Source organism: Oratosquilla oratoria, chromosome 42, assembly GCF_046742065.1.
Source record: "Oratosquilla oratoria isolate Oo_2021 chromosome 42, ASM4674206v1, whole genome shotgun sequence".
Lineage (NCBI taxonomy): Eukaryota > Metazoa > Arthropoda > Malacostraca > Stomatopoda > Squillidae > Oratosquilla > Oratosquilla oratoria.
This window is the reverse complement of record NC_134818.1, coordinates 36,706,487-36,778,575: the sequence shown is the minus strand read 5'-3', so window position 1 is coordinate 36,778,575 and position 72,089 is coordinate 36,706,487. Positions and strand designations below refer to the sequence as shown.

The window sequence follows — 72,089 nt, the reverse complement described above, 5'->3', positions numbered from 1 at the left end:
ACCTCTTTCTCCACTTGCACCATTTCCCCCTTCTCCCTTCCCCTCTCCCCCCTGTGAGATATTGTATGTATAAGTTTTAAATACTTTAGGGATGTTGATGACACCCCAAATGGACCAGAGTCACAGTTTTCTTGTATTGTTGGAGACTCGTCTTCAACCCAAAAAGAATGCTGGCCTCTTTTTAACTTGTACTCTCCCTCCATTCAGCCAATGCCCTCCTTAAATCTCTCCTTGACCACCTCCATGATGACTCCACAAGGTGGAGTATTGTCCCCAAGACCAGTACTCCACTAAGGTGGGGTATTGTCCCCAAGGACAGAATCGCTGGTTACTCTTGTTCTTGTCGTTCTTGAGACTGTCTGGCTGAGCAGTCCCATCTCCCTGAGTAACACCATGGTTGAAACAGAGTATGTTGTGTTATTGGTATCTACAATTGTGTACAATGCAATCTTCCATAATGTATTGACTAGTATCAGGTGAAGTGTTACATCCTGGGTGGTTATCTGTGATGCGGTCATCCAGCCTCTGTGGTTGTTGCCGCTTCTAACTTTCCTTGCCCTGTCTCTTCTTTTTACCTTGTCTCTCTTTGTGTCACCCCACCACAACCTCTTCACTCCACACACCTGCCTTCCTTTCACCCCACACCCATTCCTTTTCCTCACTTCCACCCCTTTTCTTTATCCCACCCCACCTCACCCTTTTCCCTCAGTCACCCTTCCTCTTCATACACTCTACTATTCTTTCTCTTTGCTAAAGTCTGATTGACACGGGATTAGTTTAGTAGCTGCTAGTACTAGCAACTTGTAAACTGCCCCTCTACTTGACCAATGCCAACGGAAAGTTGGTCAACTTGCCTCTAAACTATCCTATTTTCAACACTTACTTGCCCAGTAAATTAACTTGCAGCTAGCACTAGCAGCCACTAAACTAGCCACATGTCTACAAGGCCTAACCTAACCTGTTGTCTTTAAAGGAGTTTTTCCTTTGTTAAATAAAACCATAAATATTGACATCAATAGTACTGTAAGACACATTACAACAGCAGAGTGTGATTGTCCAAGTGAATAGAAGCAATGGTAAACTACATTCCAGAGCAAAAACAACAACTGTAGTGACATTGTAGGGGAGGGAAAATGTCTACTGTAAATCTTCGTTGTTTACAAGTTCATAATGTCATTCATCACTTCATCGTGAGGTCCTGCCCTTTGCTGAGTAGAATAGTCAGACATTAGCAAGAACAAAGCCTATGAAGGAAGAATCCTGCTGTAGTGAGGGAGTAAGAGAAGTGATTGTTTTGTTTCGGAACCTGATATCTCCTCTCTTCTCCCACCTTCTTTGTCTAACTCTCCTCTCTCTCTCTTTTTCATCTTTCTCTTTTTTTTTTTTTCTTTCTTTTTCACAAATTTCTCTGGAATATGTGAAATTGAATTGTGCACCTTGAGAAGCCAGATTTCAGGATGTTCCAAAACAAAGTTCTCGAATTCGGCCCATACCAGAAGACAGAATTCTAAATCACAAGCTCTTGTGCAGAACTTCAATGGACAAGGGCAAACAAGTCTTTGGGCAAACAAGTTTTTTTCGTCTCCTACTTTCTCTTGCATCTCCTCTTTACTTCTCTTCTTTTCTCTTCGCTTTATCTTCCTTCTCTTCCCATCTCTTCCTTGTGTCTTCTTTCCCGTCCTTTCATTTCCTTCTCTTCCCTGTTCATTTATTTTCCTCCCGTGCCCTGTCTCTTTCACCTCTCTTGTCCCCTCTTTCCTCTCAACCCTCTTCTCTCCACTCTCCTTCCCACTCATCACCCTCCACTCTCACCCCCTCCACTCTTCTCTCCTTTCTCCCTTCCTCTCTCCCCACTTCACTCCACTTCTTCACCCTCCTCTCCCCTTTCCCCTTCTTTTCCATCTTCTCTCTCCTCTTGTCCCCTCACTTCTCTTCTTTTATCCCTGCCTCCTCTCTCTGCTATCCTCTCTCTTCCTCCCTTGTCTTCTCCCCTTTCTCCTGTCCTCTCTTCCTTCCTCCTCTCTCTTCTCTCCTCCCTTTTCCCTTTTCCTGTCCTCTCTCTTCTCCCTCCTCTCCTCTCTTCCCTTCTCCCTCCTTACCCTCTTTTCTCCCCTTTCCCCTCACCTCCCTCCTCCCTCCCCTCTTCTCATCCCTTTCCCTTTCCACCTATCCCTTCACCCCTCTACCACCCCCCCTTTTTTCTTTTCTCTGCCCTGGCAGAGATACATGGGTGAACAATTTCATGTGACAGAAACTATTGCCTGTCTTGTTTCACACTGGACCTGCAACTGCAACTAGTGACTGCCACTTGCCCTGGCAGTATGAGCACAAAGGGCAAAAGTGATGGCTTGTGTGGAAACTACCCAAGGGGTGGGTGCTGAAACTTGGTTATTTTAAGAGAAAGTTAGAGAACTTTATAGATGGTGATGATAGGTGGTAATGGACATGGAACTGCTTAGTGTAGGCCTTATGGTCTCTTGCAGTCGCTTCATTCTTATGTTCTTGTTTCAGTAGTAGCAGACTACTGCAAATGACTAATTTTGCATTCTGAAGAGTTGTTGTATGATCACTGCTTGTAAAAGAATTTTCTTATTTTAATTTGTTAATTGTTGTTTTGCTTTTCCCGCAGGGCTGTGATAGTGGTTTGAGTGTAGGAACTGAACCAGAGGGGGATGCCTCCACAGATGTCTCGTCAACCACCACCACCACCATGCTTCCACTTGGACAGCAAGAGAGAAGTGGTAAGTATTTAACATACTGTGTTCATTGAAATTTGTCATCTTTTTGGTAATGAGCTATGTTATCTGTAGTATGGATCTTTTTGTAAAATATATTTGTTAATTTGCTATAATCTCTATACCCAAGAAATAACCACACAACCTTCTTAATTTATTGTCAATGATGCCTTGTAAACTGTGATTTTATATCCTTTGCAACAATGATGTGCTCTGAAATAAAGTTCTCGATTTAGAATAAAGTATGTAGTGTGCACCATTATAGCAAGGGCTAACGATTATAGCATTTTAGCAATGGCCAAAGAATGGCATCAAGAATTTTTAAACTTATCTTTGTAGAAAACCCCATTCTGTGTAGCTGTATTCATAGTTGACAGCTTCAGTACCTCGCTGCTAGATTTGATATATATGCATTTATGTATTTATGATGCTTGTCTTCAGGTGACTGGATTTGTTCGTTTTTCTTGTTGTAGGTGGTGAGGGTGGTCAGCTTGAGGGTCCACTGGAAGCAGGACAGGTTAGTGTGTGTGAGGAGGGATCCTGTCGTACTCACAACCATAACCACCACCAGCACCAACCCAACCGGCCTGTCCAACCACAAGTGTCCTCTCAGGGATACAAAAATGTCAGGGACCACTCAGCTTCTGGTACCAGGGGCTTCTCCAATAACACTAAGGAACCTCCTCCTTACCTAAGTAAGGACCAGGTTGTTCCTCCTGCCAGTGGTGGTGGTGGTACTGGTCAAGCAGTGGTGACTGGTCACTGTCCAACCTCTTCCTCTTCCGCATCCTCTTCTTCCTCCTCCACTTCTTCCTCCACCTCCTCCTCTTCCACCTCCTCTGTCATTACTCCAACTTCCTCTGACTCTTCACTGATTATTTCTTGTGCTTCTTCTACCACCTTGGTCTCCACTACCCTTTCTTCTGTCCGCCCTCCTGCTGTCTCCTGTTGTAGCAGCTCCATGCTCCCAATCTGCTCTCCTGTTACAGCACAGCAGAAAGAGGTGTTACCGGAGACTTCTGTGCCCTCACAGACCACCTCTCCTGTGCAACTCCCTCTACCTCCTTGCTCCACCTGTCCCTCTACAGAACCTGCTACAAGTCACCACAATGGCCAAAATCACCACCAGCACCACCCTAGCCAACACCACCACCACCACCACCACCATCACCACCCAAGACACCGGTTATCCCAGGGCAACAATGCCTTTCCCCGAAATAGAAGCGGCACTTCCTCCCCTGCTTCTTGCAAAGACCCTGCAGGCACCACGAGCCTCCAGAATGGAAGTGGCGGCAGCAGTGGCAGCAGCAACAGCAAGTCGCAATGCGCAGGGGCTCCGTCAAAGGTACAGGGTACAGTTGTCACCTTCCCAAGGTGACAGCAATAGACTGTTTGGGGTATTGTTTTGGCATTGTCCTGGATCCTCCTTCTCATCCTCCTCATCCCCTACTCTATCCTCCCTCTGTGAAAGGGAATTATGCTGTTCTTGGGGTAATGGTGTTCTTTCTCATTCAGTGGTTGCATTTCAAACCATGTGTGTAATTTTTTTTTCATGTGTAAAAATTTGTCTTGTTTTGTGAAGAATGGATTATATTTTCAGGGTAGTTGTGGCCATTGGTCTTCTGCAGTAGACCAAGGCAATTTATTCAATCAATTGATTGAACCATGTACTTTGTTCCCTACCGCAGTTTCTGACACTGGTGTTGAGAACACTTTTTCCCGCTTTTGTCATCATTTTATTTCTGATTATCTTCAATCTTCAATCTTCCCATCTTCCCTGTTATGTGTTCTCCCACCTTACCTTTTCTCTTTTATAACTTAACCCAAGTCTTCTCCCATTTTATTTTCTTCAGTTATTTCCTGTTCTCGCTATTTTCTTTCCTGTACTACTTCCTATTTTCTTATTCCAGCATTCTGTCTCCCATTTTCTTCCCTTTTCTCAAACTGTAGTACCACTAACAGGTTTTTGCTGGTAGCAGTCTTGCAAGATGGACATCAGAGAGAATTGTCTCCCTGCTGTCAGTGTGAGACAGCATGGACCCCCATAGAAAATGGACCCCCACTCAAAATACTAGATTTATATATATATAAATTTATAAACAGGTAACGCATCAACATTGTTTGTTAAAATGTCTAACCTAACATATGATGAATTGCATATTTTTGTGGGGGTCCATTTTCTGCTGTGGAAAATGGACCCCAGGTCCAATTTCAGGGGGGTCCATATTTCATTTTGCACCAGTCATCAAGACTTGTCAACACCCTCACCTTTGTCAGGAGACCCAGCCCTAAGGGCTGACACGGTCTTCATACAGGACCTAAGATCTCTTTCAATTTTGACTATATTTCCTTCACTTTTTCATAAGGAGAGCTGACATTTGATTTCTGCTTCGCTTCTACATACATGCATATGCCAATGGCTTTTTCCCCCTTACAAGGGAGGTACCCAAAAACAGGCATAAAATCCACTCTCACCCATTCCAGCCCCACATACTTCACTCCCACTCACCCCCCCCCTCCCTCCCTCTTTTCTTGGCTCCTGGATGAAGGGTCATCCCTGCATCTCACCCACTGCCCTGGGTCAGAAGCAATGGAGCAAGACACAGCACATCCATAGCAAGGCCACTTCATTTAATCAGTAACCCCCCCCTCTCTGTCCCCTTGTGCAGAAAAAGAGAAGACGGGAAGAAATCCCTTCAAGTTGCGTCAGAATGTCATTCACACATACTCCCTTCCCCACCCACTCTCTTCCATGCATCACAGCATCATCCATACACAACCATTCTCCACTCACCCCTATCTTCTGTATTCTCCCTTTCTTCCTGAACAAATATCCTTTTCTTTCCCAATGCCCCTTTTAGGGTTGATTCACACTATCGGTCCGGTCACGCTCCACTCTCGCTCTGCTCTCGGTTCTGAGGCATTCACACGTACGGTCCGCTCTCGCTCCCGTCATCGCCCCTCCCTCGATACCAGTAGAAGTCTTACCATCAGTTACGAAGGAAGTGTGACTTTTCTGACGCCGAGTTGGCAATAATCGCTATTGCACTTGATGAAGAAGAAGAAGAAGGAAAACAAAATAGAAAAAAGAAAGAGATTGTGGGTTCATCCTATGTTGCAAGATAGGAAGACTGAAGGAGAATTTCATACTCTGTATCCTCGTCTTATTGATGATGAGAGTAAATTCCACAGCTATTTCAGAATGAACAAAGGAACATTTGAGAAAATACTATCCAAAATTGAGGATGACTTGAAATGTACAAGAAGATGCTGCACTTCCTGGCACTGATGTGCTTGCACCATACGTTATAGTGGGAGATGAGGCTTTCCCGCTGAAGAGAAATTTGATGAGGCCCTACCCAGGTTCACAGACTGAACATAAGATAGAGAAGAGGATTTTTAATTATAGATTATCTAGAGCCAGGAGGATAGTTGAGTGCACATCTGGTATTCTAGTGCAAACCTTCAGAATATATTTAAGGAAACTTAAAGCTATGCCTTCTAACGCTAATGCAATCATTACAACAACATGCATACTTCACAATCTGATACACCCAAATGCTGTTGCATTACCAGATACTGTTGTCATGCCTCCATCAAACACAGTACGTCCAATGAGAGGAAGAGGGGGAAATGCTACAAAGGAGGCTTTTGGCGCGAGAGAAACACTGAAAGATTATTTCAGCTCCCCAGCTGGTTCAATGCCTTGGCAAAATGATAAAATATAAGTAGACAAACAAACTTGTGTAGGAATATTTGTTGAGTGAGCTAAGGAGATGCATTTCCGCAGTGGATAACAGGTTGTTATTATACATATGGAATTTCTTTCTTCGGTTAATAATGTGTATTTTTTTCTCTCAGTACCTTGGCAATATGATAAGTATGCAAACATTATCACTGTAGTGCAGCGAAGTCAGGTCATACAGCTCTGGTTTACCTTTTGACTAATTCTATTAGCATTTCATCTAAATCCACAAAATTAAAGTAAGTTTTGTAGGTTATATTGTATTCAGTTGGTGCTTATGAATATCCTCGCTGTACGCATTGTCATTGTATCAGTGATAAATAAAAAGAAAATGTATTTTTATCATTTTTCTAACTTTCTCATGATCCCATTGTGGTGTTTCCTTTGGATTATCCATGGTTTGGTAGGACAGAGGGTAACACTACTTGCTTATATGAAGGCTGAATCTCGACTGGAGTGGAGCAGGACCGTGGCAACTGAGTTCACACTGGGCGCTCACGGTCCAGTCTCGCTCCAGTAAAAATATCTTTTGACGGAACCGGTGACCGGAGCGAGACTGGAGCGAGAGCGCCAGTGTGAATGCTTCCATTGAAATTAATGAGACAATATTGGACCGGGACCGAGGAGCGGAGCGGGAATGGAACGCGACCGGACCGATAGTGTGAATCAACCCTTACCCAGTCCATCCATCTGATCCTTGGTCACGCCCTCATGTTCACTCCTTTCACCTCTGCCTACCACACCTCTTTAACTAATCTTTCTTCTCTCATTCTTTCTGTGTGTCCAAACTATCCCAAAACTCTTTCATCAGTCCCATCTCCCAAATCCCTTTCCACTCCCTCTCTCCTCACCTACTCATTCCTTACTCAATCCAGCCTAATAATTCCTACCATACTTCTAAGGCATTTCATCTCAAACACATTTAAATTATTCCTCTCGTTCCATATTTTTGCCCCATAGAGTGCTGTCAGCACAATCACTCTTTCATACAATCTCCTCTTACCATCCATTCCCATATGTCTATTTCTCATTACACTTTTTAATCCCCAAAGGTATTTACTTGCTTCTCTTAATCTACGTTCTAATTCCTCCACTACTCCCTTTCCTGCCACATTTGCACCCAAGTATCTATAACTATCCACTTCCTCCATTCTCTCTCTCCCTTAATACTCACTTCCAGTCTGCTACCACTCTCCCCTTGTACATCTCATCACCTTACTTTTACCCACATTTATCTTCAACTTAATTATTTCTCATACTTTCCGAGACTCTGTCACTAACTTTCTGAATCCCTCCCTTGATCCTGCTACAAGTGCAGTGTTGTCAGCAAATGACAACAGGCTTATCTCCCATTTTCTTTAACCATCTCCAAGCCCCGACCCATTATCCATGCATTTACCTCTTGCACCACCCCATCCATGTATAAGTTGAATTACCCAAGACAACATAACACATCCCTGGTGAAATCCCATCTTTTCCTCAAACCACTCACTCTCTCCATTTCTAATCCTAACACAAGCTCTACTACTCTTGTAAAAACTCTTAACGGCTCAAAACAGCTTTCCTCCTATCCCATATGTCTGCAATACCTCCCACAGTGCCTTCCTGTCTACCCTGTCATAAGCCTTTTCCAAATCCATAAAGGCTCACAAAACATCCTTACCTTTTCCTAAAGCTTTCTCACATATCTCTCTTACCACAAAAATCTGATCCATGCATCCTCTACCTGCCCTAAACCCACATTGTTCCTCACTAATTATTCCCTCTCTTTCTCTCCTAATCCTCTCAATCAAGACCCTCCCATAAGCCTTCCCAACTACATTCAACAAACTTGTCTCCTTTTCCCACATACAATGGAACTATACAGGCACTCCTCCAGTCCTCTGGCACTCCACTCTCTTTTAAAACCCAACACTAGACATTCCACATGACACCCATCCAACCCAGGTGCCTTACCTGTTCTCATAATTTTTATAACTGCTTTCACCTCATGTTTCCATATTTCTCTCCATTTTCCTCTATCATTTTCTTAGTGCTTTCCACTACAGGTACCTTTCCCCCAATCCTCCTTCATATTTAGCAACTCCCTAAATACTCAGCATATCTTCCAATTACCGTCTCTTCCATTATCTTCACTCCATCTGCACCTTTTACCTTTTTTTCTGTATTTGATTTATCTCCTCTTCATCTCTTAATTTCCTTTCAAAACATCTTATTACTTTAAAAAATTTGTCATATTCTTGCCCCATTTCACATCTGCTCTCGTCTTTGCCACCTTTATCTTATGCTTTACTTCTCTTCTCTTTTCTTTGTACCTCTTGTATGATTCTCTCCTCCAATTTTGTAACCAATCTGTGAGTGCCCCTTTCTTCTCTTCTACAACATTCTTTCCTTCATCATCCCACCATTCACTTCCTTTCCTTCCCTCCTGCTACAGTTATAAACTGCTGCCATAGAAACTATACCACAAACGGGCAACAGCCCAAAGGTTTTCCTGGAGAGATCAGCCTAGGGACCATTGCCAGCCACTGTGGAGGCTATAGGTTTCCAGAAAGTCAAAATCAAGGTCACAAATATTATTTTTCTTTTACTGGTTTTTCTTTCCATGTTCTCAACTCTTATTTTTTTCTGTATCCATTCCCATCCATTCCATTTACCCTCTTTTCATCACTCTCCTATGGTCTCAAACAATTTTAACCTTTTTTCCCACCCCCTTCTTCACCTTCCGCCTTCTTTCCCCTCCCTTTCTCCTTCTTTAATTCCTCTTCCTCCTCCTCAGCCAGAGCCCTTACATGCCTAAGTGCCGTCCTGGGGCAAAGTTGTCAGTGATGCCCCCCAAACTGTTACTTCCCATTTCCACCATTTCTTACTGCCCATTATAGGTATTGGCTTGCAAAATAATTAAACAGATTTTAAAAATGTCACTTAATGGCCCTATTGCAGAAAGGATATTCTGTTGATTCTAATAAAAAAAATTGTATATTACAGTTAAATATTCAGGGCTCCTCTGATTTTATTTTATTTATGTATTTATTTTTATATTGTTATAATATGACCCCCCTCCTATGTAAGGGTCCTGTCCTCATCTCTCATCCATTTCCTCTTTTTCCCCTTTCTCACCAAATGTCTTATGCCCTTAACTTTTTTCTCTTCTGTATTATTTTCCCCTCTCTTTCTGTCCGTTCTTTCTCATTCTCCATTTCCCCTTACATATATTCTGATTTTTAATTCTCTTTCTCCCCAATTTCTCAGATCACTATTCTTCCACCCCATGATTTCCATCTCTTTATATCTCCTTATATTACCCCATCCTTAACATTTCTGTTGCCTTAATGCTGTCTTACACAATGTATTCTCTCTCTACCCCCTTTCCTACCCTCCCTTTCCCTCACTTCCCTCTTGCCTCATCCCTATTTCTGTGTTGCCTAAATTCCATTTTAGTTGCATCCATATCTCTCAGTACTTAATTTTTTCACCTTTTTCCAATTTCACTGGCTATTGTGATATTCTCCTTTAATATTGAAATTTAGAATAAAAGACTATTTATAGAAAGGAAGGCTGACATGCCCCTGACTACACCACAAATTATTTAGTATTCTTAGAATCCTTTGTACAAATTTGATATCTTCTGATGTAAATCACAATCAATCTGTCAACTTCTTGCAAGAAACCCATGACTCCCCAGTAATGGGACCTTTCGCAGTGAGCGATTTGATACCAGACACCGCCAGATTTTGTATTTCTTGCCGGAAAATAAATACTTTTTTGGGCAAGTTTTATAAGCTTACAGAGGTGTATCATTGTACATTATTGTGTCTGAAATTTAAGTCAATTAATTTCATGATTGCAAATGGCATATAGCATTGTTTGAGCCTCTATTTATAATTACAGATGATATTCGTAAAACAGCCTATAGTTGTATCAAGCCAAGCAATTTGTCATTTTCTACAGGCTTCAATGGACGTATACTGATATATACTTTCATTTGAATGCACCAAGCAATAGGCAAATTCATGTAATGTATCGAAAATATAATTTGCATCGAAGACTTAATTTTTTCGGTACAATTAATATTTGTCTTTCTCTTACTTTTTCTTGGATCTGACGTGCAGTCTGCCACGGCACACGTAAAATTAGTCATATTTGTTTGAAAATAGCTCCCAGCAGATCTAAGAGGCTATTCTTTACACAAATGTCGTTCACTTCGTACATCCACCACCACTGTTGTTATTTTTAATCTCACTGATTATCTTCATATACAGGACGTGACAGTGATATCCATTATTTTTCAACACTCAGATAAAATGCACAAACCGAAATCAACATCCTCTTATTTTTACTGCTCATACTTCAGTAAAAATAATTACCTATTTTTAGTTTTACCTTATAATTAAATTAACAAAGCCTCATCACACACCAGTAAGTAAAAATTATAACATTAAGAGTCATGTTTTTAATTTTAAATACATTTATGCAGCAATTTGTCGTATCTTTTTTTAAATATCGCTTTCCAAATTAGCTAAGTCACCCCTTTGCCTCGTGAAATCCAAGACAATTGAAAATTCTAGCGCTAATAGGAATCTACGAGCCTGACTGCGAAAGGTCTCATTGACAACAGTCACCAGATTGCCCCATAAGTAATTAGTAGAAGAGATGGTGTTGATTTCTGGGTAGGGTTAGTGTGGGGCATAGTAGAAAGAGGTATTTACCTAATTGTAGAATACAGGAAAGGAGCAACACTTTGTTGGGTCCCATCATATTCTAAGTTTTATCATATCTAGCCACAAATTCATGTACAGTTCCAACATAATCTATATCCTTGGTTTCCAATTATCATATTTAGATTTATTTATTTTTCCAGCTTGGCCTATATCACCTAAGCTATTCCAATTATTTTATGTATCTATATGGAAAGCTATATTTTTTCACATCCTTTAGACATGTGGTTGCATTTGGGGCAGTTTGATTCAGTGGCTTGGCCTTTTCTATGTTGGTATTGTTTTAAAGCTGGATGGTGACCTGATTGTAGTTTTGCTGCTGTGGATTTTATGGAGTGAGGACCCATTGTGACTTGTACATATATTTGCAACACCTTGTATTACCAATATATCTTTAGGGACATTAATTTGACTATTCAGTGTTTTGCCAGGAGCCTTTGCAAGTAATTGGTACGGAGTAACGGGTTTTAGTGATGGTGACAAAGGATGTAATTGTGCCTCTGCAGGAGCTCGCACTTGATGCTGATGGCATTTCTACTTTCAAGAGTTCACTCAGATGATCAATTGACTGAATAGAAGAATGATATGCTACATATACAGAGAGACGAATTTAAAATTTACTAAGTTTATCTTCCTTCTTTGATAGAACAGACATGATGCTCATCTGCTTCTCACTTACTTTCGATACATTTTGTTTGTGTTTTAACGACTGTGTTTTTTTTAATCAGTTCTGTGAGCTCTCATGTCCGTTCTACAAACTTTACAACATGCCTTATTTCCATCCTCTTTCACTTCCGCAACCCATTTTTCAAACAGGGGATCCTTTAACCAGGCAGACTGAAAGGTTTTCGAGTAGTTTGACCACCTCTTCATTTCTAGATCTGTGGAGCTCACAACACTATGATCCTCAATCGACCGTCACATAGGCTGATGAATCGAATACATACATTCCGTACTAACCCTCTGCGGGCCGAGATGCGAGCGGGACGATCTAGCACGTTGAATACGTTCCTGTTAATGTTCATATTCGAATGCGTACATTTCGTACTGAGTGTCTGTGGGTCGAGAAGCGAGCGGGACGATCTAGCACGTTGAATACATTCCTGCAGGATCTTGCTGATTTTTTCTGTGTGATATCTAGGTCTGAGGAAACCTTCACAGCATGAGTTTTATTCAGATCTGATGAGTAGGTTTTTATTTTTTAATAAAAAACGTAAAAAATACCACATTTTTGGGCTTCTTTCAAATCCTATCTCCTCTTACAATTTTTATTCGATGTCTTTCATTTTACAGCAAAAGAATCTTCTACATATATAAAAAAACAAAATAGAAAGCTTTTTTTTAATATCTTTGTTTAACGCGGAGGAAAAAAATATAAAAAAAGTTATCGAAAAAAAAGCAAAATTTTGACTGACACGTTATTAGAAAAAAATTATTTAACATTTGTAAAAAAACTCTCTATTTTATTTTTTGTCATTTATCTAGCTATTAATAGAGACCTCATATGCAAAAATCGGTTGAAAATTGAGGGAGGAGATAGACTTTGAGTATCAAAAACTTACATTTTTCAGAAATGAGTGTTCAAGTTTTTTTTTTTCCTTAGTTTGACTAAATTTTACATTGGACCTCCTAAGACCCATTGAAAACAGGTTCCATTGTATTTTCATGATGATTTTGCATCTTTCAAGTAACTCAGGCACTTTGTACCCTCCTACAGTGTAGGATATTATTCACTCAAAGTGAGGGTCTCATAAGCCGCCACCTCACTCTTTGTCGCAAAGTTTGAGTTCTTGGTCTAGAATGACCCAGCAAGGTAGTCTGATTGCTGGGATTCAGCTCTCTTTCTTTTCTTGGGTTTCCTTTCTGGTATTGAAACAGGCTCTTGCTGCATCAGGGACATCACTGTGAGGTTTGAGGACTCTAAAACCCAAGTGTTGTTGCAACAAGGAGGCATCCTTTGTAGCCCTTTCTTGTTAGCAAACAGTTGTTTGCGTAGAGCCAACTTTGTCCTGATATAGGTGTAGAGGAATCAGAGGATCAGGTGCTGAGAGATGTGGATGTAGATGGAAGGGAGAGAAGCTGCTGGAGGGAGTACTAGTGGTGGTGGCGGATGAGTGGTGATAAACAAAGTTGATGCTGGGGGTTCTTTCTTTCTCCCTCTTGGAGTTGCTAATGTAGGGACATTCCCCTTATCTTCATGACAAGGGTGCCTTTTTGTTTTGGATAGCTTAGGCATGGCTCAAATATCTTCAAATATCCTCTGACACTGAAAAATAGATGCGAATTTCACACGGGTGATAGAGAGGTTGTGGGGTATCTCTGCTCGCACGCGCGAGAGCTAAGGTGTATATCGATCGCGCACTGCTGTGTGTGTGTGTTTGTGTGTGTGTGTGTGCAGTCACAGAGCAATATGTCAGTCAGCTATATAGTATATGGTCCATGAACTTCCTCACCAACACGCATCTATGTGTATAGCTATCGTGCTAGAACTCATGTGTGCATTAGGACGTAGAAGAGAGAAAAGTGTATGAGACGCATGTAGAGCTCTCCTCATAGATACGAGTAATATATCTAAACGTCTCCAATAAAAGAAATTAGGTATCATATTATGTACATATACCAAAAATATATATCTAAACATAAATATAAATATATATACATCCATATCCAAAAAAAACCAAGAGTGTATAATATATGATGATACTCCACAAGAGACAGTATCAGTAAAGAACCAGACATGAGAGTCCACGCCGCAACGACAGAGCTATGTTCGCTGTATGTCCCATAATACGTGTGCGGGCAGGGAAGCTACGCTCGTCTGGCCTAATCTTCATCTTATTAAACACTCCTGTAGATCTATAACTATACTCTTCCCCCCCAGGTACCGCCAGTATCACCATGACGATAATAATCTACACACCCCCTCCTCTGCACCAAACAGCCAAGTCATAGAGCTCTCAAGATATCCACACCCGATCCTACCGATCACTTACTTAAGCCCCTACCCACGCATATATATATCTCTTTAACTCTCATACGTCACCTACGTCTCGCTTCTCTATAATCCAATAGGGCCGCGGCAGGCCGCGCCCACCCCCCCCCCCCCTCTCCCGCCCCCCCCCCGCCCCCCCCGGCTCCTCCCACTTTAATGTTGTTCCTCTTACGTGCCTGACACACCGCGTCTGCAATCTCTCCCGCCGACCCTCAGGTCCCCCTGCCCCTCCCGCCCCCCGCCTTGGCCTTGCTGCAACACCCTATGGATAACGCATCCCAAATATCTATAAATCATCCACACATATCTGCGCTCGCACCTCCACATCTACCTACAACTCTTGCTCCTCCTCTCGCTATCCGCACACCATTATCTCTCGTCTACTAGCACCCGCCTGCATAGAATAGGCCGCGAGATACCAATTTGTCGATATCACTCCCACCCCCCCCTGACATCACAATGTGAAGCTCGCCTATCTCACACGTGTCTAACTACTCCATATACGACAGAAAACTTCTAGAGATACACTCCCACCCACCCTCCTCGATGTTCCCGCACCCTCCCCATTACGCCCGCAGCCCCACACCAACCCTGTAACCTTCAATTCAGTGACGCACACCAAAATCCTGCGTCAGACAAGTCGCACACCCAAACGCCCATAATTTTACTACATTCCGCGCACCGATATTTCACACCCCTACCTAGTCCCCAGCACCACCACATCTCGCTCCGCGAACTTCCCCTAGCACACCAATTTGCGCCAACACCCTTGCCTCCCCCCCTGCACCACATCCTAGACCGTTCTTCCCCTATCACAGACCCCAATATAGCGCCACCCCCGCCCTTCTCCCCGCACTCCCCACCTGCCCGATCCGCCCTACTCCTATTACAGCCCGCACCACCCGGCCCGTATTACCAGCACCTTCCTCAGATCTCTGAACGGATCAGAACGTACAGTAACATCTGGACGCCTACTGCGAGGAGAGATCCCACCACGCCACTCTCCCGAGTCCCTCGCCCTCTACTACTCGCGTGTCGCTCTCCTTCACGTACAGGCCTAGACGCCAGACAATAAGAACAGATCGCTATGACTGCATTAGACTAGGTACTGACTGTTGCGAGATGAAGACCTAGACGAGTCTTCCCCTAACTAACTCACGGTATCCAAAAGTATGCTCAATCACTGCAAAATCAAGCAATGTAGATATACTAAAGAGTGTGAATGCAAAGACTAGACTAATATAACAACTTATCCTATCCTTCGTCAAGGACGTGTGTTCTACGTGTGAGTCCACGCTCTGCCAACAGCGCCTCAGTAGATCCCCCCCCCCCACGTTAAGTGACGCACACCCCTCCCATGCACTTCAATACTAACATGTCATGTACTATAATCCTATTTTAACTCGAACACCTTCACTCTTCACTGAGGAGTGAAGAATCACACTGGGAGCCCCCGCACCCGTCGCAACGTGCAAGTGGCATACGTATTTCTATTTTGTCTAAAACTGCTAATGGGAGTTGAGTACATAATATTTAATAGTAAAGGAAGGGATTAGGTGCTAATAGACTGGTGCCATGACGAGAGTTAGTGAAGAAGGCGACGATGACGTCAGTACTTCGGACTGTTTACTAAGCTTGGCGACTATTTTTCAAACCTTGTCGGCGCATGCGCTTTGTGAATAACGAGGAGCACCCAGCGGCGCGTGGCGGTTGTTGTTGTTCCCATTTCGCCAAATTGCACCTCATAATGTAACCTAACCTACAGGATGTTGGAGAACTGATAGGTCAACGTGTGGTAGAGGATAAGCAGTCTATGGCAAATAGGAAGTCGAATGAAGTTCATGCATATAAAATATATGGATATAAATAATATATGATTGTTACCTGTCAACTACTTAGAGCACAGGTGTATGACGTCATAGTGATGCCATAAACCTATGGGAGTTTGTATATTGCCAAAGGTGTTAGGATGACTTGAGAAATTGGCAAGATGCAGAAACGACAGTGACGTGTGTTCGCATTCGTACATGATTGAAGAACTAATCCAAATTTGTAAAGTCTAGGAAACAGCGAGGTCTGTGGAGGGTGTGGTGAGGGTGGGGGTGTGAGTGTGGTGGGAGTGGATAGACATGGTAGCGGGCGGGCTCTTTTGTCTTCATTATTGTTTTGAAAAGAAAAAAAATCCTCTGTATTGTTCGGTGTGAACCGTGCATTATTGTATGCCGTTATTATTATAATTATTGTATTATTGTATTTTTTCGTTTTTTCAATGGTTAGTAAATTTTTCATGCGCGCGTGCACACACACCCACACTCGCGCGCGCACACCCACACCAACACACACACACACACACACACACACACACACACACACACACACAACTCACACGGCTCGGTGGCGGATTGGTAAGGCACTGGCCTCACAAGCCGGAGAACCGGGGTTCGATTCCCCGGCCGGGCGGAGATAAGTTGGGTTTGTCTCCTATCACGTGTAACCCCTGTTCACCTAGCAATGAGTAGGTACGGGATGTTAGTCAAAGAGTTGTGACCTTGCTGTCCCGGTGTGTGGTGTGTGAGTGGTCTCAGACCTACCCAGAGATCGGCAAATAATGAGCTCTGAGCTCACTGCCGTAGGGTGGTGTCTGGCTGTCTCGAACAGAGGCTGCAGCAGATCCGAGGTGAATACACCCACACACACACACACACACACACACACACACTGACTACATGGATGAAGAAATGGTAAAGAAAATATTAGTTACAATGATAAGACCAAAATTGGAATACGCTGTGATACTATGGACACCTAGTAGTAAAAAGAGCATAAAGAAATGAGAAAGAATTCAAAGAGCAAAGACAAAGATGGCACCAACACTCTCCAAATTGCCATACAAATAAAGATTGGACAAACTCGAACTACCAACCCTGGAACAAAGAAGAGAAAGAGGAGACCTACCAGCCATCTAGAGAATTATGAAAGGGGTGGAAGTTCTTGATAGAGATGACTTACTAAAGTGGGATAGAAGAAAAACAAGAGGACGCGAAAAGAAACTTACAAAGGATAGTTACAGAAGAGATCTGAAAAGGAATAGTTCCCCACACAGAGTGATAAATATCTTGAACAAACTAATTGAGGAAACAGTGAGTGCAAAAACAATGAAAGAATTGTCTCTCTCCACTCTCTCCTCCCTCCCCCTTTCTCTCCCTCCCCCTCTCTCCCTCTCCCCCCTCCCCCTCTCTCTCACTCTCCCCCTCTCTCTCACTCTCGACGTGTGCGTATTTATCTAATTACAGTATACAAGAAAGGAGCAGCCATCAGGGGGTTCCATCTCGTACCCTCCAATTATCATATTTTGTTAGTGTGTGTGTGTATTTACCTAATTGTAGTATACGGTTAAGGATCAACACTCGTTGGATCCCGTCTCCTGTGTGTGTGTGTGTGTATGTTACAGCCAAGGTCCATATAGTATATGGACCTTGGTTACAGCAAAGCTTCTGCTCCTCTCCGTATCGGTTCAGATTCAAGCGGCCATTTTGTTTTCTCATTTTATGAGTATTTACATGGTCTGCTCATAATGTATACAGTTAGGAGATTCTTCCCACGGTAGGGCCAAGGTTGTCTTCATGGTCTGCGCTATAGAATGACAGTCCTTCCCTCATCTCTCTCTCCTCCACCTCCTCCTCCTCCTATTCTCTCTTTCCATCCTCCCACTCTGCACCCTTCCCTTTCTCCCTGTTTCATCCGCCTTCACTCTCCATCTATTCCTTCCCCATCAACTCTCCCTTTCCCTCTTCCTTCCCCACTCCCTTACCCTTCCCCTCTTCCTTCCTCATCCCCTCTTCCTTCCCCTCCCTCTCTCCCTTCCCCTCCCTCTCTCCCTTCCCCATCCCCTCTCCTTTCCCCAACCTCTTCCCCTCTCCCTTCCCTAACCCCTTCCCCTCTCCCTTCCATTTTCCCTCTCTCCCCTTCCCCTTCCCCCTCCCTCCCCCTCCCCAGGGCTCGGTTTTGGGTCCTAAATTGTTCATTTTGGGGGTGTGCCGATTAATTGGCATCAGCAAAAATCGGCTTTTTTGAATCCGCAACGGCGAGAATTTTTTTTCAATCAGTTCAGTTATTCACCTATTATTCATTGTTCTGGTGGTTGCATATGGCCATACAGCATATCTGCTATATGGGATACCACTACCAACTAATCATTGCTTTATTTTATTTTCACATAGTATCACAACCGTAGGGAATGAGGGGGCTAGGAATATGCTGTAGTAGTAATAAGCCTACACTGCCGTATAGTGCCATAACACACATATTGAAAACATTATCAAGAGGTGATAAAATATGCAGACACGAGAAGGTGTGACCGGAGAAACTTAAGAAAAAAGGCACAAGTCGGAGTAAATGTTAGAGCAAATTATATTGATTTTTATTTTTGTATTTCTTATATAAAATTAATCTAAAATTATTTTAACAGCAAAGTTTCTACAACAGAAATTAAGCGAGAGTAATATGGGAATAAATCGTCCGGGTGTCCGTTGACTCTGTCGCTTATAAATGCGAAAAATCGGCGGACGGATTTATTCCTACTGACTCGGCACCAATTTAGCCAAACGAATCGTTCATTAATATTTAAGTATTTTGACAAGTAAATACATAACAATACATCTTTATGCTTTTGGGCTTAACAGCTCTTCTGTTATTCAAAAATACAATTATTGTAAGTAGACTAGAGGCTTAAAAATCGCTAAATTATATAAAGTGGAATCGGTATCGGCAACTAAGAGTGAATAGGACTCGGCATCGGTATCGGCATCAGCAACTAATGGTAAGTAGGAATCGGCACTGACATCGGTATCTGCAAAATAAATAAATAGATAAATAAATGGAATTGCCACACCCCTAGTTCATTGTGTACGTAAACGACTCGGACAATGGAATTTATAATGATGTTAGTAAGTTTGCGGACGACACTAAAATAGGACGCCTAATTAGGTCAGGAGAAGACGCCGAGATTCTGCAGGATGATCTTAACAAATTGTTCACGTGGTCGGTGAAATGGCAAATTGACTTCAACATCTCAAAATGCAACGTGTTAAACATAGGACTATATAACCCTGAAAGCAGATATAGCTTAGATAACACGTTTTTAGAGAAAACAGAGTGCGAGAGAGACTTGGGAGTTCTAGTGAGTCCTGACCTTAAATCCAGGAAACAGTGCATTAGCGCCAGGAATAAAGCTAACAGAGCATTAGGTTTCATTGCTAGGACGGTTACGAATAGAAGTGCAGAGGTAATTATCAAACTCTAGCGTTAGACCCATCCTTGACTATGTGGTACAGTTTTGGTTTCCGTCCTATAGAATGGACATCATTTTACTAGAATCAGTACAGAGGAGAATGACCAAAATGATACATGGGCTCAGAAATTTACCTTACGAAGAGAGGCTTAGGCAACTTAACTTACACTCTCTGGAAAGACGCAGAGTGCGGGGTGATGTAATAAAGGTGTTCAAGCGGATCAAAGGGTTTAACGAAGGTGACGCAAACAAGGTCATCATATCAAGACTGCCGGGTAGGACTCATGTTAATGGATTTGAATTGGACAAATTTAGATTTAAGAAGGAAATATCAAGAACTGGTTTACTAATAGGGTGGTCAACGAATGGAATAGACTTAGTAATCATGTACTGAGACCTGAAACTATCAGTTGTTTTAAGAAACGTTTAGACAAATTTTATGGACAGGGATGACAGGTGGTAATGGGCATGCATCTGCCTAGTGTAGGCCTTATGGTCTCTTGCAGTCTCCTTCGTTCTTATGTTCCTCTCCCTTCCCCGCTTTGTACCATCCCTCACCACAAGAGCTTAGGATAATAAAGTTGGAGTAATTTTCTATGCGATTCTACACCAGGAAACTTATCTCTTACCAAGGAGATCATAATTAACTTGAACCTAACCTTAGTTACAGGAACAAAAGCAAATTGGCTCGATGGCGCGGTGATAGCGTTCGCCACCGCAACTCCAACATTTTGAGTATGATTCCTGCCCAGAACTCAAATAATTTCGGCATCGCGATTCCTGCCCAGAACTCAAATAATTTCAGCATCGCTGAACTGCGAGCCGGCACTCTAATTCTCGTGGGCAATGAGTTGTATTTGTGTGTGTGTGTATGTTAAGGTCACAGCATTGCCCATAGATCGGGCTTATATGAGCTCCGAGCTCTTATCTGGGAGGGTACTAGCTGTCGATCACGAGTGCGACACGTGAGCCAAGACTGGTGAATTACCTCTGCCGTGTATGTGTGCCACAGGTGTCGTTCTTGTACCTGATCATAGATGGCGTTGGAGTCGCTCGGTAGGAAGATGTTTGTGAAGAGCCCAAGTCTCTCCCCCCCCCTTTCCCAAGGGTTCTGTGTTGAAATTATGACGTCATCTTTGTCGACGTACTTTTGAATATACCGTATTCGGGCGCGGTTGTAATATAAGGGTGTATGTTACTTGGGCAAGGTGACATAGGGAGAGTGATGCGCAGTTTCGTTGTATAGTTTATTCTAGTGCTGATACGAGTGTCGGAGGCAGACGTGGCGTGGTCCCCGAAGTCGGGGGGCCGACCGCGAAGGCCTAGTGATGAGTAACAAGTCGAGTACTATAGAGAACTAACTCACTGACTGGCCTGCCCGCTCGGGGCAGGCAGTATATATACGCGGGACTGACCCGACGCCATGACCAGACGCGACCAAATTGCGGTGACCCTTTCTGGCCTTTTCGACCATTGAGTCAGATCAACTACCACACAACTCTAAAATGCATAAAATTTGTACTTTATGCACAAGCATTTTTGCGGGGTACATGTACAATACACGGTTGTTTCTACTTGTGACAGGAGCTGTACGAGGTCCGAAACTAGGGGTAGTCAATTTTCGATCTCGGAGAGTCGTCGACGACCGACTTACGCTCATCGGAAATGTCCGACGGAGAGTACTGTCTTTTACCTGCGTTTCTATCCTTGCAGCCTAGGCATTTTTGCGTCGGGTCATGTGTTGAACTCGTGATCACAGCAATTGCCTCCCGGATGAGAACTCAGAGCTCATGTGCCTGGTCTATGGGGTAATGCTGTAAACCTCACACACGCATTCACGCGTGCGCGCGCACACACACACACACACACACACACACACACACACACACTTCAACGAATGGACGGCTTAGAAGACGTTCTGAAGAAAAGTGAAGTCTGTGGATCCCAACGCAAAGAGAAGTGCCTAGTGTTTTATGTGGGTGGGGGGGAAATTGCTCGTGGAGTAGTGGGAACGTGGAGAGGGAGGAAGAGGGGAGGGATTGCTGAGGGAAATGGAAGGAAATGAGGAGGGAGTAGACTTTGACCAGCCAGACAAGCGGAAGGTAAACAAAAGACTTAGCGAGGATCAAATGTCTAATAAAAATGTAAAGATTAGAAGTATAGAGAGGAGCAATACAGAAGAAAGTGACGAGAATATGTTCCAGGGATTTAAAGAGGGTGGGGGGGACACAACCCCCCCCCCCCCGACGGGTAAGAAGAGAGGGGAGAGTTGATAAGGTGGTCGAGGACTTGGAGCGTAAGTTAGGTAACGTAGATTCCATTTTTCAAAGAATTGAAAGGTTGGAACAACTAGAGAAGGCTAACAGAAACTTAACTGAAGAAATAGAGGACCTAAAAAGACAGTTAGGAAATGTAAAGGAGGAGAATGAGAAATTGAAGAAGAATAGTAATGAAAACAGAGAGAAACTAGCTACAGAAGCTAAAAATTGGAGAATAACTCAAGAAGGGAATAAGGTTTCATTCACTGACATAGTCAAACAGCAATTGAAAGAACATAATGAAGACTCAGTTATTAAAGTGATGAGACAGAAGGAGAATATAGTAAGAGAATTAGCTGACAAAAAGAAATGTATAATTATATTAGGAATGGAAGAGAAACATAACCCAGATAGAACTGCAAGAATCAAGGAGGAAAATGAAAGAGTAAGCAGTTTATTAAAATTAGTCCAGGAAGATGAACCAGAAATTATAAAGGAAATTGAGGAAAAATTCAGACTCGGAAAATATAGTACAGATAAGACCAGACCAATTAAGATTAAATTCAGGTCACAAACAACAGCAGAGAAAATTCTATCCAAGACAGGGAAACTAGCAACAAATGATCAATATAAAAAGGTATGGATAAAAAGAGAAATGAATAAGGAGGAAAGAGAGGCAGAAAAGCAGAAAAGAATTGAAGCTAAGGCAAAAAACGAGGAAAGAACGGAGTCAGAGAAAGAGAGATTCTATTGGAGAGTAGTGAACATGAAAATAAAACAGTTCGACATACTAAAGAAAAACATAAGGGAAACAGAGAATACAATGGAAGTGGCAGAAAACTAAGAGTGTCTTACACAAATATAGATGGATTGATAACAGGATTGAATGAACTGAATGATTATTTGAAAGAAAAAGAACCGGACATAATGGGAATTGTAGAAACAAAATTAAAAGGCCCACTACCACCCAACAGTGTAGGACAGGATACATACAATTATTGGATTAGAAACAGAGAGAAAAAACAAGGGGGTGGAGTTATGTTCCTGACTAAGAAGGATATAAACGTGAAAGGTGTCATATATGGAAAGAATACAGTAGAGATGATTATGATAGAAGTGGAAGACCGAGATAAGAAGAGCAGAAAATTTGTGATCAATTATGTGCCTCCGAAAACAGCCTCATGGGAGGAGAGTGAACATAAAAGTATGTTAGAGGACACAAAGATAGCATTAACTAAAATAATGGAAGACGGAGGAAGAATAGTTATGATGGGCGACTTTAATTGCAAAGAAATCTGCTGGGAAGAAATGACAGTAAAGAGTGGTGATGACTCATGGGGAAATGCTCTACTTGAGATGATTACTGACCATTCAATGACACAATGGATACAAGAGAACACTAGGTATAGAAATGAAGAAGAACCATCGAGGCTAGACTTAATAATTACATCTGAACCTAGAATAGTGGACAAGATTGAATATAAAACACCAATAGGTAAAAGTGACCACATATTGATTGAACTGGAACTTAATGAAGAAAAATATATGAAAAGAAATGAACAATATAGAAAAGGAAGAATGATGTATGAAAAAACAAACTTTGATAAAATAAGAGAATTCTTCCAACAAGAAAAATTGGAAGAAATATACAAAGAAGAAACAACAGTGGAAGAGAAATGGAATATTTTGACAAAAATTTACAAAAAAGGAGTGGAAAAGTATGTCCCAAGACAAAAACAAGAAAAAGAATATGTAAAATGCTGGTACAACAAAAGTTGTAGGGAGTTAAAGGACAAAAGAGACAAAGCCTGGAACAGATGGAAAAAAGACAGAAGACCTGAAAAATGGAAAATATATACTGGTTATAGAAATGAATATGTACAAAAGTGCAGAGAGGAAAAAAGAAAATATGAAAAAGATGTTATAGAAAAGTGTAAAGATCAACCAAAACTATTCTACAGATTTGTAAACAATAAACTGAAAAACAAACAAGACTTAGAGAAATTAAGACAAGGAGGAGTTGAATACACTGAGGAAATGGAAATGGCAGAAATTATGAACAAACATTTTAAATCAGTGTTTACAAGGGAAAATATACAACCTGAAGAGATTGAGTGGAAGGAAAAAAGTTCCCCCTATGGAAGAAATAGAAGTAACAAAGAATGAAATATTGACACACTTGGGTAATTTTGATGTCAGAAAATCGCATGGGCCAGATGAAATAGCAAACTGGATTCTGAAAGAATGCAGGAATGAACTGGCAGACAAAATACATAGCATAATAAGCAGTTCCTTAAAAGAAGGAAAAGTTCCAGAAGATTGGAAAAAAGCAAATATAGTACCTATATATAAAGGAGGAAATAAAGAAGAACCTACCAACTATAGACCAGTCTCTCTAACAAGTACAATAGCAAAAATATGTGAAAGAATTATCAAAAGTAGATGGGTAAAATACTTGGAAAAAAACAACGTACTAAATCCAAGGCAATTTGGATTCAGACAAGGACGGTCATGCGTCACCAATTTAATATGTTTCTATTCAAGGCTAATAGATATAATACAAGAAAGAGATGGATGGGCTGATTGTGCATTTCTAGACCTAAAAAAAAGCTTTTGACAAAGTACCACATAAGAAGTTGCTTAAGAAATTAGAATATGAAGGAGGAATACAAGGTAAATTGCTAAATTGGATGGAAGACTTTTTGCAAGAAAGAAAAATGAGAGTAGTGATAAGAGATCAGCACTCAAAATGGAATGAAGTAATAAGCGGTGTCCCGCAGGGAACAGTTCTGGCCCCAATAATGTTTGCTATATATATTAATGATATGGATGAAGGAATTGAAAGCTATATGAGCTTCTTTGCAGATGATGCAAAATTACTGAAAAGAGTGAAAAACTGAAGAAGATTGTGAATCACTACAGAGAGATCTAAATAAAGTACAAGAATGGAGTAGGAAGTGGGAGATGGAGTTCAATACAAAAAAGTGTAGTATAATGGAATTTGGAAAAAAGCAAAAACAGAATAACAGGATCATATAATTTGGGAAAAGAAGGAATAAAAAAAGTAGAAAATGAGAAGGACCTGGGAGTCATTGTTATGAATAATATGTCACCTGAGAAACATATAAATAAGATTTTTGGAGAAACTTATAATTTAATAAGAACAATCAAAGTGGCATTTACATACCTGGATGAAGAAATGGTGAGGAAAATCCTAATCACCCTGATAAGACCAAGATTGGAATATGCAGCAACGATATGGTCACCAAGTACAAAAAAATGTATAAAAAAACTTGAAAGAATACAAAGAGCAATTACAAAACTGGCACCAACACTCTCAAAACTATCATATGAAGAGAGACTACAAAAACTTAAACTACAGACACTAGAGCAAAGAAGAGAGAGAGGAGATTTGATAGCTATTTACAGAATCATGAAAGGCATAGAAATTACTGATAGAGAGAATCTGATAAAATGGGATGACAGAAATACAAGAGGACACGGAAAAGAAAATAAAAAAAGACAGCTATAGAAGAGATTTTAAAAAGAACAGCTTTCCTCACAGAGCAATAGACAGTTGGAACAAGTTAGATGAGAAAGTGGTGTGTGCAAAAACAATACATGAATTTAAAAATAGTTTAGATAAAATGAGATATGAAGACGGGACCCTACGAGCATAGCTCCCCTTCCCGTAAAATACAACTAGGTAAATACAACTAGGTAAATACACACCTCTCATGGCGCTGTGGTTAGAGCTCTGGCCTGCCACTACGGAGGTCCGGGTTCGATCCTCGCCCGGGGCTGAAATAATATCAGTATCGCAGCGCTGAGGGGTGTTACTCCAACTCTCGTGGGCGGGGAGTTGGGGGTGTGTGTGTGTGCAAGGTCATAGCATTACCCATAGATCGGACCTACGAGCTCTGAGCTCTCTTCCAGGAGGGAAATAGCTGTCGATCACGAGTCCAACACGTGATCCAAAGACCAAGTGAATACACACACACACACACCAATCAATGTGGGCACCTAGCACAAAAAAGAACATAAGAAAATTAGAAGAAAAAAGATCCAAAGAGCAGTGACAAAAATGGCACCCACACTGTCAAATCTGACATATGAACAAAGATTGAAGAATTTGCAGTTGTCAACACTAGAACAGAGAAGGGAAAGAGGCGATTTGTTGACCATTTTCAGAATTATGAAAGGGAATGAAGTTCTCGATAGAGATGACCTATTAAAGTGGGACAGAAGAGACACAAGAGGACACGAAAAGAAACTAAAGACAGTTACAGAAGAGACCTGAAAAAAAATAGCTTCCCACCTAGAGTGATCGATGTCTGGAACAAACTGAACAGAGAAACAGTGAATGCTAGAACTATATATGATTTTAAGAACAAACTGGGTGTGGAGAGATACAAAAGCGTATCACTATGAGTATAGCTCTCGTCCCGTAAAATACAACTAGGTAAATACCACTCCTTGCCTATGAGAGTTGGAGTACCGGCTCGTAACACAACTATGCTAAAATTATTTGTGCCCTGGACGGGAACCGAACTCGGACCGCTGGAGTAATGGTCACAAACCCAGAGCGCCGTCAAATCTGTTGCCGGTTACTTGAAGGTCATGGGTCTTGTGCAAGAGAGCAGGGGCAACGCTGGAGGCGTTAAAGGCATTATAACCTTCTTCCTCTTCTTCTTCTCCTCCTCCTCCTCCTCCTCCTCCATCCTACCTCCAACCTCTATTTGAATTGCTCATATGTGACCTCACTTACAGAAATCTAATTTTTTTTTAGAACATTTCAACAGTGTGTCTGACATTTTTATAGGTTTGCAGTCTCTTAGTTCATCATTCAGCTTTGCTTTCTATAACGAAAAGATAATTTGATATTTGGAGATTAAAAAAGAGAATATTGCAACCAAAGTTGCTTTTACTCAAATGAACTCTCAACAGTCGGAGATGATGAAGCCTGTGGATAACCCTTGAAGCTGGAAAATGCCACAGGCACACTGCTACTAGTCAAGGTCATTGGCATAAAATATTAGGTAGAAATAGGTGCAACATTATAAGAATGTAGGCGGATGTCATAAGCACATTTAAGGCAGTTTAATAAATAGATATATAGAGACAAGACCCCATGCACATAGCTTCAGTTCCGTATAAACAGTTAGATCAATATATATGAAATTCTGATAGGCAAAGTTTTGAATGTATGAAAAAAGGGGGAGGGGCAAGGACAATTTCCTCTATACGAAGGGCATATGCTTCGATGGCATGAAAAGTACGAAAAATTATGAAAATACTGAACAGAACCAAGTTGACTGCAGCACTAGTCTCACTTCAATGTACGAATTGTCAATACAAAAAAGTAATTACATATCCCTTTCATATATATAGGGAATTTCCTGCCAGGTACTCTAATTGGAACAAGACCTTTGGAAAGTTGCTACAATAGTAGAAAGTTATCCTGATAGAAGTGAAGTGGAAAATTTATTGGTGGCGTTATATATGAGAAAAGCAGCTTGGCTTGATGGGATTCTCTCTCTCTCTCTCTCTCTCTCTCTCTCTCTCTCTCTCTCTCTCTCAACCAGGCATATCTAAGAGTAAAAGGATTACAAAGGAAGACCATGCAGACAGGAGACCTTTTGGTCCATAACTAGGACAGATGCAAAAAATAATAAATGAATAACAAGTAAATAGATGGATTAGATAATGATAATTATTTATAATAAAAACATAAATGAAAACAGATAAATAATAATAATAAATGAATAAAATAAATAGGCACAACAATGTATTGCGTAGATGTTTATCTAAATGAATCTTAAAACTTTGAACTGTACTACATTGCACTGCCTCTGCAGAAAGTTTATTCCATTCATTTACTACATGGTTGATGAAGTTGTTTTTACCCCCTTCCAATTTAGATCTACTTCCAGACAGTTTGAGACCATTGTTTCTAGTCCGATTTGCATTTACTGTGAAAATTTCATCACTTTTGATCACTGTTCTCTTTAGAATCTAGATATATATATAATATATATATATATATATATATATATATTTTTTTTTTTTTTGGGGGGGGGTAGATGAACATGTTTTTGTCAATTTTTGTATTATTTATTTCTAATGTTTGGAATCAGTTTTGTGGCTTGCCATTGTACTTTTTTCCAATCTGTCAATGTCTTTAAAAGAGATTCAGTGACTATATAGATGAAGTAATGATTTATATAGCTTGTTAATGACAGATGAACTTTTTAAAATCAAAAGATCACACAATTAGTCTTGAATCTTGTTTGCTCTTTCTCTGCATAGATGATTTGAGATCATAACTGATAATTATGCTAAGATCCTTTTCACTGTCCACTTTTTTAATGAATTTCCAAATAACTTATAATTGTACTTAATGTTATTTTTACCTATGTGCATAACATTACATTTACTTGGGTTAAATTTCATTAGCCACTTCAGACCATTGCTGTAGTTTATCTAAATCTTGAATGTATAATTGGTTTAAGTGATCATTTGCCATTCCATATGTATTTACCTAGTTACCTAGTTGTATTTACCTAGTTGTAATATACAGGAGGGGAGCTATGCTCGTGGTGACCCGTCTTTGTATCTCTCCGCATCAAGTTTTATCTTAAAATCTTGTATAGTGTTTGCACATACTGTTTTATTGTCTAATTTGTTCCATGTATTTATCGCTCTGTGTGGGAAACTGTTCCTTTTCAAGTTTTTTCTATAACTATCTTTTTTCAGTTTTTTTCCGTGTCCTCTCGTTTTACCGTTGTCCCACACTAACAGGTCGTTCCTGTCTAAAACTTCCATTCCTTTCATTATTCTGTAGATAGTCAGCAAATCTCCTCTTTCTCTTCTTTGTTCCAGAGTTGGTAGGTTCAATTTGGATAGTCTTTGCTCATATGTTAGTTCGGCGAGAGTCGGTGCTAGTTTGGTTGTCGCTCTTTGTAATCTTTCTAGTTTCTTAATATTCTTTTTGGTACTGGGTGTCCAAAGTGATGCTGCGTACTCAAGTTTTGGTCTTATTAGTGTAGTTAGTATTTTCTTTATCATTTCTTCATCCATATAAGCAAATGCCACTTTCATTTACCTCGATAAGTTGTAGGTTTCTCCGAATATTTTATTTATATGCTTATCTGGTTTCATGTCCTTTCCAATCATCACTCCAAGATCTTTTTCAGAGTTTGCTTTTTTTTTTTTTTTTTTCTTCCCCAATTCTGTAATCTTTTGATATTCTGTTTTTACTTTTTCCAAATTCCATTATACTGCATTTCTTTATATTCAATTTTACTTCCCACTTTTGAGTCCAATTCCATATTGTGTCCAGATCTTCTTGCAATGAGTTGCAGTCCTCTTCCGTTTTTACCTTCTTGGGGGGTGAATTTGGTCAAGGTATGGCATTTTTCAAAACTGTGTTCAAAATGTTCGTTATACCACTTAGAAATAAATCCCGACAAATAATTTTCCAGCCGTGCGCAATTTAAAGGTCCTGGGTGAGGTTTAAAAGGACAGATTTAAAGGCGCAACCCACTAGAGGGAGGCGTGCCACTTAGGACCTTCAGGCGCAGCGAATAACGTTGAAATTTGATTGAATTTACACTCGCCCAGTGTATCAACGGCCAATACGATTGTGGAGGGGAAGGGAGGAAGGTGGAGGGAGAATATTTCGCCAACTTTGTGTGAAACTAAGCGTTAGTTCCCGGCTAGCTCTGAAAAGGGAAGTACGCATGTCTCATGAGCTCTCATTGCAATCTATTACTTTAGCTAGTACATATTACTCTTTAGTACAGTCATCATGAGTAGCAAAAAGAACAAAAGAACATCACAATGACAAAAAACAGCAGTTAAAGATGGCAAGCAGTCAAAGACGACTAAAGATCTCACCACCTCTCACTCCACCACCGCCCTCACCTGCACCTCTGTGACGGTGACAGAGGTAAAGGACAACATTAGACTAAACAATTCAAAGAGGAAGATTAAATCCAAAGAAGAAAGCAAGAGGAAAAAGATCAAGGATATACAGGAAGAAGAATGAAGAAGGGACATCATATGATGCTGGAGGGGGTGCCCTACCAACATAGATTGGCGAGGGGAATCTGATGAGGAAAGAGAAGGCGCCCACTACTGGAAAATAAACCTCTTTCCAATGATTTAGATACCCTGAAGACCCCCAGCAGAGAGGTTTCATATGAAGAAACCGCCAAAGGTGCAAAAAAGCAAATTATATGATGTTGTCGTCTGTGCGTCGTCACTACTGTGACATACTTATACTTTAGTTTTTCAGTATTTAAAGTACTTATAATTAAAATATGTTGATAATTTTTACTGTACTTATATAATAAGAATTAAGCCATGAAAAAATCAGTCAAATTGGTGAAACTATAAGCAAATTACAGATATATTCATATTTCAAGTTGCCATATCTCCGTTCGATATTTTTCTATTTTATTTTAATCATAAAAAATCTAATATACATTAGATTTAGATGAAACTTACAGGGAATATTACTTTTAGTAACTGCTAGGGCCGATCGTTCGAATATTTTGAATAGGATGAAAGAGTTCGGAGTAATAATGGAAACGAGCAAAAAAATTGTATTTTTCACGATTTTTGCCAGACATTAAAATTGAAATGGCTGTATGCAAAAGTATAAAGGAAATTGTTCAATTACTCAATGACCGGCCCTAGGTGTGCCTACTGACTAATCATAGACAAAATATAAAACAAATTGGTCCACGTATTATGGTGCTGTGCACTTTTAAATGTCGCTACTGGTATACGTACATGTGTACATGTGTACATACATCATTCTGTTTCACCTAAAATGTAGGCAACATGGATACCTATTTACCTGAGAAGTTTCAGCTCTTTACTCTAAATAGTTTAGAAAATGACCTCCAGGTGTCGCGTACCCCCTTAAGTAATTTTGTATCATCTGCAAAAAAATTCATATAGCACTCCACGCCTTCATTCATGTCATTAATGTATACGGCGAACATGATCGGGGCCAGCACTGATCCTTGCGGGACACCGCTTTTTACTTCTTCCCAGTTGGACATTTTTTCTCTAATTACAACTCTCATTTTCCTCTCAATCAGGAAGTCTCTCATCCATTCCAATAATTTTCCTCTGATGCCACCTTTTGACTATCTTATTTATTAGTTTCCTATGAGGTACCTTATCAAATGCCTTTTGCAGGTCCAGAAAAGCACAGTCCGCCCATCCATCTCTTTCTTGTATGTCTACTAATCTTGAGTAAAAGCAGATCAGATTTGTTGTACATGATCTCCCTTGTCTGAATCCAAATTGATTTGGGTTCAGTATATATTTTTCTTCCAGGTATTTAACCCATCTGTTTTTGGCAACTCTTTCACAAATTTTTGCTATTGTGCTTGTTAGTGAGACCGGTCTGTAGTTAGATGGATCTTCCTTATCACCTCCTTATAAATTGGTACAATGTTTGCTTTTTTCCAGTCCAATGGTACTTTTCCTTCTTTAAGTGAGAATTTAATTATATTGTATATTTTGTCAGTTAATTCTTCCATACATTCCTTCAGTATCAGTTTGCAATTCCGTCTGGGCCATGTGATTTTCTTACATCAAGGGTTTTAATTTGATCACTGATTTCCTTTTGTGTTACGTTTATTTTTTTATTGCTGGGGATAATTCTCTCTATCTACACTGTTAGGCGAGTTTTCTATTGTGAATACTGATCTGAAGTGGTTGTTCATAATTTCAGCCATTCCCAGTTCTTCTGTATATTCCTTTTTATCTTGGCGCAGTTTTTCTATTTCTTGTTTATTTTTCAGTTTTCCATTTACATATTTGTAAAATAGTTTGGGTTCTTCCTTACATTTGTCTATTATCTTTCTTTCATAATTTTTCTTTTCATCTCTGCGTATTTTTACATATTCATTTCTTAGTTTAATGTACGTTTGCCATTTCCTTTGTTTCTTATCTCTTTTCCACTTTTTTTCCAGGCTTTGTCTCTTTTTTCCTTAGCTTCACTACATCTTTTGTTGTACCAGCTCTTTATGTATGCCTTTTCCATTTTTTGTTGTGGTACATATTTGTTCACTCCTTCATTATAAATTTCTTTTCATATGTTCCATTTTTCTTCTATCCCTGTATCTTCGTTTTGGAATTTTTCCTAGTTTGCATTGTGAAAGAATGTTTTAAGTTTCTCAAAGTTTGTTTTGTTATACATAGGTCTTACTAGTCTATGTTTATCATTTTTGCTTTGATCCAATTGTTCTTTCAATTCCATTTCTATTAGTACGTGGTCACTTTTCTTCAATAATCTCATGTTCTGTCGTAAGTATTAAGTCCAATTTTGAGGATTCTTCATTTCCTCTGTATCCAGTATTTTCTCTAATCCACTGGGTCATTGTGTATTCAATGGTCAAGTCAAGGAGTACATTGCCCCAGTGTTTCTCTCCCCCTTCACTGTCATTTCTTCCCAGCATATTTCTTTTGAATTAAAGTCACCCATAATTACTGTATTTCCTCCATCTTTCAGTGTTTCAATTAATTCATCTTTTGTATCTTCTAGTAACTCAGAATGATCCCTTTCTGTCCAGGCTTGTATTTTAGGAGGTACATATACCACTGCAAATTTTCTTTTCTTCATTTGTTTACCTTCGAGTTGTACTATAATTCATTCTACATTATTTTTTCCTTCAGTTATTTTTGTTACAATTAAATCTTTCTTGGTCAAAATTAGAACTCCTCCGCCCTGTTTGTTCTTTCTATTCTTTGTCCAACAGTTGTATACACCTTGTCCCACAGTGTAGGGTGTTAGGGTGTACTTTAATTTGGTTTCTACAATTCCCATTATGTCTGGTTCTTCTAAGACTAGATAATCGTTTAATTTGTTTATTCCTGAGATTATTCCATCTATATTTGTATGTGGAATAGCTTAGAAGGATATAACCCAAGCTTGAACAATACATGAACTCAAATCTAAATATGGTAACTGGAAATAAAAGATATAGATTAAGTTGGAACTGTGCATGAATTTGAGTCTAGGTATGTTAGAAAATTAGAGAATAAGAGACAGGACCCAATGAGCATTGCTCCTTTTCTGTATATTACAATTAGGTAAATACAGTTTAGTACCATCAGAATGTAGAAGTTGCTGAAATGTATTGCATATTATTCATTTATTAGCTCTTATTGTTTTTTACATTTCATTTGATTGGTGAGATTAATGTGGCTTGTCTTCCTGTGGGAAATGATTTTATAAGGAGTTGCAGGAAACTTCACATTTCAGAAAATTGTAAGGGGGTTTCAATATCATGCAATTGCATGGTGGAACTCATGAGCATTTGAATATATTGCAAAAAAAAAGAAAAGTAAATAAAAGAAAAACTAACCTTTGCTGGGAATTTTAAAGAAGATATGAAGGACTTAATGATGATGATGTTTTGGTTTAATGTCAAGAACTCCCCCTATCCGAAGGCTAGGACGGTGCCCCTTAAAGAGGACTTTGTAGCATGGAATTTAATGAACCATGCTCCTGGTCCAACTCACTGGGGACAGGGTTCAAATTTATGTCACCTTGATCTGTAAACATGTTTTCATTGGCAGCTTTATGTAGCATAAAATTTCTTAACTCCTCCATGTCTTGTGTTTATTCTTTTCCACAAATAGCTCAAAGTTTTGCAAATTGCACAACTCGCTCAAAAGTGCTTTGGTTGTTGCTGACACCTTGCTCATCGGATAAGGACGTAGACTCTTCCTGGTTTTGTACAGCTTCAGTTTTAGCCAGTGGGAGTGAAAAAATGTTGATCTTTGGGTTTCCTTTTTTGTGCTTACTCATACCTTTTGGGAAGGATTTACTTTGTTCTTGCTGTGTATGTTTTCTAGGTCCACTATTTGAAAAAATGGCCTACATTGTATATACAGTTTCTATAATTATCTGTATACAAAGGGGTTTTTCCCTTTATAAGGGAGGTAGTCTTCCATAATTATGATAATATTGTATGTATCACTTACTGGAAACCTGCAGTGAACCCCTCCATTGTCCTTGGCATTCATCTTTGAGCCCTCCAATAGATCTCTTGGAGACTTGTTTTTGTTGTCATAGTGTGGGAAACTTTCAGTGTCACTGACTTGTATTAGTAGGGGAGCAGTTGCTAGTTGTCAGCTCTTGTGTGAAAAGGTGGAGGAAATGATATGGGCAGTAAAAATTGATAAAGATCATCGTAGGTCCAGGATGAGGTAGAAAGTGAACCACCAAAGGGAAATGAACTCCCCTCACTCAAATGATTTATTTTTCTATTTATAAACGGATAACACAACATTGATAAGTATTGTTTAAATACCTAATCAAACCTAATGATAGTGAGTTGTTTAATTTAGTAGGACCCTGGGGTTCATTTTCCATCATAGAAAATGGACCCCAGATCCAATTTCAGGGGGGGGGGAGGTTCATATTCTATTTTACACTGATCTAATGGCCTTTCCTCAGTTTTGCACCTCATGTGGAGGTGCAGGTGCTGATAAGTTAAGATAGGGGATAGGGAGATGTTTCTCTCTTGCAGGACGTCCACTTCCAGGCAATCATTGGTTCCATATTTTCCATGCTTGGAGAAAAATCTTTGGGTGATTGACTATCCTTTTGTTATTTGGAATAGTGTTATGTAATACCCACACAACATCTTATTTCAGTGGTTCTTTGAAATTTAAGCTAATGTAGTAAAACTTTGTAATTTCAGTTAATGAAATAGATAAGCATAGTTTTTTTTTTTTTTTTTTTTTTTTTTTTTTTTTTTTTTACTTCATTATTAGAGATGAAATTTAGTGGATGCATGAAATGTTCCTAATTCATGAAAATAAAGTTTATTGTCTTTTAAAGGTAATTTGTGTTTATATCTGAAAAGTTCAATTTTGTGATCGTATATTTTTTCATCTTTGTAATGAAGTTATTTAATATTATAGCAAAATAAAAATTTATATTTGGTATATCTTGTACTGTGTAGTTATAGGATTTTGAGATCAGTACAGCACATTATGTACAGGTTTCTCAGGTATTGTACTACCACAAGAATTTTCAGTTTTAGTACAGCTTTTAATATTAACCAAATATTTACAGCATATCTATATGCCTTTAACATAAAGCATGACTGCAGTTTTGATCATGTAAAGCACAGCTTTGTGCTGTGATAAACATAAATAGTGCTTTGAGTTTGATGTGCAGTGTTATTGATATATAAGATGTACATAATTTGTGTGTGGAAGGTTTACTAACATCAAATGCAATTTATTTTTTGTAATATTGATATCATATTTTATACATTTTCTTCACTTTTATTAGTTTTTGCTATGACCTGTAAATGATTGTGACATTTGTAGTTTAATATAGAATAGATGATGTAATATAAATACAGTGAAGTATTGCTGAACTTGAAATTATTGTAACACAACAAGTACAGGATATTTTCAGAAATATTGTATTTTAGTTACTTTTTTGGAATAGAAGAAAAACTCAAATTGGTGAGAAAATTATTTTAAAGTAAATTTTCATACTTATTGGAGAGCAAATTTTTGTATTTATTAGAAAGCAAAATTTGCTAAGTATTGTTGACACTCTTTGTTGATCATGTGTACTCCTTTTCCTCCAGTTGATGAGAATACAAGTGCTGAAACCTTACTAATGCTGTCCCCTTGACACTCCATGACCCTAATGCCTTATGGTGGTTGCAGGATGCATGCAGTAGTGGGAGTGGAGAATCGGGGGACCTGTACAGTGAGGGTGGTGCTGTACCCACCACCTATATCTACAATTCCAACATTTTTGATCAGTCTTTGGGTGAGTACCAATTTTCTTTCTCCCCCTCCCCTGTCCCACCCTTCCTCCCTCCCTCCCTTCACTCACTTGCCCACCCACTCGTTCAGTCTTCCTCCTCTTGCTCTCCCTCTTTCTCCCCACTTCCTTTATTCCATCTCCCCCTTCCACTCTCTTACTTTTAACCCCCCCCCCCAAAAAAAAAAAACTATAAATAATAAATAAACCATCTACAGTCAAAAAACTTCTAGAATCTAGATAAATTGAATAATAGATCATTATTCATGTTTTCATTTATTATCAGAAGATCAAGCATGCCTTCCTCACCTTCATTTTGTAGTAGCATTTGTATTGTCATCCTTGGCCACTTTACTTCATATCAGGTGTGTTTCTCTCTCTCTCTCTCTTTCTATCTCTCTCTCGATAAGCTGATAAATTCTTATAAAACCTCATACATGTGTGGTCTTTATCTTGCACTCTTAATAGCATTACATCTTGTTTATTTCCATATGTCCTTGAACAATTGTGCATATTTCTCCCCCCCTCCTCTTCCTTCTCCTTGTTATTATTTTAGTGGAGATTAGCTTCCAGTTATGAAAGAGTACTACATGACTGATTGATCCTTAGAGGTGAACTAAAGTCCCCAAAGAGAAACTACTCGATTGAATCATGCAGTCTTTGTCCCATATGGGGATTATGTAGGTGGTTTAACATGGCTACCCACCTTATAAGGGGTAATACAGTTTTGGTGCACTCGTGTATTTTGCTGCCAGTAACCAGTATTTCTTTCTATATACAAAGAGCTTTTTCCCCATTATAAGGGAAGTCATGGACATATATTCTATTCCCACCCATTTCATTCCCCACCACCACCTTTTCCACCCCTCCCATCTTAGCTCCTCATGGATGACAGGTCATCCCTGCATCTGCCAACTGCCCTGGGTTAAACACACATCATTTTGTCTGTGTTAGAGGAAATCTCTGTTCACATAGAAATTATGCTACCTCTGCTATACTGTCCAAATACTCTTAACCTCTTGAATATGGTGACACCTATGTATACTTCCTGTACCACTTCTCTGAATCTAAGTTTTCATTTCCACTGAACCCTGTGATGGAAAGGGAGAAAGAATACTGCCACAAGGTGTTCCCAATTGAGTCATTAAAGGGGACAGAGGATAGGACTAGGCATCCTACTCTTTGTAGCCCTGAAAAGGGACATTCTTATGAGAAGTCAGTCAGTATATGTATATTTGGGAATAGTATGATGAAATCACAAGTGGCTTTGATATTTTTACCTAATATATTCCTGAAGATAAATGTGGGTTAAAGTAAGGTGATGAGATGTACAAGGGGAGAAAGTGGCAGCAAATTGGAAGTGAGTATTAATGGAGAGAGACTGGAGGAAGTGGGTAGCTTTAAATACTTGGAGGTGAATGTGGCAGGAAAGGGAAGAGTGGAGGTGGAAGTAGAATGTAGATTGAAAGAAACAAGTAAATGCCTTGGGAGACAAAAAAGTATCATGAGAAATAAACATTTGGGAATGGATGTTAAGAGGAGATTGTATGAAGGAATGAATTGTGCTGACAGCAACTGTATAGGGCAGAAATGTTGAACATAAAAGAGGAAGAGTTTAAATGTGTTTTGAGATGAAGTGCCTTGAGAAGTGTGATTAGGGTTACTAGGCTGGGATAGAATGAGAAACAAGGTGGTGAGGAGGAGAGTGGGAGTTGAAAGAGAGTTGGGATGTAGGGTTGATGAAAGAATTTTGGGATGGTTTGGACACATGTAAAGAATGAATGAAGAAAGATTAGTAAGTGTGGAAAGTGGAGGTGGATGGAGTGAACATGAGGGTGTGACCAAGGATGAGATGGATGGATGAGATAACAGGGCCATTGGGAAAGAAGGGAATGTCTGTTGAAGAAGGAAGGGAGAAGACAGAAGATAGCAGTGAGTGGAGACTGGATGTGTATGGATGATGCTGTGATGCCTGGAAAGGAGTGGTTGAGGGAGGGAAGGGTTAAGGAGTATGTGTGAACGATATTTTGATGCACCCCGAAGGGAATTCTCTCCATCCTCTCTCTGCATGAGGGGTGGGGGAGGGGGCTTGCTGATTAAATGAAGCAGCCTTGCTGTGAATGTGTGGTGTCTTGCTGCATTGTTTCTAACCCAGGGCAGTGAGTGAGATTCAGGGATGACCCATCATCTAGGAGGAGCCAAGAAAAGAGGGAGGGAGGGAGGGGTGGTGAATGGGAGTGGGTATTTGAGATGAAATGAGTGAAAGTGGATTTTTGCCTTTGACTTTAGCTACCACCCTTGTAAGGATAAGATCCCCTGATGTATGTATGTATGTACATACATACATACATATGCCAAAGGCTTTTTCCCCTTATGAGAAGGGTATCCAATTAATAATAGCACAAAAACCACTCCCAACCATTCCATCCCCAACACACTCCACTCCCTTCCACCCTCTTCCCTCCCTCTTATCTTGGCACCTCCTGGATGACAGGTCATCCCTGCATCTTGTCCACTGCCCAGGGTCAGAAGCAGTGTTGCAAGACAGCACATCCACAGCAAGACTGCTTCATTAAATTGGCGACCCCCCCCCCTCTTAGTCTTCTCATGCAGAAAAGGAGAAGGTGGGGAGAAATCCCTTTGGACTACGTCAAAGTTTTCTCACACATACTACCTCATCCCCCATCCCCTCACCCATTCCAAATCATGCATCAAAACATCATCCATATACAACCATTTTCCATTCACCCATCTTCTGTCCTCTCCCGTCCTTCCTCAACAGACATTCCTCTCTTCCCCAAAGCCCTTTTAACCCCATCAATCCATCTCATCCTAGGTCACCCCCTCATGTTCACTCCCCCCACATCTGCCTTCCATACCTCTTTTACTAGTCTTTCTTCACTCATTCTTTCCATGTATCCAAACCATCTTAATACTCTTTCATCTACCCTATCTCCCAACTCCCTTACCACCCCCGTCCTCCTCCTTACCTCCTCATTTCTCACTCTATCAAGCCTAGCAACCCCCATCATACTTCTCAGACACCTCATCTCAAACACATTCAAACTCCTTCTCTCTTCCTCTCTTTATGTTCCATGTTTCTACCCCTTACAGTGCTCTCAGCACAATCACTCCTTCATACAATCTCCTCTTAGCATCCATTCCCAAATGTCTATTTCTCATTACACTTTTTAATCCACCAAGGCATTTACTTGCTTCTCTCAATCTACATTCTACCTCCACCTCCACTCCTCCCTTTCCTGCCACATTCACATCCAAGTATCTAAAACTATCCACTTCCTCCAGTCTCTCTCCCTTAATGCTCACTTCCAGTCTGCTGCCACTTTCACCCCTTGTACATCTCATCACCTTACTTTTACCCACATTTATCTTCAACTTTCTTCTTTCACACACTCCCAAACTCTGTCACCAACTTCCTCAATCCCTCCTCTGATCCTGCTACAAGTGCAGTGTCGTCTGCAAACAACAGCTGGCTCACCTCCCACTTTTCTCCATTTTCTTTAACCATCTCCAATCCCTGACCCACCACCCTTGCATTTACCTCTCGCACCACCCCATCCATGTATAAGTTGAACAGCCAGGGCAACATAACACATCCCTGACAAAGTCCCACCTTTACCTCAAACCACTCACTCTCCCCATTTCTAATCCTGACACATGCTCTACTACTCTCATAAAAACTCCTGACAGCTCCCAAAAGCTCCTCCCATCCCGTATATCTGCAAAACCTCCCGCAGTGCCTTCCTGTCCACCCTGTCACAAGCCTATTCCAAATCCATAAAAGCCAAAAAAACATCCTTACCTTTTCCTATAGCTTTCTCACGTATCTGTCTTACCAAAAATATCTGATCTACACAACCTCTATCCGTCCTAAATCCACACTATTCCTCACCAATTACTCCCTCTGTTCCTCTCCTAATTCTCTCAATCAAGATCCTCCCATAAGCCTTCCCAACTACACTTAACAAGCTAATCCCTCTGAAACTACTACACTCACACTTGTCCCCTTTTCCCTTGTAGAGTGGGACTATACAGGCACTCCTCCAGTCTTCCAGCACTCTACCCTCCCTCAACCAAACATTAAATAACCTCACCAGCCAGTCCACCATTACTGTACCTCCTTTTTTTAGACATTCTGCATGGCATCCATCCAGACCAGGTGCCTTACCTGCTCTCATCATCTTAACAACTGCCTTCACTTCATCCTTCCTTATTTCTCCTCCATTTTCCTCACTCATCACGATCATCTTATTAGCACTTCCCACTGCAACTATCTTTCCCTCCCTATCCTCCTTCACATTTAGCAACTCCCTAAAATACTCTGTCCATCTTCCTTTTAATGCATTCTCTTCCATTATCATCTCTCCATCTGCACCTTTTACCTTTTCTTCTCTACTTGATTTGCCTCCTCTTCCTCTCTTAATTTCTTTCCAAAACATCTTTTTGGTACTCTCAAAATTTTCTGTCATACTCTTACCCCATTTCACATCTGCTCTCCTCTTTGCCTCCTTTATCTTGTACTTTACTTCTCTTTTCTTTGTACCTATCATATGACTCTCTTGTCCTATTTTGTAACCAATCTGTGAAAGCTCACTTCTTCTCTTCTACAACCTTCTTTGCTTCCTCATCCCACCACTCACTACCCTTCCTTCTATTTCTTCCTGTCCTTCTTGTTCCACACACCATCTTTGCACACTTTGTGACTCCCTTCTTGAACCATCCCCATTTCTCCTCCACTCCTAGTTCTACTCTATCCTTCACTCCCTCCCATACGCTTCTTCTTGTACTCCTCCTTTTCCTTCTCATTTAGGCAGTTCACTCTCAGCACCTACCTACCTTTTGTCCTTTTCCTCTTTCTCAATCTATCCTCCACTCAATTTACCTTCCACCAAAAAATTATCTGATGTTCCCCCACTCTCTCCCCTTAGAACATGTACATCCTTAACTCTTCCTATTATTCTCCTATCTACCACTACATAGTCCATCAACGCTCTATCTGCCACCCTTCCATCCACCACCCTCTCCCATCTGTACTTAAGTTTGACTTTTTTCCGAAACACTGTATTTGGTATCATCAACTCTAGACCCATCTCCACCATCAACTCTCCACTACAATTCTTTTCTGGAACTCCATGCACTGTCATGCAGAGTACTACAAATATTGTAGAACTTATAATACAATGTGTGTTTTCTAAAGCTACATCACAACACCTCAATATATGTATGAAAGTACACATGCAAGTGTTATCTACAAATAAACATATTTACCACCGCTGAGTTCATTTGCATTCTCGGTTTCTCTTAAGTCTACCTTACAAAATCAAAATCACTTTACCTCAAAGAGTTCGTTTTCTCTAAGTGCACGATGGCTCATCACAACCCCATTATTGAATTCATCCAGCGGTCGTCTTCTTTCCGCCGTCCTACCACTATTAGAGAGTTTGACTAGAGTGCCACACTTGTTGTGAAATCTAAGTCTGTCTGACATATGGTAGTTCGCCATGTTGTCACTACTGGTGCTTCCATTCCCGGAGTTTTCCACAACCGTCAGGCTGTTTCCTTCCCCACCAGCATTCCCTCTACCAGTACTTGTGCCGCTGGCAAGTCCACTGCAATTTCCGACTCCACCTGCAGCACTGTTTGCTGTACTATTCCCACCGGTTCCAGTGGTGCTCCCACTTGCCAACGTTCGGGAGGCTGGTGTCGAGATTCCTCCAGTCCCCGTTCCTCCTCCTCCTCCTCCTCCTTGTCCAGACGCACCTCCACTGCCCCCAACTCCTCCATTACAAGGTCCTCCTCCAAGACTGGCACCTTCACCACCTTGCACACACGCTTCCTGGTCTGACGGCAACGTGCTTCTTAGTTGGTTAGAATCAAGAGGAGTGGGAGCTGCTAAGTCGTCTGTGGTAATGTTGCTTGAACTATTGTTACACAGAGAATTGACCATGTCCTGACGTAAATTGCTATCACTGTTGGACATAATGCTGTTTGCAATGCTGATGTTGGCTACATGGTTGCTGAGGGCACTACAAGATGAGGCTTGGGGGTTGGATGAGGCCGTGTGTGAAGAGGAGACTTCTTGTTGACATTCCAGGAGGTTGGAATCACGTAGGGACGACATCTCACTTATTGAATCTTCATCTAGAGTATCTGTTAAATGGAAGAAACAAAATAAAAAATAAAAAGGCAGAACATAAAAGGCATAAAATCAATGAACATAGAACGAATACAAAATGATTTTGGTGACACTGAATACCTCCTACAGCAAAAATGTATCTCTTCATTCTGTGATATATTATGCATGGACATCTAGAGTCTACACTCCAGCAAAATGTACATATAAACATGCACTTGGAAACAAAAATCCATGACTTAATCAGTATTACATTTCAGAGTGCATAAGAGTGAACATTGAAGCACAAAACAAAACCTGTATTCTAATCAAACTAATAAAAAACATCAACACATCTAAAAAAGGATCATCACCCCTTACACTCAGAGACAAATAAATTTAGGCATCATAAGAAAACTAAGTACAGGAATGAATACTTACAAAGCTTTATATTCACCAAGTCCATAAAGCTACCAAATCATGTATCTTTCAAGTCCACTCATCCACAATGGCAGGACTACTATCTATAAACTAATGCCCACATCAAAAACAAATAAGCTCCCTTCAACCACCCCTCCTATCTCAGCACCTCAAGGATGGATGGTTGCCCTGCCCCATCACAGTGATTGAGTCACAAGCAATGCAGTTAGGCACAGATCTTACACAGCATGGCCCAACAGCTGAGGCATAAACCCCCCCCTCTGATCTCACCCCCTCAAATTAAATGATGAAGCAATGAATACAGTACAAAGAATGTCAGTTGCCCCTCTATGTGGAAGTCAAGGTGTTCAGGTTTGAATGCAAGTGACGAGATAATTTTCTCCAATGTCTGTCTCACAGAACTACTATAGGTAGGTCCCCATTGTGAGTCTCTCTTTGGTGAGAAATACTTGAGAACGTAAAGGGCATAAACCTAAAAACAATGTCTTAACAAATGTACTGACAGATTATGAAAATGAAAATAATGGAACAAATGTCTAGCTTGGACATGAAATTTTCATATGTGGTGAGTAATTGGTGAGGAACAGTGTGGGTTTAGGACAGGTAGGGGATGTGTAGATCAGATTTTTGTGGTAAGACAGATATGTGAGAAAGCTATAGGAAAAGGTAAGGATGTTTTTTGGGGCTTTTATGGATCTGGAAAAGGCTTAGGACAGGGTAGACAGGAAGGCACTGTCGGAGATATTTCAGATATATGGGATAAGTGTAAAGCTGTCAAGGGCAGTCAAGAGTTTTTATGAGAGAAGTAGAGCTTGTGTTAGGATTAGAAATGGAGAGAGTGAATGGTTTGAGGTAAAGGTGGGACTTTGTCAGGCTGTTCAATCTTTACATGGTTGGGGTGGTGCAAGAGGTGAATGCAAGGGTAGTGGGTCAGGGGTTGGAGATGATTAAAGTAAATGGAGAAAAGTGGGAGGTGAGCCAGTTGTTGTTTGCTGACAACACTGCGCTTGTAGCCGGATCAGAGTAGGGATTGAGGAAGTTAGTGACAGAGTTTGAGAAGGTGTGTGAAAGAAGGAAGCTGAAGATAAATGTGGGCAAAAGTAAGGTGATGAGATGTACAAGGGGAGAGAGTGACAGTAGGCTGGAAGTGAGCATTAAGGGTGAGAAACTGGAGGAAGTGGATAGTTTCAGATACTTGGGTGCGAATGTGACAGGAAAGGGAGGAGTGGAGGTGGAGGTAGAATGTAGATTGAGAGAAGCGAGTAAATGCCTTGGTGGATTAAAAAGTGTAATGAGAAATAGACATCTGGGAATGGATGCTAAGAGAAGGTTATATGAAGGAGTGATTGTGCCAACAGCAATGTATGGGGCAGAAACATGGAACATGAGAGAGGAAGAGAGAAGGAGTTTGAATGTGTTTGAGATGAAATGTCTGAGAAGTATGACAGGGGTTACTAGGCTAGATAGAGTGAGAAATGAGGAGGTAAGGAGGAGAACAGGGGTGGAAAAGGAGCTGGGAGATAGGGTTGATGAAAGAGTATTAGGATGGTTTGGACACATGGAAAGAATGATTGAAGAAAGATTAGTAAAAGAAGTGTGGAAGGCAGAGGTGAAAAGAGTGAATATGAGGGGGTGTCCTAGGATGAGATGGATGGATGGGGTGAAAGGGGCTTTACAAAAGAGAGGAATGTCTGTTGAGGAAGGACGGGAGAGGACAGAAGATAGGGGTGAATGGAGAAGGGTTGTGTATAGATGAGGCTGTGATGCATGAGGGGGAGTGGGTGGGGGATGGGGGGTGAGGAAGTATGTATGAGGAAAAATGTGACACAGCCTGAAGGGATTTCTCCCCGTCTTATCCTTTCCTGCATGACCCCGGGGATGGAGAGGGGGGGTCGCCGAATTTATGAAGCGGCCTTGCTGTGTCTTGCGACACTGCTTCTGACCCAGGGCAGTGGACAGGATGCAGGGATGACCCGTCATCCAGGAGGTGCCAAGATAGGAGGGAGGGAGGAGGGTGGAGGGGAGTGAAATATATGGGAAATGAAATGGGTGGGAGTGATTTCTATGCCTTTTTCTTTTTGGCTACCCTCCATGTAAGGGGGAGAAAGCCTTTGGTATATGTATGTATGTATGTGAGCTAAAATGAGTGGGATGAAGGGGTAATGGAGGGCAATAGAATGGGTGGGAGTAGGTACATGGCTTTGACTTGGTTACCTCCCTTGTAAGGGGGAAAAAGCTTTTGGTACATAGATAAGAGAATGGAGTCCTTGACAAAGAGGAAAGTTAAACACCAAGTGCAGTAATACTCACTTGAGTCAGGTGTCGTGGGTGCCGTCACGGTAATTTGTGCACACTTGCCATACATATCCACCACTGCATAGAGGATGGACGGTAGGTTGCATGCTGCAACACCCTGACAGTCACCATTCACAAAGAATTTCAGTTCACCCTGAGTAAGGAGATCGCATTAATCAATCAACTTTTATCAAACAAAGTTTTAGAAAGCAATTGCCAACAAAGAAAAATCTAATCCCAAATTCAACAGTAGTTTTCATACATGTATTAACTCTTATAATATGATGTTTGATTTGTTTCTCCTTTCAGATGTTGTTAGTTAATCTTATTAATTTGAGGAGAACCCCAATTACGTAAAATATTGTCTCCATTCCTACCCCTCACACGTCCTACTACGTCTTTGACAGACTTCCCCTTATTCCATTTGTTTGTAAAACTCTCAAGAAAGCTTCTTTGTCAAAAAACTATGAAAGCCCCAAAAACATCCTTACCTCACACAGACACCTATTTCTCGACTGAACTTTAAGTAGTTAATGGCTAATTAAAAAATATACTAACACCAGCAAGGTTTACAAATACCAAGGCATCACTACGGTGAAAAGAATATTGACAAAACTTTTATATCTACAAGCAAATATCAAGCAGTGTTCTTATTTTTTTCCCACTATTCATAAACACACATCTTAGAAAAGCCCATAACCAGATTTACTATTACCCAAAGGAAAACTTTACAGATTTAAGAGACATCTTCTAAAGCATTAATTATGTTTCAACAATTATAATTCAATTGATATCTTCTAAATCACTAATTATGCATTCACTATTATTATTAGAATTCCTATTCATTACAGAATTGTTCACCTGAGATGTGCGCATAACTCCAACCCGATCCCCTTCCACAAGCTTGTCCAAGTCACATCCATATGCTTCGTGCAGTGATCGTCCATCACGCAGGACTCCTTGTCCCAGCATAATCTAAAGCAACAACATTATTTGTAGACACAGCTTGAGACGTATACAAGAGCAGTCATTCAAAATATGAACTTATGATTCAAATATCAATTCTTCATGAAATGGTTTGTATGAAGGTTCAACAATTAAAGAAATGATTAAAAACACATCAGACCTTACTAAATGTATATACATATTCCTCCTCTTCAGCAAAGACAAGTGACACATATTCAAGTGACAACTGCTGAAAAGATGTACAAAAATATCTGTGACAACTAACCCATGTGCCTCCGCGAAGGTCAGTGGCTGTGATAGGAATATCTATCACGTCTGGATTGCAAACCGTGACTCCTATCTCAATGCTGCCACTCCATGTGTTCAGCTGTACAAAGAAGGGAAACATTTAGATGCATAAACTGGAAAGATGGATTTAAAAAAGAAGAAAAAAAAATCTGCTTTAGCTAGGGAAAAAAGGGTTTGTACATATTTTGATAGTATACACACACTCGTCATGAAGTTTAACAGCTTTTCTCGACATTATAGGAGAAGTAGAGAATTATGGGAGGCAATAATAGGTCCACAGCTTACAAAACAAAAAAAGAAATTAAAACTCATGAAATCATATGTACACATATTAAGTGGTGGCACTAAGCTTCCGTAAGCATGGTGAGCCATAGTAATAAATCAATAAAGCTGCCCAAAACTTTGCTCTGTTACATAAATAGCCAATGGAAATTTTTAACCCTGTACAGGGCAGAGGGAACCCACACAGCTGAATAAAATCATCTAGAGAGAGAAAATCAGCAAAATTGTACTCTTCCGTTAACAGATTAAATAAAAACTAGGGTATCCCTAAAGGGGGGTACAAAAAAAAAAAAAAAGTCTGGTGCAAGCCAAAATGAACCTGTATACATAACTGTGCTGCTCAATGAAGTTAAAGGCACAGAGAAAATTAAACTCGCAAAAATATGGTGGAGTATCTAATTCGTGACTTCTCGCAAAAATATTCAACTGCTGTGAGTGAAAGGGATAAACTGCATAACAAAGAGAATGTGCTCAGCTGCGGATATGCCTGTGTGAGTGAGGAAAACAAAACGAAGCTGAACACAATAATTGGGGGTTGGAGAAGTAGTGGAAAGAGTTTGAAAACATGAAGTACTGTATGTTTAATTTTCAAACAGAATGGAAGACTATCAACAGCATAATCATCATGATAAGGAAGCAGTCAATGTACAATGAAAGAAGGAGGACTTTTACAGGTTATGTGAAAAATACTACATATGCAGAGAAGCAGTTTCATCTATGTAATGATAACAGCTTCAGAGGAAGCTGGATGATATTAGAAAGAGCTTTGTAAACTGATGTGAGACTAAATCTGGTTTCTGATGGAGATGAATGTTGAATACACAGGGATGAACTTCTTCAATGCTCGATAAATGCAGTGGTTCCCAATCTTTTTCTTTTTTTTTCTGTTCCATCCATTGCACCAAATGGAGCCTTGCATCTGCCAAAGCAAAGAAGTCTACTTTCTTTTGACACAAACTAAATCTATGACAGTACAATCACATAAACATACAACACACCATAAAATCTACCGGGTAAGTTAAAAATTGTAGTCCCACAGATTATTTGACTTATTACTTCAATATTAACCCTGGAATTGGCTGCAGGTATTAATTACATATAACATGATAATTATTATTTGCAAAACACAGTACAATACAACAAAATTACAACACATACAGAATACCAAAATATTCATCATTATACAGTCTGCCCCTAATCTTGTTGTATTTACCACAATGAGTTGCCTACTTGCATTTACCCAACAGGTAATTGAATTACTCTTATTAGTAATTAAATTGGCCCTAGAGGTAATTCAATCACGTCTAGATTGGGAACCACTGATTAGGTCTGCGGGGAAACTCCCTTCAAAATTAAATATATGATTTATTCCTCTGAAATACTTGTTTCATTCTTTCACTTACAATGGAGCTATTAATTTGGGTTCACAGCGAGATAAAAGTCTCGGATCAACCTGGATCCATTTAAGAATAACATACAGAGACAATGCACACTAATTAAGATGAGAGGTAGATGTTTGATTTTCAGGCTGAATATTAGAATAAAAAACATTGGGGTGGGGGTGGAGGGGGCAACACACTCCCTGTGAGTAAAGGCAAGTAATTAAACAAAACTGCCACTCGTAAAACAGAAAGAATACATTAGCTATTACGGTATTATTCACATGAAGGAAAAGAAATGTGGGCTTACCTAACAAACACTTCTGCTATAAGGACAGGTTTGAGCTGCTCAAACGAGAGAAAGTAAAGAAAAAAAAGTCTAAGAAACTCAAATCACTCATTAGGTGTTTCAAGTTATAACAAATCTATAAGAAAGCAGAGCCAACCTATTGATTAAAATCTACAGACACGGTTACACTATTCCCGTGTAGTGGCACGGGTAAGGCTTTTCTCCATTTGTTCTAACTCGGATTAGCCCCTTGATTTTCACACTCGTTTCCCTCAGCTGAATAAATTTGCCTGGCAGAAGTCACAATAGATATAAGAGTAGAATATGGATGCTACAAGGTTAAAAATGATTTGGCATGAAGGCATGTACTAACACAAACACACGATCAATTCATTCTTCAAAAGAAACGAGATGATCACAAAACCAAATGTGAAGAATCTGAGATTCTTAGTAATGGACAAGTTGAATACCTGATCTACATGATATTAAGATATGCAATACCAGTGTAGTCTCCAGAAAAAGTAAAAAATATAAACTTGACTGAGACAATACCAAAGGCAGCAGCCTAACTAGTGCCTGACCACATGAGTAAAGACTCGAACCACTAGACCTGTCATCACTAAAAGAAAGAAGAGAAAGGGGCAACATGATTGCATGGCTCAGGTCCTTAAACATTACAGTGAGTAGCCAACACTGATCAAGACCTCTCAGCTCAGGATAGGAGGGCATTGCAAGCTCATGGGAGCAAACTGAAGAAAACCACATGTCCAAAGGAAATGGGAAAAATAAAATAAAATCAAAATAAGTAAATAAATAAAAAAGCTATCTGTGCAGATCTTGGAACAATGTCAATAATTATAACCAAAGCTAAAACCATAAAGGAATCCAAAACTAGGTATGAGAGAGAAAGAGAGAGAGAGAGAGAGAGAGAGAGAGAGAGAAAGAGAGAGAGGTTATCCCACAAATGTTCCTTTCCTGTATACAATTAAGTCAACAGATGCAAAATACACACACACAGACATACACACAATAAATCTTCCTAAATTCTTGCTTACTCTTGGGGAAGTGTAGTGTGGAGTTTGTATCAGGTGTGGGTGAGGGTGGGGGTGGGAAAGGGTGTGTGTGCGAGGGGGGGGGGTAAGCCTTGGGGATTGAACCAGTGTCTGTAATCACGACAACCCTCACTCCCCACCCTTAACCACCCTCGTTCATGTAAGGAGGCTCCTATCGTTCTCACGAGGTTCCTCGACACATCGAAGTCCTGTGACTCCTCGACTGAGATCGACCGCCGCATTGACGCCTCTGCTCCCCCCTCCCCCCCTCTCCCACCCCTCTTCCTCCATCTATCGACCAAAACTCGACCAAAGCGAGAGTCGACCCTGCTCACCTTGCACTTTCCGACACCACAAACACATTTTTTTAATATGATCAAACCGGATTCAGGCTTCGATTATGCCATTAATTCGTGCTTCCAGGACTCTCTCTCTCTCTCTCTCTCTCTCTCTCTCTCTCTCTCTCTCTCTCACTCCAGTAAGCTATCAGGAATGCAAATCGTTAGTCAAACCATCACGCATTTCGACACTATCTGCCCGATATATTAATTGCAAATTTAAATGTGCACACCTGAACTATACGTCCCTGATACGGTAACGTGTGGTGAGGCAGATATCCATGTTTTGGCAGCGCCGTCTATAAATAGTTCGGGGAGAAGGTTACTGTTGCCTGTCAGTCGCCATTCCTGTCATGCACACACACACACATATACGCGTGTGCGTGTCCCGGATCACGTGTGTGTGGGGTCCCGTATCACGTGTTGGACTCGTGATCGACAGCTACTTTCCTCTCTCCCGGAAGAGAGTTCAGAACTCATATTTGACCGACCTAAGGGTAATGCTGTGACCTTACATGCACACACATACCCCCAATTCCTCGCCCACGAGAGTTGGAGTAACGACCCGCAGCGCAACGATACTGTAATTATTTCATCCCTGGGCGAAATTCGAACCCGGACCGCCGTAGTGGCGGCCGCAATCGCTACCATTGTGTCGTCAAGTGTGTGTGTGTGTGTGTGTGTGTGTGTGTGTGTGTGTGTGTGTGTGTGTGCGCGCGTTTACCCTCAACTCCGTCCTCACTATTGGCATCTTTCCAGGTTCTGCTTTGGCTAAACACCCAACGATTTCCTTCAGCTGTCGGCAGGACCTCATGCTGTGGGGGGGAAGGGAGAGGGGGAGGGGGGGCTTAATCACCTCGAGGTCAATACGTCGACAACAACAAAGGAGCCCGTACGCTTATGACGTCATAACAACGTCATAAATTTTCAGTCACGTCAGCAGGTGCCAAAGGGGGGAGGGGGGAGAGTATGCCACCTTCTGAGAGAGGGGAGGGGGAGGGGAGAGGAGAAGAGGGAGAAGGGGAGAGGAGAAGAGGGAGAGAGGGAGAGGGGGGAGAGAATGTAAAATCCAGTGCCACAACAACAACAACAACAACTCGTGATAAGTGACGTCATGAGTGACCTTTGATGCGGCAAGGTCACCACACCAGAGGAGGAGGAGGAGGAGCAGAAGGAGGAGGAGGAGGAGGAGGAAGAGAAGTAGCCGTCTTCTCCCCACATGTGCGCATTTTTCTTTCTACTCATGACGCCAGCGAATTTATCGACAAAACAACATCAACAACAATAATAATAATAAATAAATTAAAAATATAATAATAATTATAAACACGACCCTATGTTTACCCTTGCCAATCAGCTACAAGACCCCCAAAAGGCCAAGTTTCGACTCTATCTTGGGAAATGTAATAGTAAACAAAAAAACAATAACATATATAATGGTATTGACATTATATATATATATATATATATATATATATATATATATACACACACACATATTATATATATGTGGAAGAGGAGGGAGGGGGGCGGCGTGGAACAGCGAGGAGGAGGAGAAGGAAAAGAAGAGGGGAATGAAGGGGAGAAGAGAGGAAGGCAGGAAGGAAAGGAGGAGGAAGAAGACGAGGAGGAGAGGGAAACGGAAGGAAGAAGGAACGGGAAAAGAGAGGAAGGTAGGAAGGAAGAAGGAACGGGAGAAGAGAGGAAGGTAGGAAGGAAGGAGGAAGGGGAGAAGAGAGGAAGGCAGGGGAGAAGAGAGGAAGGCAGGGGAGAAGAGAGGAAGGCAGGGGAGAAGAGAGGAAGGCAGGAGGGAAGGAGGAAGGGGGAGGAAGGAGGATAAGGAAGTAAATAAAAGCCCCAAGGTTCAAGACGGTACAGGAGTACTGGCAGGAGCAGCAGCAGCAGCAACCTGCGGCTAGGGGGGAGAGGGGGGTGGGAGCACGTCCCCCCCCCCCAGCAGCAGCCCCCAATTACCGTTGGTGTTCCGCTGGTCCGGCAAGGAAGTGGTTAGAGCAGCCGGCGCTGCCCCCCCCCCTCCGCCCCCACTTCCAAAGAAACAATCAGAATGTTTCTAACTCTCACCTCACTCCCCCCCTTTCTCTCTCTCCCACCTCACCCTCCCCTCTCTCTCTCTCTCTCTCTTCAACCTTAGGAACTGACCGTTCCCAAGACAGAGAAGAACCCTCGACACTTCAAAGACCCCAAAATAAATAAATAAATAAAAATAAACAAATACATAAATGGTTTCAGATCGACGAAGGCAACATCCTCAAAAGAGAGGGGGGCGACCAGTTCTTTGACCATCTCGCCGCATCTGTACGCCAAGGCGACAGGTGCCGTCCTCCCCCCTACCCACCACCACCCACCCCAGGCCCGATAGCCATCACACTACGGTGCATCACAACCCTCCACAACGCAGAGCACGACTTTAGGCGAGTTGTGGTGCACTAACACCCTAAAAACACAAAACGAACATCACAAACACGATTCCCAACCCCTTCAACGCACTTTATATATTTTGTTATGGCTGAGGGCGCCAGGCGATGTTATTCCCCTGAAGGTAAGAGGGGGCGGCGGACACGAGTCTGAAAAGCGCCTAAATCGACCGAGACCCACTCCTGGCCAAGTTCAGCTCCGTGCTGGACTCGTGATCAGCAGCAATTACGCTTCCAGATGAGAGCTCAGAGCGGTGACTTTACACACACACACCGCGTACACAAACTGCTCAATGGGGACAGCAACGGCTTGCTGTACTACATCTGCTAAAACTGTGAGTGGGGCACGAACTTGGTATTACAGAGTGGGAAGCCCGTGATATTAACCACCACACTAGCGCGCTGTGTGTGTGTGGTTGTGCATGCATAGGCATGCTGGTTGCGTGTGTTCACTAATTTTTAGTATCTCTCTCTCTGTGCGTGTTCAAGTAAAATAAAATCTTGTTTCTAAGCTCTCCGAATTCTCTCAGTGTAGATCACCCTTCATCATGTGTGAGGCCAGCCAGCCTATTGTCCATTGGAAAGTGGGAATGATGGATTTGCCCCCAATTTACCAGCAGTCTAGCTGTCCTTCTTCAATTCCGAGCAAGTCGGTCATTTGCACACTTTACTTCCGCATTCTGTGGAATGGAGCGTACTGGCTAATCCCAATCAATGTAAACACACACACACACACACACACACACACAGTGGTTAGTGTTCCCGGGTGCCACTACGGCGGTCCAGGTTCGAATCTCGCCCAGGGCTGAAATAATTTCAGTATCGCTGCGCTGCGAGTTGTTACTCCAACTCTTCTGGGCGAGAAGTTGGGGGTGTATCTGCGTGTAGGGTCACAGCATTACCCATAGATAGGTCATATATGAACTCTGAACTCTCTTCCGGGAGGGAAATAGCTGCCGATCATGTGTCCAACACGTGATCCAAGATAATGGTGAACCATGGTGAATCACACACACACACACACACACAAACACGCTCGTGGCATTTTATCATACTGAAGAAAAAAAATAAAGCTCTTATCCTTCCCAAATCGGAGTATGCAGTAGTGGTATGGTCCACACAAAAGAAAACGTACAAACAAATAAACTAACTAGAAAATAAATAAACAAACAACAGAATGCAATGGATGGCAACTACAATGGTTCCCAGCCGAGCCGACAGATCTTAATAGGAAGGACTATACAAACTGGGACTGCCCACACATGAAGAAAGAAAAGAAAAGAGGCGAATATGATTACAGTCTTCAGAACTACGAAAAGTATGGATGGACAAGACTGAAAGACGATCCCATAGTGTGGGACGGAAGAACATCAAGAGGGCATAAAAAGAAAACGGAACTTTTTTTTATTAACATTAAATCAGTTTTTCTCTCAAATGCACTAATTTGTATAATAATAGCAATGATAATAATAATAATTAATAATAACAATAATAAATAGTCCATGGACAGCATAAATGACTTGGAGAGGAGAAAAAAAAAAAAAAAAAAAAAAAAAAAAAAAAAAAAAAAATGTAAGTAGAGACGGGGCCCCGGGAGTATAGCTTTTATGCTAAAGGCACCTACACTTAAGTAAATACAATTAGGCAAATAAACACGAAGGGCATGTAAGTGCCTGAACTACACCGTGATCGTTATCTTCATCCACTTAATGGCTCTCAGTTAATGCGTTGGCGTACAGCACACGATCCAGTCAGACGTCGTTGGTAATGTACATTATGATACAAAACTACATACATATCCCAAGATCTCTTTCCCCCTTCCAAGGGAGGTAGCCAAAGACAAAAGCATAAATCCACTCCCATCCACCAGCCCCCCCCCCCTCTCATCTTAGCTCCTCCTGGATGACGAGTCATCCCTGCATCTCGCCCATCGCCCTGGGTCAGAATGCAGCAAGACACAGCACAGCCACAGTAAGGCCGCTTCATTTACTACAAAACTAAAGAACAATAACACCATCGACATTTTCAAACCCTGTAAAACGGCACACGATATATACACACACACACATATGCACATATACATACAGGGTGCGGCAGGTATTTGAGAACAAAGGAGATTGTTTGTAATAAGGTTTATTAACGTTTTAGTATATATTTAAATTAGCATTTATTGTATTCTATACATTAACACAAAGCAAATGCACTGTTTCACTCAATGGAACCTCCATCCTTGTCAATGATATCTCCCAAGTGACGTCTAAATCATTGGCAAGCACCAATGAGTTGACTCTTGGGGATGTTAGCCATTGCAGCGACAATGACTTCTTGGAGAGATGATATAGTGTTGTGAGGTTTACGATTAGACTCCCTCTCAACTACGCCCCAAACATAATAGTCCAAAGCATTGACATCAGGGGAGCTAGGGGGCCACATGTTGGGGGTTACGTGGTCATGAAAATTGGAGGCCATCCATTCTTGGGTTGTGTGAGCTGTATGGGATGGAGCAGAGTCTTGCTGTAAGACGTACGGCCTGCCACGTGTTACACCATCCATCCAAGGCTTTACAACAGTCTCCAACACTTCAGTGTAAGAAGCTGCATTGACACGAAGTCCTTGGCGGACAAAAAAAGGGAGGCATCACATCGCCTTCACTGCTCACGACACTCAGAACCATCACTGATGCTGGAAATTTAGTATGCATAACCGTTGGAACTTCACCTGCAGTTTGACACAACCAACGATCGTTCCTCCTATTCACCTTCTGGTCCTGAACAAAGTTCTTCTCATCAGAGAAGAACCAAAGGATTCCTGGTTCTTCAGGATGTTTTAACTTGTTCAAAAGACGTCTGGCCCTGATGACTCGGTTCTCACGTGTCTTCTGTGACATGAACTGTCCTCTTCGGATCACATACGACTTATACCGGAGATCTTCGTGAACAACACGTCGAATGGTGGCCTCATCAACTTGAAAATCCTTGGCCAGTGCCCTCATGGACTTCCCAGGGCTTTCATCAATTGCCGATTGAATAGCATTTATGAATTCTGATGTTCTGATGCTGTCCGATCATCGGGAATATTGTTTACGTTGCGATGTACTTGCCACATTGCCTCTGGCATCCACAAGTTCCCTTCTGACCTTATAAACGAAGGACCGGGCAACATTAAGGAAGGCAGCAATTTCAGAATTAGTATGCCCAGCTGCTATAGAGGCGATAACTGCATGCCTTTTCATTTCTTGGGTAATATTTGATTGTGCCATTTTCAGCTGTAAAAGAAAAGGAGTGGTTAGCTATGGTGTCTAAACTACTAGACCACTTAGAAGATGCGTTCTCAAATACCTGCCGCACCCTGTATATACATCAGATGTGAATCGGCAGCACAGCTACTAACAGACTGAAGCCCTTTCTTGACAGCTTTTACCAGACAGATACAAGATCCCACGGTCTCAAAGATAAACGTGACTATATATTTCATGCCGTTTATCATCATAGAACGCCTCTCTTTTTCGATGAGGATTCACAAAGAAAAAATACAAATAATAATAATAATAATAACAAAGATAATTATAATAACAATCATTATTATAATCATAACATTAATGTGAAATAATAAACAAATATATTATTGTTACATTTTCATCATGGCCTCCTTGCACTGTTCATGCGAGATTTATTTTCGATCACGCGCCACGGTGGGAGGAGAGGCGCGTGGAAAAATCAAGTGTGCTAGATTACAATCGCCGTCATCTCGGGCGAAATAAGTCACGCCCCTGTTATTTCCCGGCCAATGGCAAGACCGAAAACCCACTACGCGTCATTCGAAAGCGATCACACGATTGGGCGAGGGTTTGGTTGAAGACGACTGTGACGACTAAATCAAATTTGCCGTCGCCCGGCTGGCAATCCCATTTCATTATTCTATTATAATTAATTAATGTATTTATTCTTTCATTATTATTAATATCATTATTTGCTTCTCTCATTATTATATACATTATTATTTGCAAATTTCGCGGACCGGAAACCGGAAGTGGTGATTCCATCTCGGAAAACCCGTTCACACGGGCGTCGTTGTCCTGTTTCATCTGTACTGGCCAAAACCACACGAATTTACTCAACAGAAAGACTCGCTAATTTGCAGTTTAAAATCGCTACAAACTGAGGTCTTAAAGCATTACGCATCACAATCAATACCTTCAGCTCGACATCCAGTCCTCAAATGAATAAATTGCTTGTAGTTATGAAAAAAAAATGTTAATGAGGTAACAGGGAAAGTGGGAGCTGCCATCAGATGTTGGAAATTGAATGCAGACCTTCATAGTATCATGAAAAGATTGTAGTTCCACACACCACACAAATTCACTGTATATGGACATCTACTACTTTTCACAACAGTGAGAAGCTATGGTTGGGATGTCACAAGTGTGTTCAACCACAACACCTGTGGTCAATTTGCCAAAAATCTTAATTGCATTCTTTGCTATATAATTATGTACTGTATACCAAGTGTAGCATGTTTAGGAATTCATCTTTTTTTTATTTTGTACTGCCTTCTGGGCTGAATTTGGCACACTTGAACATTTTATTCTGCTCAACATGAGGGAATTACACTCAGCTTTGAGGAAAGCATCTGGGAAGTAAAGGCTGTAAAAATGTCTTCACAAATAAATAAATAAATAAATAAAATAAATAAACAAAAATAATAATAATAATAATGTAAGATACCATTCCTACTACTGTAGAGTATGAAATATTCCCTAGAAAATACACTGAGGAACACAAAATTGTAGACATATATTACTGTACTGTCGGCTACAAATGTCCCATCCTTTGTCACCTATACTTAATCTTTTTTTTTTCTCACTACTTCCATTATCTTCTTTGCAACTTCTACATTCTTTCTTGTGGCAGTGCTTCTGCCTCCTCCATACTTATCCCTTTCTTCTTCATATACTCCTATAAATCACTTCCCTTCAATCTTTTTTACGAGTTTCTCTTTTCTCTTCCATGGCCTCGAGCTCATTTAATTTTTGCTGCCTGTCCTCACGCACTCTCTACAATGTAACCCTTGACCGCTGCTTCAACAAAAGTCTATACAAAATTTACCCACAATTTACTAATGCATTTTTCACTTAAACCAAGCTATCTTTTTTTTCTTCTTAACCTAATGCAGTTTAAGCTGGTGACATGATTTAAAAATTCGTACCATACAAAAAGTGTATGATAGGGAGCATCACTGAAAAGTTGTCATTGCTCAGGAATTTAACCTGGGAACCTCCCACTCTCCAGGCAGGTATGCTTACCGATTACACCATGGTCTCCTCTAGTGACCTCTTGCACATCTCCTTTCCGTGGGCCTCCGCCAGCCCGGGAAAGTGCACTGTGGGGATCCTACTCACTACACCATGTGTAATAAAGAGTGTCACTGAAAAGCTGGCACCACCCAGGAATTGAACCCAGGACCTCCCACTGTCCAGGCAGGCATGCTTACTGATTACACCACAGTCGTCTCTAGTGACCACTTACACAAAAATCTGTGTGTTAACAATCCCAATCAAGAGTTTGTCAAAATATATACCCCAATTTTGTCCACGATCTCACTGGCTTCAACAGTGAAGAGACTGTTTTACAGGCAATCTGGGGGTGGAAACTGGGTTTGATAATCTTCAGAGAGGACACTGAGGAACTCCTATTACATCACAATAAGATGCAAGAAATGCTTTAGTCAATGTTGGGATGTGTGAGGTTGAGAGATGAGGGTGATGAGTGACCAATGACCTTGGCTGCAAGCCATGTCCTACTAACGTGCCAATGACCTGACTCAAACAATTTACAGTATGTCTGTTCATCTACACTTGTTTCCAGATACACCTTTTCCCATTTCCTTTTTATGTTTAAGTTGTTTCCCTATTTCTGGTATGTTGGAAAACAAAACAAAACATAAATGACAATAAGTGATTGTGAGTGGATGTGTATAAAATCCTCACACACAAGACAAGGGTTTACAGCCCACTGACAAACTCTCTGGGTAGTGGGCAAGATACTACCAGCATGTCTGGGTATGAAGAGTTGCCAGAACTCAATTTCAAGAGTGTGTTTTTGACAAGTTATATACTGTATATATTTTTTCAACAATCAATATATCACATTTTTGCATACACATCATAAGACTGAAGAGACTGAAGGCACTGAAGCTGACATTATTGAAAGAAAGTGAAAGAAGTGATTTCATAGTAGTGTTTCGATAATTAGAAAAAGTAATTATATAGTAGTGTTTCGATAATTACAAAAGAGTAGATTTAACAGACAGAAAATCTTGTGGTTTGGGACAGGAAAGAATCACAAGGTGATGGACTAGAAATGCAGCTTTCCTGTATTACAATTATGTAAATACACAATCACTAAAAAAAATTATATTCTCAAGACCAACCAGGGACCTTCTGACAGAAATTTAGCAGAAAAATGCTCTCAAAACACAAGAATAAACCTGGTTTACCTATGCTTAGGTGATGTACAGAACAATACTGCATACCCTACATGCGATCACTTTACAACTGTGAATGGGGGTTTTCCCTTGGCAAGAGCCAGAACATATAGACAAACTGTCAAACACAGTGAAAGGTTCCATTGTGTTAAAAAGAAAAAGATAAGTTATATTTGTAGGAAGACGTGTTAAGACAATGTTTTAATAAATGTGCAAATGTTTTAGAAAATGCAATCCTGGGACAGCATCAAGAGATATGTAAATCATTATCTTTACCAGACCAGCTTATCAGGGCCAGATTTCATATCTGAGTCGGAGTAGCCTTGTTCTATTGCTCTAATTATGCATTGAAACCATCTTTCTATCTACTGTCTGATAATTCCTTTACATTCAGCACCAGGTATTATTGTGTGGGACTGAATGGAAACGGAGCAGAGAAAACTAAAATTAAAATATGCAAATGTTCTCTTGTTATTATATAGTTTTTGGCTGAAGTAAAAGAGTAACAAGTCTCCTCCTTAACCCATTTATCAGAGTCCAATGACTCTGCAGCAACGACAATGACAACAACAGTTTGAGATAATAAACATAAACAACTGGATAACATCTATTAATGGATACAATATTATATGATCATGTAAATATGTTAGGCCTTGTGCTTCTATGAACAACTGCGATACAAAATACTGTAGCTTGGGATTTTAAACTACAGGTTTCATTATTTTTATATTGTACTGGAGTACTGGATGCATAGTTATATGTATTCAATACTTTTGGGATATTAGTGGCATCCTTTATGAACCAGAATCAGGCAGCATTCTATCATGTTTGAAGACAAATTTCCCTTTTACAAGGAGGAAATGATCACTGGTACATGCATGAAATGTCAGAGGAGCTATTTTAGTCATCTTAACTACCTCCTGTGGTTGCTACATGTTGCCGCAAAGCCATGGATTTGCTTTTCAGAATACAATTTAGTGGAAGAAGTTAATTTTCCATTGTTGTACAGCATTATTCAAGATTGCCTACTCCACTCCAATTTTTCTTTTTACTGGTGAGCAACAACTGCCACATTGCAAAACCAATACCTCTTCAAGACCAAAAAATTTATATTTCAGGTTCCAGAAAAGTACAATAACATCAACAATACTGTTTAACCTCTTCATGCACAGCTTCCTCCCTCTGAACCCCCCCCCCCCAAAAAAAAAAAAAAAAAAAAAACTGTGTAACCAGACAACCTAACAATAACAACATTGCTGCCGAGAACATACAAGCCTACTTCAGAGCTGGAAAAAAGGCTGAAACCAAATAGGATGCAAACCTCCTTTCAGAATTTTTTGGTAATACTGTAGACAACTGTAAACCCACAGAGCACCCTGCAATTTTGCCAAATGGCCAAAGGTGGACACTAAAAAACTGTTAGTAGGCTGTCTTCTAGCCTAAAATGTGCTTGCCATCACATATGCCAACTTGGAAAGGCTTTGGACCATCCAGACAGTGACCTTGGGATGCAAGTGTCCAGCCACCCACCCTCACCCCATGTCACATGTTCCATTAATGTCCAGGGAATCAACAAAGCCACTTCTGCTACCCAGTACACCCCTTTCCCAGGCTGAGACTGGGACCACCCAACCATCTTCAAGGCTTTAAAAGTGGAGATGGCCAACTATCCAGGTGAACATTGGCCCCACACCATATAAATGGAATGACTGCCATCAGCCATAGGCTTGATGGTGCATGAAGCATATGCCCAACATCTAAGAGTACCCTCAATGCTTCATGATTCTAGCCACTACCCTTCTAAAAGACTCAAGATCTTTAAGCTCAACAAAATTTCCTGGAGCCTTCTTTCTTATCCTCTCCTTACAGATTAATTGACCACCATTCCAAACTGTCTTGGCAAACACCACCACACTGGGACTTGATTCACAAACAACATTTACTCCCTATACATGGAGGAGGAGTAAGGAGAAGAAGAAATATATATATATATATCTGTATATATATATATATATATATATATATGTATACATACAGTACTACTTCTCACTAACAGTCTAAAAGGGGGGTAACGGTGTCCGTTGATTTGGAGTGGTTTTTGGGTGGTATAGTGATAGCACAGCACTAAACAACAGCATCAAAAACACCAAAAACACAGTGAAAACAACACAAACACAGCTAATTAACGTCCGTTAATGAGAGGTAGTACTGTGTATATATAGATATATATATATATACATATATATATATATATATAAAATAAATCAACAAAATAAAAAATAAATATAAAAATTAATAAATGATATAAAAAAAAAATATGAGTTCTGGATTTGGACCAAAAGAAAAACTTACAGTACATAAACAAGCCATAAGGTCCAAATTACACTACACTTCCGCAAATGTACCTTTGTTCTCCATGATATGGCATTGGCATTCAAGAACATTACCCAACAAGAAAACAAAAACAAAGCCCTAAAAAAACATTACCCTATATATAGCAAAGGAGAAGCAAGACCATCAGGACAGTCTAATAATAATCACTGACAACTCAATCACTCCAAAGCCTTAGTCTGTAATTCCTATTGTATACCTCACACTTATTTCTATTCAGCTATAATCCGTCTTTAATATTGTAAATTCATAAGGTCTCACACTTCCTTATTTAATCCCTTGCATAGACTGGACCACACTTTTTTCACGAGCAAAACTCAGTAATACTTTCCTTACTATTTATCTATTTTGGTAAAACCAGAGATATTGTCTAAAGATTCACTAATAATTTGATATATTGCTTGATGAAAATAATAATGATGCTGACTATGAACAATTTCAAATAGTGTTAGAGTAATCAAGAAACTTCAAATAATAACTGTTGCCTCAAGTTTCAGAGACTTGAAACCCACAGATCCCTCCGGTAAGAAACTTTGGTGAAGTGCATTAGTGTGAGATTGTTTCTAAGTTACTGACCGAAAATAGTTACAGGAAGGGAGCCGCCACTAGATCGCAGCTCTGCTCCCGTGAAAAGATGAAGGAAATAGTGCAGCAACTGATAGAATGAGATCTTGGGTCCCAGTGCCAGCTCTGAAGATGGGCAATGGAGATGATTCTTTCTGCCATCAAATATTGGTTCCAGGAAACAAAAAAGTTTCTGGGCTCTACTTCAAATTTATAAGCCCAGTCACTGTCTACAAACAAGTTTGCAAATCATTTATATGAACTAAATACAACCAGCCCATGATATTAAATCTAATTTGATATACCCAATTTCTACTACCACTATCCCTTGGTCAATCCAATAATAGTTTTTCTCACGAATAAAAGATATTTTGGGCACAGTCTGAAGACCAAGTTCCAGCTGACAGGTGCCACATCGGAGAGGAAGTAAATGTGCCAGCTGACTCTGGAGACAGGTGGCAGGGAAAGTCTTGGTGATGCGTCCCATCCTCCAGGACCACATAATGCAAAAACCAACTGTCACTGAGAGATGTACGCTATAGAGTGCTGCTTTCCCACTGCCTATCTTCAAAATGCAGAAACACTCTCACCTCCCTCTGGCGACTCAACCCCATTGGGCTGGCACTTGGTCTCTGGAGCAACCTCAAGGTCATTCTTTTCCAACTTCAACTATTTTCTTCACACATTTTTCACACGTGGAGAGCCGACAATTTGCGACTGTTCCCCTATTCCTGACAGCCAGTGACCAAGAAAGATGCCCACATTGACATAAAAATAATAAATTTTCTTCCCTCACAGGTCTATGGGTGTCCTAGAACCACTGCACACATATAAAAGATACCATGTTTTATATATATATATATGCAAACATATCAAAAGGCTTTTTCCACCCAAGGGGGTGACCAAGTCATAGAAGACGTCTACCTGATAATCACTCCACACCCACTTAAAACCCATATGCTGTCCCTCCCACTTTAGTATACTGTGAATGAAAGGTCATTCCTGTTCCACATCAACATTATTCGAGTCAAAGGTAATGCAGCAGGACACAGCATTCCCGCAACAGGGCCTGACAGCTGGAGATAGTTTACCTCCAATGCTTCATTTTGTGGCAAATCCCTTCCCTTCATCCACTAGTGAAAATCACGAAACAGACAAGAAATATCTTCAGGCTGTATAACTTTTTCATCCGCTTACAATTACTCCCCATTAACTCCTGTCTTTTGCTTTATCTCTTTTTTGTTAAGACATTCATTTTGCATACATTGCCCCCTTCACCCCATCCATCTAACTCATTCTTGGTCCTCCCCTCAATTCACACTATCCAGTTCTGCCTTTTACACTCTTTTTACAATGCCTTTCATCACTAATTCTTTCCATATGCCCAAACTATTTCAATACTTTTCTTTTAACCTATCTGTCGGTCCTTTTTCACCTCCAAATTTCTCATTCTACCCATTCCCAACTTTCTTCCCGTGTTCATCCTTAGATACCTAATTCTCATAAATATTTTTCTTCCACTCAGATATTTAGGTTCTATTCTAGTATCATTTAATCACATTATTTTTTTTTTTTTTTTTGCATTTGAAAGACTCATTTCATCAATGGAATAGTTATGATAGGTTAGGAGCTATTGGACAACATAGGTTTGATGTTAAATAACCCTGTTTGCATGATTCTAGAATTTTACAGATAATCTAGAATTCATTTCTACTTCCACTCCTCCATTCACTGCCACATTAACCCAAAATATCTATATTGCACTATTTCTGCTAGCCTCTCACCTATAGAATTCATCTTCAACTGACCATTATTGTAATTTCTTGTACAACTTAACACCTTCATACAATTACTTTGTCCATTCACACACCTCTCCAGACTCTAGCACCAACATCTTCAGTTTATTCTACAACTCTGCTAGAAGTCCACTTTTATCCGCAAACAACAACTGTTTCACCTTCTACTTCCCTCTACTCTCACTCACCAACTCCTAATCCCTGCCGAGCACCATTCAAAGTTTCAGTCCTTCACCAACCCATAGTTATATATACAGTGAACAAATACGGTGGTATACACCCCTGGTGCAAGGGTCTATCTATGGCATAAGTTACAATTTTTGCTAAAAGGTCCTCCTGTATCCTTTCCTTAATTTCCTATTTGAGCGCCAAAATGGAATTTATGAATTTTTTTATTACACTAAAATTGTTCTGAAAATTTTGCTTCAGTTTTAATTTCAATGTGTCTATACTACATGAACTTCCAATTAAATACTGCTCAACATTTCCCGCTGCCACCTGAATTTACAAATAATCAGCTCTTACATTCCCTGAAGCTTGTATTACTGTAGAATTTTACAAGGTCAACAACTAATAACAATCATGAATGCAAAATCAATCAAGCCACTACACAACATAAACAATGAAATTTCTATGAATGGCCTTCTCACTTACTACTCATTATTTCTTATACAATTTTCTCAGATGAACTTCTTCTCACAGGAGGAGGATCCCGGAAGAGGCTATTGAGCCTGTGACTCCGGCTCTAAATGACTAATACTTAGGTCATCTGTGGTCTAGTGGTCACTGTGGTCTAGGTGTTTGTTATTTATTTGTGCTGTGTAATCGAATATTTGATCTTGATGTTTCCATACACTATCCAATCTCTTTTCAAAACTTACAACTGAATTTGCATTCACAACATGATCAGGAAGACTATTCCAGTTGTTCACAACATGACTGCAGAAAGTGAATTTCCTGATGTCCAATCTTGGGCACTGCTTGTAGATCTTCTTGGCGTGTCCTCGAGTCACTGAACCGGCAAGTTCAATAAACAATCCTCTGCTCACTTCACTATCATATAAATTGTTCACAATTTTAAAGGTTTCTATCATGTCCCCTCTTGATCTACGGTATGATAGTGTAGGAAGGTCTAATTTCCTCAATCGTTCAGGGTAAGGCAAATCCTTCAGGCTAGGGACCAACTTTGTTGCTCTTCTTTGAACTGCTTCCACAGTCTCAATGTCCTTTTCTTGTATGGACACCATGTTTGATTAGCATATTCTAAATGTGGTCGGACTAGTGCAGTGTATAATAATTTGAATATGGTCTCATTCAATGTTACGAAAGTTCTTCTTATTAGCCCGACTAGTCTATTTGCCTTATTGATTTTCTCAGCCAAGTGTGCTGTGAACTTCAGCTCGTCATCAATTACAACTCCCAGATCCTTCTCTACTTTGATTCCTGTCAATTCTTCTTCCATAGAATATTTCATATTGTCCACATTTGATTTCCCGATTCTCATCACACAGCACTTTTTGGGATGAAATCTCATCAGCCACTTCTCTGACCAGCTTCACATCCTCTCGAGATCTTGCAATTTCTCACAGTCCTGGCTTTCATGAATCCTCCTGAATACTTTAGTGTTGTCTGCATACAAGAATAATTCACTGTTGATTACAGAATCTGTCATTAATATATAAAACAAACAGTAGCGGACCCAACACAGATCCCTGAGGTACACCGCTGACCACGTCCTTCCATTCTGACTCAACTCCATTGACAATCACTCTTTGTTTCCTTTCATTGAGAAAGTCTGCTATCCATGACAAAATGTTTCCTCTGATGTTATAACTCTTGATCTTCTCAACTAGCCTTCTGTGGGGGACAGTGTCGAAGGCCTTCATGAAATCGCAGTATGCAACATCAACAGCTCCTCCTTCATCTAAAATCTGAGTCCATCTATCCAAGACCATGATCATTTGTAGTACCGTCGAACGCCCCTCCACAAATCCATACTGTTTGTTACTAATCAGCTTACTGCCCTTGAGATGTTGCAGAATCCTTTTCCTAATTATTGATTCCAATAACTTGCATATGACACGTTAAGCTAACTGGTCTGTAATTACCTGGGTCGCTTCTATCACCTTTTTTGAATATTGCCGAGATGTTTGCTATTTTCCAATCTATGGGTACTCTTTTGCTTAAAAGTGATAGATTAAAGATCTTACAAAGCGGATATGCAATTACATCTTTTGTCTCTTTCAGATTTTGAGGATGAAGCCGTTCTGGTCCAGGGGATTTATTCCTTTGTAGTTTATCTATAACACTGATAATTTCCTCGCTAGAGAATTCAATCTGTGATAACATTGGAATATCCTTGACCACCACCTCTGGTATTAACCCTTCTGGTTCCTTGGTGAACACTGAGCTAAAAAAGTCTGCAAGTACTGTTGCCTTTTCACTGTAATCTTTAGTTTTAGAAGTTTTATTCAAATCTTTATACAGATTACATATACTGACTGAAGTTTTTGTTTTAGACTGGACATACTTCCAAAATATCTTTGGGTTAGACTTGACATTTTGTGCAATAGTCTTCTCTACGTTCTTAACAGAAGACCTAGTTTCAGCTCTTACCTGATTATTAATCCGTCTGTATTCCTCATGTAATTTGTTATACTCGCCCTGATTAATTTCTCTACCTTCCTTCATTTTTTTCATTCACATCCAAAATCTTTGTTTTTTCTTAATCTTTGCCCACAGCTTCCTATTCATTGGCAAATTATGATTTGTTCTCTTCCTTAATTCCCCACTGCTTTTAAATTCTCTCCTTGGAATACATTTGTCTATTGACTCTTGTAGTTTACTTTTAAATCTGCACCAATTGTCCTCGATATCATCAGTATCCAAATACTCATCCCAATTAATATTTTATACTCTGTTTAGCTTGCAATAATACGCATTTTCAAAAAGATACACAAGTCTCTTACAAATTTTTACCTGTAGTTCCATGTTGCATATGAAAATTACACATCCATGATCACTCCTGCCAAGTGGATTTCTTATCTCAATATCCTCCACGATCATGTTGTCATCAGTAATAATCAATTCAAGTGTGTTGCCTGCATCTGAACCTCTGAATCTAGTAATTCCGTCGACATGTTGTATAAAGTAGCAATCTTGCATTTTCTCTATAAACATTAGACTTAGTCTTAGGTCATCATCACCAGTTTTGCAGGTCATGTTCTTCCACTCTATATTTGGTAAATCAAGATCTCCCACTATTACTTTATGTTTGATGTTGTAGTCTGCTATTTCTTGCATCAGTGACATAATTTCCCCATTGTTTTCTGCCTCGCTATTCGGACTTCGATATATAAATATAGACACAAAAATACCTATCTAAACAATCTTTGTGAGTAACGTGAGACGACCTTATGTTTACTGTAAATGTAACAAAGGTAAATAAATTTCTCACGAACTGTTTTACGTTTCCCGCACTCTGCACATTGACAGGTCTAAGAGTCTAGACAATGTAAATATGCTACAAAATTTCTTCATATTAACACTACGTACTAAGCATTCTTCTACAACTGTAGGTACGAAAAACACACGTAACATAGTAACATGGACATGAAATATTATGTTCAGCTACTGTGGTGGGGTGATTAGAGGAAATTAATCGAGTTTTACTAAACTCAAAGAGATTGGTAGCCATTTCGGATTCTGCTATGCACTACAAAAGTGTACTAATACACGTTACTTTTCTGACCTTTTTGTCGATTTTAACCTCGAAGATTTCATTGTCCTTGATCGGCTCAAGACTAAATATTAGTCCTCTGTTAAATTCCTGAGTGGGATTTGTCCTGCATGCTGTTTTATTCCCGTTGGATAGGACAACACATCGGCCACATCTTGGATGAAACATAGCCGACATGACACAAACAGACGACGTCCAGTGCATTCGATTCATTGAAAATATATATATTATTGTAAACAATACACCAGGTTTGCCATTACATGTATCTAACTATATACAAAATTTTAGCACATTTTTTTCGTTGTTATAGAAAGTCTTCAAACTTTTTTCTTTCATAATGGATTTTCACAATTATTGTGTGTTCCATACAAAGTTGCAGTTGGCAACGTTTTAAAACATCAATAATCATATGTTTTTTACTAAAACAATTGTGATGTTTTAAGTATGACAGTACATTCTGTGCATGCGATTGATGATATTGTAAATTGTTGAAAAAAATGTCATTAACAAAAGTTCGGCATATAAATATATGCAGTACTGAAGATACTCAAATCTAAAATGAGTAAAGGGGTTGGAACAGTGATTCCTAATCTTTTGATTATCTTCCTTTATTTTACGCCCTTTCTAAAGTATCGAACCGATATCGCAATCCCATATTTGTCAAAGGACCTTACTATGGCAACAATTACTAACTCAGATTCATCCCATTTTACTAACAATGCCGACTGATAAAGCTACTGAAACAGCGTATATAGTCATGCTCCGATGATTACCTATAGTCAACTTGGGAAATCTTTAAATCTTATAAATAAAAATATTTATCTTTGCGCCCATAGGAAATTTATTTCAGCTCAGGTTATAAAATATACGAACCAACATAAGGCATGGGATATTAAACCATCCATTCTACGCAAAACTATTCTCTATCAAACTGTTACTAGTATTGTTAATTTCCGAACTTGTTATATGTTGTGACTTGTTCTTTCATTTCGATACCAATAATATATTTTTGAGCGCCTTTCTTGTCTTTGCGTCATACAAATTTCATTTGCCCGGAAAAAGTTAGATAATTACGAGTTAGAAAAAAAATTAAAGACAAACAAATTCTTTTGCAGTGTATAGACAACATAACTTTGTCTGAAATGCGTCCCTTGAACTGCATTTCAAAATTAAACCGCGCACTATATCTGGTGGGTAAAACCAGTGACTCATGTTCTCATAGGCGGGAACGAAAACTGTCTTATAGATTTCTTTGTTTATCTATTTTCTTGGTGATGTTTCTCCACAAAACCCCAGAGGAAACTTTTTACAATTAGATTGGGCGAAAATCTTTTATATTCATGTTTGCCAAATTCGTCATGGGAATGAATTGATTTGTATTACTACTGGTTTGTATTTATTGTTCAAGAAGTAATTGATTAAACTTAATTTATTGATTTCTTGTATAAATGAATAATGTGTTAACTTCGCTCCATTTTTCGTTACACATTCTAACAAACGCCAAGCGCTTGTATTTAGATAGAAAAGTGTATTGAGTTAGGGAAGGCTTTGTCTTGTTGCAATGACCTTCCCCTCCTTCCCCTTCTTCACCTCGCAATAATGCAGTCTCTTAATACATACATACATACATACATACATACACATATAAATACATGCATACACACACGTACATTTGTAGACACATATACATACATAGGTACATGCATACATACACGTACATTTGTGTACACATACATACATGCATGCAAATATACATACATCCATACACATATACATACATATATACACATGCATACATATATACATACATCCATACACATATACATATATACTGTACACATGTATACATATATACATGCAAACACACATGTACATTTGTATACACATATACATACAATTATACATACGTACATGCATACACACACGTACATATGTATACACCTACATACATGCATGCATGGAAATATACATATATCCATACAATTATTCGAACGTATTTATATACTATATGCATGGCGCTGTGTTTAGAGTTCTCGCTTGCCCACATGGTCCGGGTTCGACTCCTACCCAGGGGTCAAATAATTTCAGTATCGCTTTGCTGCGGGGTGTTACTCCAACTCACGTGGGCGGGGAGTTGGGTGTGTGTGTGTAAGGTCACTGTATTATCCATAGATCGGTCATATGAGCTCTGAGCTCTCATTTGGGAGGTTGATAACTGTCGATTACGAGTCCAGCACGTGATCCAAGACCATGGTGAATCACATGCATCCATACAAATATACATACATGCATGCATGCATGCACACATACATACACAGATACACTTACACATACACACACATACGCACAGACATACATACTGTATATACACACACATGCATACATACACACATACATGCATACATACACATACAGTACATGCAAATATAAGATATATTTCTCCCCTTAAAAAGGGGGGGGGGCAATCAAGGCATACACTCTCTTTTAAGCTCCTTGAGAATGAAGGGCCATTGCTGTCTCCCGCCACTCTGTTTGCGTCAGGCGAAACTGGTTTATCCCCACAGCTTCACTTACGTAGCGACCCTCCCTCCCTCCCCGGCCGAGAAATAGACGAAGCAGACCATTTTCATCTTTATCTCTCCCTCTCTCCTCCTTGCTCGACAGACATTCATCTTGCATCCCATGTCTCCTTCATCCCGTTCATCCACTTTTTTTTTTCTTTCTCCTCAAATTAAGAACATAAGGATGGAGAAGACTGCAGGAGACAGTAATGCCTACACTAAGCAGTTCCATGTCCCATGTTCTCTTCATCCAATTTTGTTGTGCTTTTTGATAGTCTTTCTTCACTCATTCTTCCCACGTGCCCTAACCATCTTAGCTTTCTTTGATCATCTCTATCGGCCAGTTCTCTTTCCACCCCATCTTTCCACCTGACTTCCACATTTCTCATTTCTATTCTTCCTCGTTACCCTTTCCATACTACTTGAGCACTTAATCTCAAACACTTTATGACGCTTCTTTTCTCCCCCCCCCCTGGTTCCAAGTCTCTCATTCATGCATTAACGTGGTCATACAATCACTCCCTCGTCCAGTCTTCTCCTTGTTTTCATCACCAGATACTAAGTTATAAACGGGACAGTTGTAGGAAAGAGGCAGCTAAGACGCCCCCTGATATAGATGGAATAACAATATTATTATATGTCGAACAACTTGTGGAAAACCCAGAGCAATGGCAGGAGATCGCTGACGACAGAGATTGGTGGAGTGGTTTGGTGAAGGCGGTTATGGAACTTCAGGTCTGAGAACCACAGGAGTATGTGATTCCTATTTCTCACGACGCTTTCCATCCCCTCCCCAGACATCTACTTGTTTCGTTTATTCTATAATTCACCTTGATCCCCAACTCACCCAAATACGCAATGCTTCCAACTTCCCTCAACCGTTTAAACTCACTTCCAACCCACCACCGACACCTGATAAGAACCACAGTGGCAAGCCTGCGCTCAAGACACCATCCAGCATTAAAAAAAGTATCAACACAAAATAGGCCTAGCCATGGATTCAAACTGTACCAGATGCAGCCATTACACAGAGGACACAGAATACCGTCATAATAATATGCTCCACACTAACAATCCCTCAACAACACAATATATGTTCCCCGAGTAAATTGTAGACACACTCGGAGGCTCTTGCCGGTTATCTAAAGGGTGCAGGTCTTCTGCAAGAGATCAGAGACAACGGATTGATTGACTTATTTAAGCCATAACCACATCGTTAGTTCGTCCACATTTGGAATATGCTGTTTCCGTAAGGTCACAGAATCTCATTAAAGACATTGACAGATTGGAAAAAGTACAACGGCGAGCCACAAAACTGATTCCAATTATCAAAAATAAGTAATACGAAAATCGACTAAAACATATGAATCTGTTTCCCCCCCAAAAACAACAACAACAACAACAACGTAGACTCTGAGGTGACTTGATACAGGTCTTTAAGAGTCTAAAGGGAATTGACATCAAAAGTGACAAAATTTACACCGAATGAGAATGCGACAAGAAATAATGGTCTCAAACAGTCAGGGAATAGATCTAATTTGTAAGTGGGTAGAAACAACTTCGCCAACCGTGTAGTTAATGGATGGAATAAACTTCCTGCAGAGGCAGTGCAATGTAGTTCAATTCGAAGCTTTAAAATTCGTTTAGATAAACACCTAAGCAAGATACTGTAATGACTACCATTTATTTTATATTATTTGTTTGTTTGTTTATTATTATTTGCTTGGTTTTCATTTATTATTAAATATCTGTCAATTTATCATTATTTACTATCTACCTGTTTGTTTATTATTTAACTATACCTATGCATTTATTTATTTTATTTATTATCATCTACGGTATTATAATTTTTATTTATTTTTCTTTTATCTATTTATCATTATTATAATTTTTTCCATATCCGACCTAGTCATGGACCAAAAGGTCTCCTGTCGGCATGCTCCTCCTTTGTGATCCTTTGTTAATCCTTTTGATATCGCGTCACCTCACTTTTCCCCACATTTTACTTCCGTGTCCAGTTGCTTCATTCCACCCTCTGACTCAACTACAATCGCAGTATCATCCGCAAACAACAAGTGGTTCATTTCCCATTTCCTTTTCTCTCAAGATCCAAACCTCTTGCCTAGTGTATGCCTAATGGACTTTTGGAGTCTCCTTTATTTCTTATGGTCTTATGTTCTTTACTTTCCTCACCAATCCATTTATATAAACACTGGACAAACATGGTGACTTTACACAACCCTGACGAGATCCCATCTGTACCTCAAACTACTCACTTTCCTTTCCCTAGCTTCATTCAAGCTCGTCTGCTCAATTGAAAAAAAAAAAAAAAAATCATAGACTTTCCCCTGTCCCCTACACCCGCGATAATTCCATAATGCAATTATTTCAACCCTGTCATAGAGCTTCTCCAAATCTATAAAACCCCAAAAGATACCCTTACCCTTTAAAAAATATCAAAAAATTGACCTGCCCACCCTTTTTTCTTTCCTAAAGACACACTACCCTACCCCCATCTACTTCTTCTACTCCCCTTTATATCCTTTCAACTAATACCCTCCCATATACCTCATCAACTGCACTTGACACACTAATCCCTCTAGAATTACTGCATTCATATTTGTTCTCTTTTCCTTTGTATGTTAGAACTATATCTGCACTCTTCCAGTCCACTATAAATCCTCTCTAATTTAGGTACATATTAAACATTCTCATTAACCACTCCACTATAACTACTCTTTCTTTCTCCAGAAATTCCACGTGGGAACTGTCAAATCCAGGTGCCTTACCAACTTTCATCGCTTTCAGTGCTCTTAGTATCTCTTTTCCTAAAGCCCTGTCCTCTACTATCACAATAATTTTTCCGCATCTCCCGCTGCCATCAACATATTTTTGAAATATTCAATCATCTTCATTTCCGTTAGCATCTACCCGTCTGCTCCCTTTACTTTCTCCTCTCTATCCGAGTCCCTCCTTCCCTCACTCTTTTCACTTATTCCAAAACACAGTCATTTACTCGTATTTACTATTACTATTGTTGTTGTTATTATTAGTATTATTATCATTATTATTATTATTATTATTATTATTATTATTA

At 40.2% G+C, this 72,089-nt stretch overlaps 2 protein-coding genes across 2 annotated transcripts in view; one reads left to right on the top strand and one right to left on the bottom strand.

The window, feature by feature from the left end:
- Positions 1–5,264, top strand: part of LOC143021761 (uncharacterized) — a 184,667-nt gene extending 179,403 nt beyond the window's left edge. The window contains exons 2-4 of the mRNA XM_076179467.1: positions 2,630–2,741; positions 3,209–4,080; positions 4,698–5,264. Coding sequence (XP_076035582.1) covers positions 2,630–2,741; positions 3,209–4,080; positions 4,698–4,763 — 1,050 coding nt within the window. The 3' untranslated portion in view covers positions 4,764–5,264. The remainder of the gene's footprint in view (positions 1–2,629; positions 2,742–3,208; positions 4,081–4,697) is intronic.
- A 35,398-nt stretch (positions 5,265–40,662) lies between these two features.
- On the bottom strand, positions 40,663–66,608 carry LOC143021760 (neuralized-like protein 4). The gene is made up of 5 exons (XM_076179466.1): positions 66,444–66,608; positions 45,661–45,762; positions 45,291–45,404; positions 44,445–44,583; positions 40,663–41,731 (listed from the first exon to the last, which is right to left on the bottom strand). The coding sequence occupies exons 1-5, from the start codon at positions 66,606–66,608 to the stop codon at positions 40,908–40,910; spliced, it is 1,344 nt and encodes a 447-aa protein (XP_076035581.1). The 3' UTR covers positions 40,663–40,907.
- Between the last annotated feature and the right edge of the window lie 5,481 nt (positions 66,609–72,089).

What these genes read in the sequence shown, in the direction of transcription:
- LOC143021760 (XM_076179466.1), bottom strand. Translation starts at nt 66,608, where the DNA reads ATGTCGGCTATGTTTCATCCAAGATGTGGCCGATGTGTTGTCCTATCC. An exon ending in GAGTTATGCGCACATCTCAG is followed by an intron (nt 44,584 to 45,290) that starts GTGAACAATTCT and finishes CTCCTTACTCAG; the next exon opens with GGTGAACTGAAATTCTTTGT. An exon ending in ACCCACGACACCTGACTCAA is followed by an intron (nt 41,732 to 44,444) that starts GTGAGTATTACT and finishes TCCATTTAACAG; the next exon opens with ATACTCTAGATGAAGATTCA.